Raw genomic sequence first — 72,089 nt, forward strand, 5'->3', positions numbered from 1 at the left:
AAAGATAAAATGTGGGGGAAAAGTCCCTACACACACACACACAAATGACTTATCTACAGCCTGGTTTAATCACCTAACCACTGTCTTTCTCCTTTGTCATCTTTTAAAATTTCTAGAGCTCTAAAACTTCTCTGAGGGTGGGGAAGCACCAAGATTTAGCCAAACTTCCATATTTATTTAAAATCAATCTTTATTTTTATGAATTTTGCATTGTGCATTTGCAAAAGCAATCAAATCCATAACAATAGTACAATTCGCCAGGTAAAATCATTAACTAACTTTAAAAGAGAAGAAAACAGTAAGAATTGTACATTTCTCTAAATTCTGTATCTCAGATATGTCCACTCTGTTTTTAGATCAACTGAGCCAGTTGATTCACCTCTCCCTTGAATGGCATGTGGTCCTTACCTTGGGTCCTTTCCCCACTTCATATTGCAGAAAAATAGATATGATTTTAAGTAATGCTAAAAAATGAACAATTTTCAGAAATTTGTCCTGACTGTAACAGATTTATATTTTGTATTTGCCTACATACCTACATGTGCATTTGTAAATATAATTGGTATTCCTGTCATACATCTTCTTATGAGACTGATGCAGAATTCATACCCATATGTTCACATGTTGCCCTCTTCTTTTTATGGAAATGCCCAGATACAATATTTCTACCCTCTTTTATACAGCAGGTATTTATATCCACTGTGCATTTAGCAGATGTTTACATTAAATCACTATTTTAGATTCCAGAAAAAATAGCAGTCCATCTATTTTAAAAGAAAATAAAATTCACAGATTTGTGCACTCAAGTATCAGTTCTCGATATCGTACATATATTTCTGCAAATACATATTTTTAATGAAAATTTTACACAATTGCGAGATCATGGATCAAATTAGTAACAAAAAGCAATAAATACTTGAGATATAGGGGGATAATGTATAATGGTCAGGAAATATTTTCCTGTTGCTGTATTTGGATTCACTTGACAATTTTAAGGTATAGATAGGTCTGTGAGAAATCCAAATTAATTTCAATCACACAGGTGTTTAGTGGGCATGAATTTTGTCTCAGGCACTGTGCTAGGTCCTAATGATACAATGATGATTAATAGCATTCTGTCTTACAAAAGTATGACCCTATGTAATCAGTTATGGTTCTAAAATGTATTAGTAGCAGATAATGAATACCTAGGAAGCATTCTATGTTTTTAAAAAATTATAGAACTAGTTGACGTTACTCCCCACGTCCAACCTCAGGAATCCATCCTATACAGCAGTGAATATTTCTAAAAGCACCTCTTAAATTCCTTCCTAGAAATCTTCCCTATGACAATTACTGATTGGATACATTTCAACTTTTCATCCTTGCCTTCCATCAAAAACCTCAACAGACAAAACTTAACTAAATTTTAAATGTCTCAGGTTAGAATCACCACATCCTTGGGCTCTGAGTCTCAGTTTAATGCTTCCCTTCTTTATTCTCTTTGGCCCCACTCCAAAATCTTTTATTTCTATCTGCTTTGAATGCTTTGTATCCAAACTTAAAGCTTTTTACTTTAATACCCTACCAGAAACTTGGCAGATGGAGTCTAGATACTTGCTGAATGAATAGTTTGTATCTTGAAATCATTAATAAATTGTTGTCCAACAATGATTCCTGTTCTGAATGTCAACAGGATTTGAGCATATACTATATGATATAGTACATAATTTCCTATTACTTTCAGATCCTGTTTTATCTCTCTCCTCCACTCCGTCAAATATGTCTCAAGGTTAGCAAATTTGCTTTCCAGTTTTTGTAATCTCATTAGAGCTAGATATAGAGTTAGTGCTCTATAAATACATGTTTATTAATTTATTAAGCTTGGACTCATAGAAAAGTTTAAATAAAAATATTATTTTGCCAGAATAGTAAAATTAGACACAGTAAATTTGAGTTCAAATCCTGAATCCATTTTTCACTAAATTGGAAGATGGCTTAACCATTGTATGCCTTACTTTTTACATTTAACACTGGAGATAATGCTTCCTTCATTCCATTGATGATATGAGCCATGTGATATAATGCACTTACCTGTGACTAACATATAGAAAGGGCTCAATGAATATAGTTACTTAGTAAATACAAGTATTTTTCATTACATATTTATGGTACCAACCATATTTTAGGTACCATGCTGGTATTTTTCAAATGTATTAAGTGTTGAACACCAGCACCTTTGAAGAGAGGCTAAAGAAATTGTCGTATTGAAAAGAAAAAAAATTGAAAAGAAATATTATACAAATTTTAGGTACACAGAAAATATTAACTCTCATTTCACCAAATCATTGTTGTAAAGAAAGCCAACCAACAAGAGTATGTAGACCATTGTTTGGCTATTGAAGGGAAATGCTGACAGCGAAATAAAACTAAAGTTTCATTTCCTGAAAGTTGTTAAATACTGAACAGTGTATGGGACTGCAAGAGATAAAGGTGAAGCCTTGTTGGAAGGGAGAAGCCTAGGGAAAGTAGCCTTTTGGAGAACATTTCAATCATGCAAGTCCCAAAAGACTTTTATTCCAACAAATGATATACATAATTTTTAATAGACTTAAATTCCATTCATGAGTAACGCAATACACATTTGTATAATTCATGGGATTTGTTTTCCCTCCTTTCCTTTGGATCAAAAGTTTATCAGATCTTCATTGTCACGTTCATAACGCAGTTAAGAAATTAATTAGGTAGGCAAAAAGTTGTTAGTGAAATATTCAAAACCTTGAAGCAGGGCTATTACCAAATGTGAGAGTTATATCAACTCAACTGAAATAACCAGTTCCAGACTCATTTCTTTTTGATGACCTATTCCCCTTAAAGGTTTGTGATGGTGGTAGCCAATAGCTCTGTTCTTCATTATGACTGTCTCAGCTTACTGCCCTAAAGAGATGAGGGATACAAGAGGTGCTAATCCATGAAGCAAAAATTCCCAATGATTTACACCAGAACTAAATGAATAGCTTTCCCCACCCCCAACTAGATTCTCTGTAAGTAATTTCCTTGATAAAGTACAGCCCATATCGAGACAGAAAAACATGCTAGTAGATATAAGGGCCATCCTACAAATGTTCTCTTAGTATGGTTTGGGTAATACCAACTAAGGTAAAGGAACTCTGCTTCCATTTGTTTGTTTGTTCACTCATATGAGAAATCAATACTTTGGATGATGCCATGGGGAGAAATGAGTAAGTGATACAGCCACAGTTACTTACTCTAACATCATCATTAACCATCACACTGTGACACCAACAGGAAAGCCTATAGTTTAGCTTCATGGCATTTTATATTTAAACAATGCCTGGTTGCAGAGAAAAAGTTGTAAGAAATAGTTTGCTACTTCCTAGAAGGGTCTACATCTACTGAAATATTCAGTTGGCCTTTATATCCTAATTTGAAAAACGTTAAATAGTATTCTCTCCCAGATGCCCTAACACCTTTCCTTACTTACACCTTTCCCTCACTCCCAAAATTAAAATGTAGCATCTTTTGTTTACCTTCAAGGAAATTGCACACAAAATGCAGGACAATGGCCCTGGTTTGAGGAAAAAGAAAACATGTTCAAATGCCAGTCTTCCTGTCTTGATCATCTCTCTTTCTGTAGTGAGTGAAAACAGTGTAACAGCATTTATGAGGGTCCTCACAACATGCTACTATTCCTGTGCAGTAGGGCATGCAAACATTTTGTTTTTCTGTGCAACAGTGCAACCTAGTGGATAAAGAAAAGAGCCCTGTCCCTTCAGGGCCAAGTAAGGCGGGCAATCAGAGAGCTCTTTGACAGATTTTATCTGAAAGTCTCTTCCAGTCTCCTCTGATGAATTTCATTTTTCACAGTGGTAAAAAGAGACAAATCCCTGTATTTTTTGTGTATGTTAAAATACAGCTGATTCTATGAATTATTTATAAAAAAAAATATCATTTTAAGGCTAATAACTGAACACTCAAGTGACTGGAGCTGATCTTTAAGATCTTAATTTAAAAATACTGAATATGCTAGCTACAATAAAAAGTAAGTACAGTTCCTGTAACATTTACTAAGTGACTCTTATGTTAACCACTACCTGTTCTAGTCTAGCAGTAATCGTGTGAATGTGTGTGTCTGTGTGCGTACAGTATAATCTATGTCCCAAAACACAGTGTTACTACAAATATACATATGAAAATATGTATAAATATAAAGAGAGAGAGAGAGGGAAATAGACAATTGACATTGCATATATGTAAGCATACATATTACACATAACCACAAACACAATGATATAATTTGTCCGTTAAGTGGCAATTTAAAAGAGGAAGCTCATTTTAGTGCCTCCATAAATTAAAATCAATGTCCCTGAATAAAAAGATGAGGTCTTCATGTAGCTTACTTATTTTTTTAAACTACTCAATATTCCATTTCAGGATAATTCCTAAAAGCTAAATGCGTAATATTTCTTCTTTCTTGTTGATTTGCTTGCATTTATTGCTTCTGTTAAACCATGAAACAGCCTCATTTAATCACTGTTTCTTTTGAATCCACTAAGTTTTAAGTGGGTTTAAAAATACATATTTAAAATCAAAACATGTAAATATGGAAGACTGAACTATAGAGAGAAAGGGAAAATGAGCTTCTGAGAAGCTGCGCATAAAAATTTACCAATTTCCCTTTGGAAGAACATGGTGGAGGAAACATCATTCACTCTTCTTGTTTATAGGATGTGCTAGGGTAAGAATTAAATGTAATTTAGTGAGACAATAAAATCTTCTCAGCTACTGTGTTGTTGTGTTAGGGATGGATTTGGGGATGATTAAATGAGTAAATCACACAGATCTGAAACAGTTTTTCTCCTTTCTTTCTTTTCTTTTCTTCTTTTTTTTTTTTTTTTACACCTCCTTAGATGGCATCTTGATCGTGCTTGCACTGTGAACACAGAAGGCCTATAGGTCAGACCTGAAATTATAGCTAAACCTCAACTCCTGAGGTACACAGGCTGTTTATATCGATGAAAATTTATGATCTCTATACCCTAAATCCCCGGCCTCTCTTTTACATTGACTTCTTTACTATTTGCTGCTTTATTTTATGGTGATCCCTTGCCCTCTATAAATATATCACGGTTACTTAACCCCAGATCCCACACCCCCAGCCTTCAGGACTTCAGAAAGGATCTATTTGTTACTCATTCTGCTACTGGGTGTTTCATAATCCTACACATTAGCAGCTATTATTTTATAGCAGTTAACATTTTCCAAATTTTCATCATCTCTTGACTGTTAGCCCTCTAACTGCTTAATAACACCAGACTTAGAACTGCTATTTAGAGATTATGCTGAAGTAGAAATTTTTTCCTTAAGCTCATACAATGATTGAAGTATTTCCTATTAAATATTTATCTGTAGAAAAATGAATACATTTAACTGTAAAAATTACATTTAGGCAAGCTTAATTGCCTTCTGTTACTTTATATAAAATTTATAAAAACCTGCCCTAATCTTAAAAACATGCCACTGAGTAATTAAAGTTTTCTATGGGTTAGATTCTAATAATTATCTTGTTTTGTCTGAACTCCTTATTAGAATCCAAAAAATAAAGCTGGAAAATAATAAGGGATTATAGATTTGTAAAAGCTATTGTCTGATGTTAAAATTGTTAAGAAAATATGAGTCAGTATTATGCAAATTCTGACCTAATCCCAGCAGCACTCTGGTAGGTAATTGTATTTTTCCTTTAAGGAGGACAGACCCTATAATAATTATGCCTTGTTAGTGTCCACATTGCTACATTTTTGATTTATGTATTTTTCTGGGAGTTGACAGATAAGCAAGAAAAATTGACATATTATAAACTAATAAAAATAAATAATATCAGAATCTGCCTAGCAGCAGTCTACACCGGAAAGTTAAATCAATGCATTAATCACATAATTTTTTTGAGCAAAACATAGTTTGTATAAAATTTTTTAATGACATATCAAATATAACTATTTGAATTGCTCTGCGTGTGTGTACATGCATGTATGTGTGTCATTGCTCAGGTAAATCACTATATACAGTATGGCAAAGCCATTTTTATTTTATTTCCTTCTCTGATATTCAAAGGAAGTCAAGGTATTTGTGATCTCTGCCTACGGACTCCAATTTTTAATATTCCTTTGTGATTTAGTACTTCCAGTTTCTCTCCAAAGAATATTCTTTAACTGCAATTTGATTAGTCTACTCTTTTTAGTGTTTTGTTAAAATTCTTTTTACTTGAAATGCTGCTGTTTTGAATATTTTATATCATTTTCTAATAAATGCCAGAAAAAAATATAAAATTTTCAGGCTATGACAACAGCTAGTGCTGAGAGTCACACTCTACCACAGGCTGGATGAAGTGACAAAGCAAATATGTCTTCCATGAACCTAAGGTTTGATAGACTCTAGCAATTGGCACCTTATGGCCTGAAAATTGTAAATGTCATTCTTTCCTTCAAGTTTATGTTCTTTGCAAACATGTTTCATTGGTATAGCCATAGTTTCCTTTAAATAAAACTGGACTTTGCAAACAAATGCTTCAGGAGCAATCAAATATCATTGATTGATTATTACTATTTCTCTGTTATTCAAACTAAAACTGAGCATTTTTTGTTTCATATTAGAATTTTAATACTTTTCTACTGCTGGATTCAGCTAGATTGCATAATCAAGCTGGATAATCATTTTTTTTTTTGAAATTTAATGAAGAACAGGTAATTTTTCCCACTATTTATATGAATATGACCAACATAATCCCAGGAAATACCTATTACTGCCTTCAGCAGGCGATGACAATGGTTCATGCGGTACTCCCCATTACTGTGTTTATCAATCTAGAAAAGGAATCTCCTCAAATATGTATAAATCTTAAAATTTAACAAGCCCAACCTATGGTTAACAGATTCTCTAAACAATGAAGCCTAGCTGTTGATGGTCTACATGTTCCATTATTGCAACAACCAACTCCAGAGAATTCTGAATTTGACAGAACCATGGAAAATCACAATGCTTGCTATATACACACACATATGTTAGGTTATATATACACAAGTATGTGTGTATATATATATATGATATATATGGTAGATGTTTACATATATGTGGTATGGTAGCATATATGTATAATAGGTCTGAATATAAATATATATTTAAGGCCGTATGGTACCTTTGGATATAGAAAAAATACTATAAAGTATATACAGAAAATTTCTAGTAAGTTTCATTTGTTCATATTTTTTTTAATCTATCATAGGGCCTTAAACACTGATTTTATTATCAACAACTAGCTCTGGCTGAATGATTTTTGTTGTTGTTCACGTACACATTTATCACTAGACAATTTCTAAACCCAAGTATATGATTCTAGCATTAATACGAGAGGTAAGTTTTTTCCTAAGCTTGGAACACTCTTACTTCAGTGATGGAGAGAAAGAATGGTATGTGATTACAGGTTTGAGCGCATAGGTGTTTGTATATTCATGTATTTAATAATGTACACACAGAAACTTAACATTGGGCAATAAATTGTATATATATACTTAGCAGCATTTCTGAGCACTTTCTCAGAATCAAACACTTTATATCATTATTTCATTTGATAGCTCCAAATAAACATTCAAGGAGATGTTAATATCCCCATTTTACAGAATACAAGACTGATTATCAAGAAATTAAGTAACTTCTCCAGGACTGAAGGTGAGAATTTCAACCCATTTCTGTTAACTTGTATCAATTAGAGTTCTTTGGATTGAAAGCACTAGAAATTATCTCTGCTTAAATTAAGCAAAATGTGATTTTAAAAGGAAGTCAAATTCTCCCATAATTGACTCAAACTTGGAGCATAGGGGAAAAAAGACTTAGAAGCAGAAACTGACACAGTGGTCTCTTGGATAAAATAATAGAAATTCTGTGCCACTGCTTGGAAAGTGTCAAACTCCAAATATTTTCAGCTTCTCATTCCTCTGATCAAGTTTTAAGTTCCAAGAATGGAGCATCCCATTTACCTGCTTTGTTTTTCACGCCCTCTCCTTGCTGATACCCCTAGTTACAGACTGCCTATAAGATACTGAAATGAGAAAAGGTATTTCCAGCAATAGGAAACTAGATTGACAAAGGAATGAAAATGAAGCATGGGCAGCCAAAAAGAGAAAAGAAAAATAAAAAAGCTAACCAGAGCAACATAAAGACAAAGGAAATAAATGTCTATAGTCTATGAGATCAGACATGTCCAGGAAGATGGCTCTACTTTAAGCCATTCAGCTATTCTGAGTGCGGGTTGTAAATGTCTTCCTAACTGATGAAAGAATTTCATTCAAAATAAAACAAATATAATAGAATCTCCAGCATCCTCTTCTTGTTTGTTTGTTTTAAATATTTGTTGGACGAATAATGGATAGAAACAACAACAATAACTGAAAGGGGTTATGAAAAAGAATGTGCTATAGAGCTGAACATAGGAAGATGTGCCTTTAGATTATAATCAATAAATAAAATATAGATCTAGGATGTCAAAGAGTTTATCTCCCTTACCTGAGGACAGCTAAATCAAGACTTTTTCATTTAATTATTTGGCAAATATTATATCTTTAAATAAAGGTGGCTTCACCTGTTACCTGTGCAGGATATTTACTTCTATTTGGTCCTCAGGTTTATCCATCGTCTCCAGTGTTCTCCTTGGTTCCCAAATTCATTTCATCAGAATTGCATCTTACTTACATTCTTAAGACACTCTACTTAAATTTTATAACTTTTGTCTTCTATCAGGATTTATTTTCCCTAATGAATCAATTGTATTTGTCATCCACATTCCTTACTAAGCTCTTAGAAAGCAAAAATTGTATTATTTCCCTCTGAACATAGTCTTGTGTTTGGTATTAGTTTAGTATAGGATAAGCTTTTTAGAAAACTCTAACTTTTTGTTTAACTGGAATTTCATAGGAGAGCCCACAAAGTCACAAAGACTTCCTGGGGTTAGATACTCATTGTTGACAATGAAATCCTCTTATACACCTGCCCAAATCTCCCATGTTGAATGTTAAGGTCCATTTTCTCTTACTAGATTGTTAATGTGGAATGCAAATAGATTTTCATCATATTTCATAATCAGCTTTTGAGTCTTTTCATTTAAAGCTGAGAAGAGCCACATAAATGAGTAATTCCAAAACACCACCAAAAGACTGGAAACAACCCAATCAGTCAGAGCCCAAGTGAACAAAGGAGTTTCACATTGTCATTTGAAAAGCCACAGATTTTTGGAAAAAAAGAATATAACAGTAAATAGGCTTGTGTCTAATAGAGTCTAGGGAAAAGTTACATAGTCAAAGGAGTACTTTCAATTACATGCTATTTATGCCTTGAAATGGAGCAAATCAGGTCAATAAAGGCAAAAAAACAGGGAGATGTTTTCAGCTTTGTCTACCTTTGAAAGGTTATTTTGTGAGTTCAACTTTAAAAACTCCTGTATCTTTTAGAAAAATTCTAGGAAGAACACAATTTAGTTTAAGAACTATTTACTGGAAGTCCAAATTCCAAAATTCCTAACTTCATTAAAGAAATCTCTATAATAAATCTATGGAAAAGACTGTAATACTAATAGGATTCAAATGTCATCCCCATCATGTATTGGCTGTGTGAAGTCACTTATACTTTCTGAATTACAGTCTGTTCATCTGCAGAAGGGGATTAATGGTAGTGACCTCATAAGATAACTGTGAGAGTTAAATAACGTAAAAGGACTGGAAATACTAGACCAGCATCATTCAGTAGGGTAACTGCTAGCAACATGAGGCTATTGAGCACTTAAAATATAACTAGTCAGGGCTGAGCTGTGCTGTAAGTGTGAAATGTACATCAGGTTTCAAAGACCCAACATAAAAAAAAAAAGTAACCTATCCCATTAATACATGCATGTTGAAATCATAATATATTGAAAATATATTATTAAAATTAATTGTGCCTTTCTGTTTTCACTTTTTTTTGATGTGACTATTAGAGAATTTAAAAGTATACACATGGGTAACATCATCTGGGAAGGACAGTATCCATCTAAATGAATGCCTGGTACCTATTAAGTGCTTAGAAATAGTTTGGCATCAATAATTTTGGCAGTTGTACTAGAATTTATTTTCTTTAATTTCATGTCCTCATTCTGAGTTCTGGGAATTCCTCTGATGCCAATGAAGATGTACTATGAAGAAAGTTTGTCTGTTGATAACGTTTCAAAACAGGAGCTTTGATTGGCAGAATCATAAGGGTATCTACTAAAACTTAGAATCAGTATGTATCATCTTTATTTTGTAGCTGTATTATAATGATCTGAATTAGAAAACCCTGATAATCACTGAAATATTTCAGATATAACAACACTTATGTGTATATCCTTGCATGTTCTGAAAAAATCAAAAACCAAAACACCTCCTGAACATTAAAAACAGTATAAGAACATGAGTAAAAGTGACTCCAAATTCACGCCATAATTATTGATGAAATGCAAGTCAAACTTGAAAGATGTCCATCTGTCTGTATTGTATATGCCACATTGTTCTTTTTATTTACTATCTTCTGTAAGACTGCTGGAAGGCACCTTATCCATATGCATTTTACATCCCTTAATGTTTTTAGCCTGGTGTTTGAGTAAGCTATATCATGTTATAGCTTCCCTCTTGACTCAAAGCTGTCAAGTAAGGATTGGTATTCATTACACCTTGTGTCTACTACTGAACTTAATACCAAACCATAGAAATAAGAGATATTCACAAAAAAATGTGCTATAGGAGTGCATAAATTATTTTATTCTAACCTAAAACAGTCATTCCCTCAGTAAATCTTCTAATTTATTAATAACCCTGAGTGTGATAACTGGGCCTGAAATTTTACAAATACAGTATAATTCTAAATCATTCATGATTTATCAATAACAATCAAATGCAAAATTCCAAAAAAAAAGGTCTAGTTTACTTGGTATCACAATCAAAAGCTGAAAGAATAATTACCATCCAAAGCTATATTTTGTTACATGGTTTCCTTTTCTACTCCCTCACCTCCCAGAGAAGTTGACCTATGCATTATTTAGGTTTGTAAGGTTCTTCCTGTTTTAACTCAACTGGGTTTTTCCATTTCCAGGATATCTTTATATATTACCTAATCTTCAGAAGAGATTTCATTAGGTTATATTTTTGATGTGCATTGTGCAAGCACAGTATTTGTGGACTGTAGCATTCATTCTAAAATACATATTCACGTGACAGCCCATAATATCCTTGAAACAGCCATTACAGTCTGTCAAATAAATAATGCGCATTTTAAAGATGGTCTTTATGTGGGATGACTCTCCTGCATTTTCATGAGGCAGATTTTTCTTTTATTCTTTAAGAAAGAAAAGCACACAAAGGAAATGAACATGCAGAAAAATATGTTAAGGTAAAAGGGACACAAACCAGAAAATTCAAGCATCCTTTAGTTTCTTGCTCTTTCTACTGCTCCATTTTCCCCATAACATTTTACAGGGGAAAAAAAAAAAAAAAGACTTAGGGAGCTTAAATCAGTTTCCATAATCTTCTATATGTGGACATTTGGAAATAAAAATAAGTTGCTTTGTGTATTTTTGTAATGTTAATCATAGTTTGCATTTAAAAGGTGACTTTTCCTTCAAAATCATAGTTTACTTGGCAAATATGCCGATTAAAAGAACTGGCATTGCAGCAGAGTTAGTAAGTTGCATTCTTGTTATTATAAAATGACAGGTTCTTCCTCCCCTTGTCTATGTCAAGTTTTTAATCTATGCACACTAATTTTCCAAGAAAGTTACCTCAATTCACAGGGGAAAAATGTTGAACCCTCTTTCATGCTTTTATCTCTTATTGGTGGCTATAAAGGCTTCTGGGAAAATAAGAAAAATGGAAACCTACATTTATTGAATGCCCGCTATATGCCCATCATTTCTTGTATATTTTCATATTTAATCCTCAGGACAGCTCTGCAAGGCACTTATAATTGTTATCAACATATGGGGAATTAAATATACAACTTGTAAAAAGCACTGATAGGTAGTGTTCAACTCCATAGCCCAAGCTCAAATGAAAGAAAATACAAAGATAATGTTTCCTTCAGCCCAGTTGAAGTTGTGTTCTTACAACTTTTATATATGAGCTAGAGAATTGCTTTCATTCATATATTTGACAGCACTGTAGAATGACATATTATTTTCTTATAAAATGCTTTGTGTTTATCATATTACAATTATCCCCTGCTACTCAAAAATTTTCATAGATTTGGATAATAGTTCTTATAAAAGAAAATCACTGATGAAATAAAGGAAGATTTACTTAGAGTTCATGAGTTTTAAGACACTATTCACTTTTCTTAAAAAGCATATAGTAAATTTTTACTATGGGAAGAGGACTGAACTACACACTTAAAATTTAAAATATTTTTAAATTTAAATTTTGGAATACATAAGACAATTGCACCAATAGCAACACTCTAATTTATTTATCTGCTTTGATATTCATGATCAATGATGCTAAAATTTGTAATTGACTTTTTCAACTCCAAATTGGCTTTATTCTCTGTCAATTGCTTACCTTCTTCATGTAACCATGTAAATTACAGCATATTCATATATAAAAGCTGAAGAGAAGTAAAAGAATTAAAGAATATCAACCAATTAAAAATGCAATAAACTTCCTTTCCTTCTAACATCTTTTCTCTTAAGTATATATTAGTATTTGTAAATTGTTAGACTCTGATGCTCATTTAAAGCAAGTGATGTTACTGCTTCATGCCAGTTTCAGTGAAACAGTTGGAGCTAGTAATTATTATCAGGAGATTGAGATGGTAGCTTTAATAAATAAAGGTGATAGTCACAATGCATTTAGATAATAGTAATTAACAGGTTCATTAGGCAGTGAGTTACTTGAGACAGGATATCATGTATTAATCCATTGACTGATTCATTAATCCATGTATTTACCTATTAAGTCAAATATATTTTGTTTTTTGTTTAACATTTTTTATTGATTTATAATCATTTTACAATGTTGTGTCAAATTCCAGTGTAGAGCACAATTTTTTAGTTATACATGAACATACATATATTCATTATCACATTTTTTTCTCTGTGAGTTACCATAAGATCTTGTATATATTTCCCTGTGCTATATAGTATAATCTTGTTTATCTATTCTACAATTTTGAAATCCCGTCTGTCCCTTCCCAACCTCCGCCCCCTTGGCAACCACAAGTTTGTATTCTATGTCTATGAGTCTATTTCTGTTTTGTATTTATGCTTTTTTTTTTTTTTTTAGATTCTACATATAAGCGATCTCATATGGTATTTTTCTTTCTCTTTCTGGCTTACTTCACTTAGAATGGCATTCTCCAAGAGCATCCATGTTGCTGCAAATGGTGTTATATTGTTGGTTTTTATGGCTGAGTAGTTTTCCATTGTATAAATATACCACTTCTTCTTTATCCAGTCATCCGTTGATGGACATTTAGGCTGTCTCCATGTCTTGGCTATTGTAAATAGTGCTGCTATGAACATTGGGATGCAGGTGTCATCATGAAGTAGGGTTCCTTCTGGATATATGCCCAGGAAAGGGATTCCTGGGTCATATGGTAAGTCTATTCCTATTCTTTTGAGGAGTCTCCATACTGTTTTCCACAGTGGCTGCACCAAACTGCATTCCCACCAGCAGTGTAGGAGGGTTCCCCTTTCTCCACAGCCTCTCCAGCATTTGTCATTTGTGGATTTTTGAATGATGGCCATTCTGACTGGTGTGAGGTGATACCTCATTGTAGTTTTGATTTGCATTTCTCTGATAATTAGTGATATTGAGCATTTTTTCATATGCCTATTGATCATTTGTATGTATTCCTTGGAGAATTGTTTGTTTAGGTCTTTTGCCCATTTTTGGATTGGGTTGTTTCTTATTAAGTGGTATGAGCTGCTTGTATATTCTGGAGATCAAGCCTTTGTCGGTTTCATTTGCAAAAATTTTCTCCCATTCCGTAGGTTGTCTTCTTGTTTTACTTATGGTTTCCTTTGCTGGGCAGAAGCTTGTAAGTTTCATTAGGTCCCATTTGTTTATTCTTGCTTTTATTTCTATTGCTTGAGTAGATTGTTCTAGGAGAACATTTTTGAGATGTATGTCAGAAAATGTTTTGCCTATATTTTCTTCTAGGAGGTTTATTGTATCTTGTCTTGTGTTTAAGTCTTTGATCCATTTTGAGTTGATTTTTGTGTATGGTGTAAGGGAGAGGTCTAGCTTCATTGCCTTACATGCTGCTGTCCAGTTTTCCCAGCACCATTTGCTGAAGAGACTGTCTTTATTCCATTGTATATTCTTGCCTCCTTTGTCAAAGATTAGTTGACCAAAAGTTTGTGGGTTCATTTCTGGGCTCTCTATTCTGTTCCATTGGTCTATATGTCTGTTTTTGTATCAATACCATGCTGTCCTGATGACTGTAGCTCTATAGTATTGTCTGAAGTCTGGGAGAGTTATTCCTCCAGCCTCTTTCTTTCTCTTCAGTAATGCTTTGGCAATTCTAGGTCTTTGATTGTTCCATATAAATTTTATTATGATTTGTTCTAGTTCTGTGAAATATGTCCTGGGTAATTTGATAGGGATTGCATTAAATCTGTAGATTGCCTTGGTAGTGTGACCATTTTAACAATATTGATTCTGTCAATCCAAGAGCATGGGATATCTTTATATTTTGAATATCAAAAATGTACCAGCCACAGATATTCTAGACAATAAAAACAGAGCAATAAACAAGACCAGCATCTTTATGCCAGAGAGCTCACATTCTAGTGGGAAAGAAATATAATAAGCAAATAAATAAAAATAACTTCAGGTATTGAGAAGTGTCAGAAAGATAGAATGTGTGGGGAAGGAAATATTAGAAAAAGTAATCCAATGATCCCTTGCTAAGGAGGAGAAATTTGAACAAAAACCAGATGATAAGAAGGAGTCAGTGGAAGAAGAGTGGTTCAGTAAAAGGAACAATAAAGAGAAAGGCCATGAGACAGAAACTGGCTTGACAAATTAAGGGAAAAAGTGAGGCTGGTGTTAGTAAAGCATGGAAAACGAGGATTAGGGTGGTGAGAGGTATTTTCTCATCTTTTATATTTGTAATGCCTAAACTAGTGCAAACCAAGTGACTGAACAACCAAAGAGTGCACGTATATTGTGACATTAGTATGTAAAAAAATCTAAGACTTCTTCTAAAATGTAAAACATTTCTATTCTAAAAATAAAGTGCATAATTTAAAAATTATATTCAGATGATGAACATCTTAAAATCTTTTATAATATTAAGAGACTATGACAAGCTAAAGAGAAGGAAATGAGCATTTCCAATGTATCTAAAATAATTTTTGACATTAAAGAACTATAACAATAATGTAGGAAAATCTCCCAGATTCTGAGTATCTACTGCTTTCCCTGATCAACTCGTATTACTCTCTCTACATCAGATTGGAAGGTGCTGATTAGGTGATACTGAAGGATATTAGTCCCGTAAGCAGTAGGTTCAACAATGCCAAACACAGGGCAAAATGGCGCTTCTTGTCCTTTTCCTCCCTTTTAAACAGGATGTAAACATTAGCAGGGTGGCACTGATGATGGAGGAAATGAATGTTCCCATAAAACCGAAGTATGCATCCTGTTTTATTATGCACTTGGGTACATTATCTAAGCTCGTTATTTTAATGACAGAAGCAGAATAAAATTAATACATAGTCTAAAAACACATTTTGCAAAGATTGAAATACAGTCATTAATGGGTTTTCTGTATGAACGTTTCTTGTCCTCATGACAACACAGAAATATTAGAATTGACTTGCTGGATGAAGATCCTAGCTAAGTCTACTTAGGACACATTGTGGTGTTGTTCAAGCCATTGGTTCATAATCCACTTCTAATATCAAAGTCATATACCACATTCCTCATCTGTATTCTGGTTCAGTGGTTAAAGCATCAAGTCTCATTACTAATGCTATGTGTAGATGGGCAATATCATGTGCAGTACTAAGATTAGTTCTTATCCATCTTTTTAAAATTCTATTAAAGTTAATATACATCCTGTGTGATAAATGCTTAGAATTAGAAAGGACATAAAGTTTGTTTACATAAATGGGAAAACTATGACTTTATAGTTAATCTAGACAGAAAGTTTTCAGGTGTTGGGGAAATCATATACACCAGTTTTTAGGAAATATGACCAAAAACTATTTCCTTATACAATGTTGAAATTTGCAAAACCAAAACGTAGTTAAATAAATAAAATGTGTTGAAACATTCTAAATAGTGCTTATTCTCTCTAGATATCTGACTATCTAAGATATGGTGAGATATATATATATATTTGGACCTTCACTTATTTTTTTAATGTACTTATATTAAATTATTTCAGAAAAGAGAGCATCATGATCCTAAGTAAACAAGAAACCAGAAGCTGAGATCCATGTTTGAGAGAATGCTCCTTCACATAACACTGAAATGCTGGCTATCTGCTCATGCCATGTAAATATACTTTGCCATTCATATTCTGGCTCCTGTTATGTCTACAGCAGCCCAGGAGGAGTTAACCAATAAATTAATATAATAGAATTACGTCTGGTCAGAGGTTTGTTCTGCATGTGTGTGACTGGCATCATTTTTCTCAGAATAGATTTTAATTCTAAAAAGTGATGCATTGTTTTGGTCCTAAGACTTTATTTTCTAGACAGGAAAAAAGGATAATGGTTCTTTATTCAACTACCATAATTGATTTTAAATTAATAGTGACTGTTTCTCAAGCATCTCCAAGAGATAAACATGGTGAGCTATTAAGTAATAATCAATTTGGTAATAAATAAAAAGTCTTTGGTATTAAATTAACCTATAACAGCATTTAAATGATATAATAAAATAAGCCCTTCAAATTAGTTCATCTATCATACATGACAAATATGTTTCCAATTCTGTAACTAATTATTTACATGTATAATGTATAACATGAGATTTTAAAGACCAAATATCATATTGAGTTAGGATCAATAGTATTTACTGATGAGCAGACAAACAGTATTATATTTTAGTGCATTTAACATTGCACTTCAACAAATATAGTTAGTGGGTTTGGATTTTTGGAAGATACTTAGTTGTAAACTATACCTTTAAGAAATGTTTATCTTTGGAAAAAATGTCAAACTAAAATCAAGAATCTTGGGTCTTAATTTTTGGCTCTGCCGCTAGTAACTGTGAGCTTGAGAAATTAAGTTCAATTCAATTCAATATCACTTCATTAAATATTTATGGAGCAACCTCTTTTGTGCAAGGATGGGGAGACCAAAACATATTCGAAGGCAGAGGGGAGGAATCCAGTAGAGAACAGAAGATTAAAGATGCTAGCAAGGAGAATAATTGATGTAATAGAGTCTGAGACAGAGACGATAAGATAAAGAGCACAAATCTAGGGGTTAGTCTCAGTAGAGAGAAGGAGTAGGTCCTCCTAGGAGATAAGAACTCAAAAGGAAATGTGAACTAAAGATAAGGGAGATTTTGAGGTGGAGAGAAGGCAGTATGGGGATGCTCACATTGGATTGATTTTTGTCTCAGTACAGAAGGTGCTGAAGCCATCTGTTGAGGTCAAATGCCACTTGGGATATTGAAGTAGTGAAGAAGTTTGAGATGGTTACAGTAGAGAATGCAGTGAAGAGGAAAATGAGGCATCAAAAATCACCAAGAAGCACTAAGGGTGGGGAATCAATTAATTAATATGATATTGTGCTAGTTGCAATCAAAAGAGTTTCACAGCCTTCTCCATAAAAGCTAGAGTCAAAAGCACTGCATAAAGCATGGGGCAGTCAGAAATTCCCAATTCTAGGTATTGAAAACACAAAATGAGGAGAGGCCAAAAGAATGCTTGCTTGCTTGTTTGCTTGTTTCCAAGCAATTTAAAAACTATCTTTCTATTATCTTCTGGCCTTCATTGCATTTGATATGAAATCAGTCATTGTTCATATTTTTATTATTTTATATGTGTTTCCCCCACTCTGGCTGTTTTAAACATTTTTTCTTAACTTTTGTTTTCCTCTGAAAATTTTGATGTGGCTAGATGTGGTTCTTATTACTGTTCGGCTCAAGATTTACAGAGATCTTTGTATCTGCAGATTTTTTTTTTTTTTACTAAATTGAGGACATTTCTGTCTTCTTTTTTTTTGTGTGTATATTTATTGCCTCATTTCTCTCTTCTCCCCTGAGACTTCAGTCACACATATGTTAAACCACTTCACATTACACCACAGTTTCACTAATGTTCTGCATATTTTCTTTTTAAGTTTTTCCTCTCTGTTCTTCAGATGGAATAAGTTTAATTTATCTGCTTTAAGTTTACAAATCCTTTCTTCAATGGGCTTAATCTGGTAGTAAGCCATGGAGTGAATCTGGGGGGGCTACAGACATTCAGTCCAGAGCAATTCTGTTTGATCCTGTCCATCAGTTTTGCTTTGTCTTTTCCTTTGAAAGGATGGCTCTATCCTGATTTAGTGCCTAGAATGTGGACTTTACTCTTAAACCATAATCTTTCTTGGGATGCAACAGAATGTCCAAGATATTTGACAAAGTCTGTCTAGTCTGGCTGGGCTGGAACTCCAATTCAGTTTCTGGTATCTTTGTTCAAAGTTTAGTTTTGCAATAGCTATTCTCTGGTAGAACTTGCAGAGTTCAACCTTACACATGCACTGCCCGGTCCTTCCACCGAAGACCTGTGGAAACCCCTGCATAAAATTCTGAGCTCTTTCCCTGCATACCTCTCTTCTTTCTGGTTCCTGCCCTGAAAATTCAGCCAATTCATCAGCTCCAAAATCTAATCTCTCTCACTTCAGCTCAGTTTGGTCTGCTTGAGCCCCTGCTCATTGCATTATAATCAGAAAAATATCCTGGGAAGAAGACTCAGGCAAATGTGGGGCTAACTTTTTTTTTGTTGTTTCTCTTCTTTCAAGAATCAAATTTTGTGTGTCCTATTTCCCACTGGAGGTTAAAATAGTTGCTTCATGCATTTTGTCTGTTTTATGGTTGGTTGCAGCAGGAGGGCAAGTTCAGTCTCAGTTCCCCGTTATGAAGAGTCATGGAGATTACAGTTAGGGCATATTAGAAAGTAAAATTTTCTCAAAACCCTAGTTGCCTTTTTATATATTTGATTGTAATGCACTCTATGAGGTAATAGTTCACAGTGCTTTTTAAGAAACACATAGATCTCTAGAGTTAATTTTTAGCATTCAGAATTTTTTGTAGCTCTGTTGGCAAGTCATTCCCTCATCTCTTTTCTGAGCTCAAAGATAGTCTTGCTACAAGATCAAGATTTAACTAGCCTTTGTTGCTTAGGTTTATATTGTTATTATCATTCATTTACTTTTTCCCTCTTGCACATGAGAAATAGCTGCATCTTCCAACCCCGAATGTTTCAGAATTTCTGGACAGTCTACATTCTCTTTTATAGCCTTGCAATGCAACTTTTCCAATCCTCTCACCCCAGTTCCTTTCTCAGACCATCTCCTTCTTTTATAATCTCATCAGTCAGTAATAACTACACCTGCTAATAGCATCCATCCCCCAACCTCTTTATGTAGAACTACAAACTGACTTGTTATATTTTTGTCAGTTGGCATTTTTACTAAGTATTTTACCACCACGTACCACATGCTGTCGTTTGCCATGTTAGATTGTAGTTTTCTCACCATGTTCCTTCTGTCCTTAAAACTAAAGCCACGTAATTTACCTTTTGTTTTTGTTCTTAAAGCAGCATCCACTTCTAGTACTAATTTCTGTGTCAAGTTTTCTGTATATAATGTTTCCTTAAAACACAATCCTAAAATCTCAGTGGACTTTTAATAAAAGTGTTTTCCTTTATGCAATTTGTACAAGCTGCATGTCAGCTGTAGTTCTCCATGCTCTCTTTAGGTACCAGGATGAAGAGCCATCCCTTATCTGTGACAATGCCATTATGATGCGGCAATGAGAAGACATGTATGATGAAATCATGCAACGGTTCTTTAAACTTCTGCTCAGAAGCAACAAAGTCACTTACACTTACATTTCATTTGCCAACCCATTAGTATAGCCAAGCCCAACATAAATGGAATGAAGACTATAATCTGTACATAGCAAGGACTCTTTGGTAAAGGACCTTGAATGAGGGGGCCCAGACAGAAAACCAATGTATATTTTGAGTAGTATTTCAATGTATGACACCATATTTATGTTTCAAAAGGATCTCTTTGGTTGCTGTGCTGAAAACAAAGTTTAAGAAGGCAAGGTAAAAGGAAAACAATTCATTAAAAGAGTATCTCATAATCCAAGTAAGAGATAATAAAGGCCTAAAAAGAGTTGTGGCAAGAGTTAAAAAAGAAGTTGGTTCTGGATATGTTTTTAAGGAAGAGTCAGTGGGATTTATTGATTTATTACTTACTAAGCATGAGTGAAAAATAGGACACAAGAATGACTTAAATGTTTAGGTGAAGGCTTAGATTTCTTAGTATCCAGACTTAGTCAAAATTGCAAAGTATGAGAACAGGGTCCTCAAGACCCTCGTGACTTCTGAAGTCAACTACAAGTTCACAGAATTTGTAAAACCACCTTCAGATTCAGTAATCTGCAAGAAGGAGTCACAGGACTCACTGGAAAGCTATGATACTCATTGTATATGTAATCACTTATATTATAGGGAAAGGGAACAGATCAAATTCAGCCAAATGAAAAGCATAGGGCAGGGTTCCATATGCAAAGATTTCATTGTCCTTCCTTATGGAGTCAGAACACATTACACTTTTGGCATCAATGTACAACAGCACACACAGAGTACTGCCAATAAGGGAAGCCTACCTGAGCTTTGGTGTTCACAGAATTTAACATGGGGCTCCTCGGTCACGACAGATTAATTTCCTATGTGGTTGATTTCAGTCTCCAAGTCAACTGACAACACATGAACTAAAGCCCCTACCCTAAATCACGTGGCTCATCTTACTAGTATAGCCATTCTCCACTCTATCAGCTGATATATTCAGTCCTTTCTCTAAACCAAGATACTCCTATCAGGAATGACATACCTTACCTATTAGATGCCCAAGGGCAGGGCAAGGCCAAATTATTTTCTACACGCATGCCTATTTTCAATCCAATTATTCTGTTGAGAGAGAGACTGAATTGCCCCTTGTTTTTAGAACAATCATACTCCTCATCCCAGACCAAATCAGTGTGCCACAAGGTTTATGAACTACATCTCTGCAGCACAAGACACCCGTAGAATAAATCTTGTTGAGACAACCGTAGTATTGAGAAGAAATGCAATTAAGGAAATCTAAAAGGTAATTTGAGAGAAAGCAACTGCTCATTAAAGGGTGGAGTCTAGGTGATTTGGACTTCAGTAGATTTATGCTAAATGGCTTTGTGAGGAGGTAGCATTTAATCTGAGTTTTGAAGAATAAAGACTGAAAATCAAAAAGAAGAAAAAACAATTTAAATATGAGTAAAGAAAAAATTTAAAATAAAAATGAAGGGAGTATGGCTGGAGCACAGTGAACTAGGATTAGGAAGTATGAGATTAGAATGGAAATGGAAATAGAAATCAGGTTATGTAGAGCAGTAACAGACATTGTGAGTGCCCATATGTCTTGAACCCTACCACTTCTGAATGCTCAGACTTCCAGAGATTGGGTCTGTATTTCTGTGCAGATTTTTGTGCAGACTCGAGTTATACAGAATAATGCCCACATTCCAACAATCTTCAAACAATTACTAAGAAAAGAACATATATGTATATATCAATTTTAACCTCTCTTCCAAAGGTTGGGAGAGCTGGTAATTCTGTGATATATTATTTATACTACTTCCTAAAGCTAACCCATGGGGTGAAGTTCCAGTCTTTTTCTTTTCTCTGGATTTTAACACACACTTTCTTGGCTCCTTCCTTTTCTGGTATTGTGCCCCAACTCATCTACAAATGTTTCCAGTACTTCAGAAAATACAAAACAAACAACTCTTTCTTGCCCTTGAATCCTTGACCCGGAATTTGCTACAGACAGAGAGAATCCAAAATAACACAAAGCCAAAAAAAAAAAAAAAAAAAGGAAAACCATGGAAGGATTTTAAACAATGGAATAACATCTAGTAAATGTTTCAAAAAACTACTCTGACCTCTGTATGTAAAAGGCATTAATGGAAGCAAGAGTAGAAGCAGAGGCACTTAAAACCTGTTGCATTACTTGCATAAATGATAGTGATGTGGAAGTGTGTGAGGACAGAGGATATAAACAGGATTGGAAAATTCAAAATACATTTTGGAGACAGAATTGACAGGAGAGCTTGTTGGGCTGGATATGTTGGATTTAGGCAATGGAAAAAATCAGTAATGATTCCCACATTGTTTGCTGGTATTACTTTACAAGATGACAAAGTCAAGCAGAGGAAATTTACTTACTTAATTTGGTGGGAGTGATCAAGAACTCCATTTTGGGCATATTTGGTTTGTCTAATAAAACACTTAATTGGAGCTGTCAAGAAGGCATTTGAACATATGTTTAGTACTAGAAGGAAAGGGCTGGACTAGAGATTTAAATTAGGAATCCATCACCTGATAGATGCTATTCAAAGCAGTGGGACTGGATGAGATCATCTACAGAATAATCTAGAGAAAAGAAAAGGAGTAAATGAGTGAATTATTCCATAAACAGTTTTAGATAACTACTAGTTAACAGTTAGCAAACTTTCTTAGAATTCCATAAATTAACAGTTTAAATGTGAAAAAACTGAGAACAAAGAGAAGTAGAAAAAAATATGTGTCATATCATGTACACTGGAAGTGAACAAGGCTTTTATAGGCTTAATACCACAGTCAGAAAGCAGAAAGAGTTTCCATAAAAAATTTCCATAAAAAAAATGGAAAATGTAAAAATGTGTACATCAGAAAAAAATCTCAAAAGAAAAATAATTAAAAGGTAAATATCAAAAAAAGGTAAATATCACAATAAGAAAATGGTTTTATTATATTTCTGTGCATATGTAGTTATCTATTTATATAAGTGATTTTTATGCCTATACAAGAAGTCAAATATTTTGATAGAAAAAAGACATACAATATGAACAAAAATTAATGAAAAGGAAAAAATTTAAATTTCTGACAACTATATTCAAAACATAAATAAAAAGCTCAACTACACTGGTAAAAGGAGACATTGAAATTAATCATCTAGTAGATACTTTTCTTCACCTATTAAAATGGAAAATTTTTAAATGATAATACCATATATTGGCAAGTGTATGGAATAATAGACTCTTGAGTCTTCACTGATGAAAATGTAATTGGTCCAAATTTCTGGGTGACAATTTTACAATAGTCTAATAAAAGTCTCATTGTTTTGATACTGCAGTTGCTCTTCTAGTAATTTATCCCCCCAAATAATTAAAGATATATTTTAAAAAATTTTACATAGTGAGGATAGAGCCAGATATGTACTGTGGTAAACTTAGGATTCATGTATTGTCTACAAGGGATATGAAGATAAGATTCCTATTTATCCTTTTTTCAAAAATGGTGGTCAAACCTCCAACATTTCCATGGTTAAACCTCGTGGAGACTGTGGCAGAACTGTACTCAGATACTCAGCTGGAAGTACCCGGAAAAGAGACAACTTGAAGAAACAAGGATGCCGTGAAGGGTTTTGAAAAGGGAAGCTTCTCAGGATGAATGCTGATGATTTCCCTTTGGGGTACAGTCTTTGGCATTTTGATTTCTAATTACAATAAAAGGTCAATGAGGTCAGGGGAATTTAAACAATGAATGGTTAATACCAATAGATTTAACTTTATAGAGCTTTTCAAGGTTTGATTAGTTCTTAATGCAATAAATACTTCTTCTAGGAATTAATGGTCTAATGAATGTGAGAGGGAAAAAAAGCAAATTTGAGGTTTTCTAATTCATACTTAATTTTATGATAAAATCATTACATAGCCAACAACTAAAAACCCACAAACTTAGAGTTTGTGTTAGGTCTTATTATTTTATCTTAAATTAACTCCATGCCTAAGCAAATAATAAAAGCTTTTAATGCACAAGTGTTTGCAAAACTGTTAAATTCCTTGATATTCTTTGTCTCATTTGACACATAAATATTTATTGTGTGTTCACTTCTCTGAACAGCTTGCAATTAAATTATTATTGCTAGACTAAACAAATTATTTTGACTCACAGTTAATCCTTAAATTATTAAACACTTTGTTTCTGAACTGTATATATAATTTATATTTATAATTAAATGTATTTGAACAACTCAAAGACATGGCAAACAGAATACTGTTAATATTTCTAATAGGCACTCTTCTTTCCTGCACATATTCTCTGAAGATAAATGACTCCAGCATAATTTGTATTCTCTGCTTTAACAATTGAGAATCTCATTTAAATAGACCAAAGTCTTATAGGTAAATGCTACTCAAATGTTAATTGAGGAAAAAATTTAAAGTATTCTTTAAAAGTAGATTCTTTTTTAAAAAAATTATTGTAGATCTGTTTCTACATAAAATATTCCACATAAAATATTCTTTTTCTGTAGGGCTGACATGTACAGTTACACAGTTTATGAACTGCACAAAGGGACAGGACCAAATGAAGCTCATAGGAACTAAAATCTACCCAAACCTCTGTGAGTCTAGGCCATGTGGGAGACAGTACATCTACCCTGGGGTGAAAGTTCATGAAATGAGCCATGTACGCTAGAACTGGTCCTGATTTTATGCATTTTTGTGTTTTGCAGAATAATTACATAGTACATAGAATTAGTTTTTCCCTGAGCCATTTTGAAAATAAGTTGTCAGCTGTACACACTATCATTTCCTAGTATTTTACTGTCTATTTCCTACAAATGTGGTTATTCTCCTACATAACCACTATGTTAGCAAGAGATTAACATCAATACCTCACTACCAACTAATCCTGAGACCACTCAAGTTTTACTAAATGTCTCAACACTGTTCAGAATTGCACATTGGCTTTGGTTGTCAAGCCGCTTTTGTCTCCTTCACTCTGAGAGTTCCTCAGTCTTTCCTGGACTTCAGTGACCTTGACAGTTTAAAACATCTATCAGTTGAATTGTGTAGGGTGTCTCCCAATTTAGGATTGTCTGATGTTCACCAGAGTCAGGTTATATATTCAGGAATACATATAATCTGATATATATTAGGGACAGCCTAGAATTGAGGAGATGTTTGTTCCTCTTGTTGTATCCTCTTAGGTGACATACAGCTTAAATTTCCTTATTGCTAATGATTTTACTTTATTTATTCTGTTAAGGGGGTATCTGTGAGGCTTCTTAACTATAAAGTTACTTTTGTCTTCCATTGGTATTTAATACATATGTTCTGAGGAGGTTGGAGCTGTGTAAATATCCATTTCTCATCAACTTTTTGTTTTATTTATTTATTAACTTGTATTAATGCAGACTCAAGGTCCACATCCTATTTCATTTAAGGGGTTATAATTCACTGCTCTCATTATTTATTTTGGTGTTTGCATTGACCCAGTTTTGACCAGGTGTAACCTCTTCATGCTGGCTCCTGTGTACTTTTATTGTATCTCATTATTCTTTGAGCACTTCTGTGCTTTCTGACACAATAGAACAGCTCAGGTTAATCTTATAATTTTCCTGCTTCAACCCTTATTTAAAAGATGTAGGTGCTCAATGTACTCATTGCTGTGGGAATGTCACTACTACCAGGCTCTCTCTCAGTGGAGAAAGTTAGGGAATAATTCTACATCCACTTAGAAATGTTAAAATATGTATACCACCACTTCAATATCCAATGCAAAGTTACAAGGCTAATTCAGGATTATTTTCTGTTAATTAACTTTTCTATATATTTTCAATTAACAAGACGTATTTAACCAACTTCCCATTGCTACCACAATCCCCTCACTAGAAACAGCCCCCTTCACCACATTAGTGTTTTGACAGTGTGTGCTAGGTCACCAAGCTCGTGGGAGCTACCTGCTCATTCTGCTCTGTCTCTGACAACCCACACCAGAACCATCTACATGTACACCTCACTGGCACAGCTCAGACTCTGGAAGCCTTGGCCAGCCCAGCTCTCCCATGTGACATCTGCCTCACTCCTCCCAGCCCTGAGAGGCCACGCTAGGGTGCTGTCTGTAAAGGTACCCTCTCCACCCTAAGTGAGCTCTGATGCCCCAGGCCAGTTTGATCGTTTTCATGAAGGTCCTGCTTGCACCTCTCAAATGTTAACACCCGACTCTCCTCCTACACCACCTCCAACGGCACCCAGCCATCTACCCACATCCACCCGCACACACTGCATGCTGCCCTCCTTTCTCTGCTCAAGTTCTGACAGCCTGTGCAAGGTAAGAATCCACGTGGACACCCTCCTCCCCCTTCCCAACTCCTTCCCACTGTCCAGCCAAGGATGCTCACTTTGCCTGGTGCAGTCTTAGGGCTGACTTGCGCAGAAGGGGAAGGGAAGAAAAAAGAAAGACAAGTGGAAAACTTTTCTGTAAGTTAGGTGCAGACTGCTGCATTGATTATACTCTTCACTTTATGATGTATCATCATCCGTGGTCAAAGCTAAGCCCATACCATGTTTTACTTATTTTTAATGCATTTCATAATTCATTTTGTTATTAACTTGTTTATATTTTATTGTATTGAATGGTATATTTAATTTTTATTCCAAATGATGTATTTTCTCCATCTGTCTCTCTATTTTTCACTTGTCTCACTACTTCCTGTGGCTTTTTTAAATGTTGTGCTTCATACTTTAATTAACTGATACATTTTTAAATCTCTTTTTAATTCTCAAGTTTCCCTCTGCTGACTTGGAATTTTACTCATTTATTCCTTTCTCATAGTGAATATTTTTAAATATGTCCAATTTTGTGTATCAAAGTATAAAGTGACTTCTTAAACTTCCTTCTGAGCAATATCTTAAGTATTGTTGATTCTTACTTATAAATTCATTTGTTATTATTTTTCTTTATGTTAATTCTATTCATGTAAACTCTTTACATGTCAGTTATTGTCATAATATTATTATTAACATTGCATTTATACTAAAAAAATTTATTTAGATTGACCTTTTTAAAACAAAATTTTGTACTACATTTCTTTTTGCCTCTCAAATTGGTCTTTGGGATCGCTGTCTTTCGTCCAGTCTCTAGATGTGTACCAATATGCCTAAATGTAGATTTAATTTTATTCTAGATATTTTTTCAGCTTAGTAAAAAATATCAAGAGAATGATTTGGCTATTTATCAGTCATTTGTGTTAAAAAAAATTTAAAGGAAGAGTAAAATGCAAATTTTTTACTGGATAAAGAATATCTACTTACTCTCTACACAAAAAGTTTTTAAAGCCACAGTAAACCTCATATTAATGATGAATGTTAGAAGCGTTCTCTATTTAGGTCAGCCAAAAGACACGAATATCTGCCATCACCATATCTACTTCACATTATTTTGCATTCCCGCAACATGCAAAAAATCAAGAGAAGAAAAAAAAAAGTATTCAAGTCAGAAAGATAAGAAAATCGCCATATTTTCCATCAACATAATTGTTCATGCTGAAAATCAAAAATTGAAATTAATAAGTGGCCAGCAATTTCATGGATTCATGACCAATATAAAAAATAATAGATTTCTTATACATTAGTAAAAGCCTTCAGATAAAATATAATAAAAATATTTATACAATTCCCAATTGCAACAACAACAAAATTAAGATATGTACAAATAAGTCTAATCTAAAAATGTGAAGTACTTAGGGGAAAATGTGAAATTTTTTTTTTAAAAGTCTTACATAAGATTAAAAGAGTAAAATAGTTTCATAGACAGTTGTTATGAAAAGAAAAAAGAGATAGAATTTGTATTTTGAAATATCAAGAAAACTTCTAATACTAATAATCAAAACAGTATGATCTCCTCACAGAGATACACAAATTTAGCACTGGACTAGATTACAGAACCCAGGAATAGGTTACTAATAAGTATTAAATTGTCTATTAAAATGTAATGTAAAAGTAATTAGATCCTTGCTTCTGGCCAAAAAAAAAAAATAAATTATAGTTAAAGATGTTAAAAATATGAAAAGTAAGACAAAAACTCTGTAGAAAATGTAAGGGACTACTTTATGTGTTTTCATAGGAAAGAAGAAGAAAGGATTTTTTGCATTTGTATAGGAAGTATAGGGCCATATTCCCTGAACAAGATACCAAAAAAAAGGCAGTAAGTGACAACTTTTAATTTAAAAAGACAGTCTTCTGTATAATAAAAGTCCCTAAAACAAATTTAAAAGATGATTCTCTTTGGGGGAAAATATATATTAATAATAATAAATGACAAAGGATTTATCTCCATAGGAAGAACCTCTTACCAGTAAATGAGAAAATTACAACTATGCCAATATAATTAAAAAGCAAAATATGTGAATTGGCAGATCACACAAGACCAAACACGAAGCTCAACAAACCTAAAGCTGCTTTAACCGTACAAGCAAGCAGGTGAGTGAGGATTCTGGGTTCTGAGACCAGACTTCCAAAGTTCCAAACCTGCTCAACCACTTACTGGTTATATAACTCTGGGCAAGTTATTTCTGTTTCTCAGGGTCCTCTTCACTCAAAGCGAGAATGATAATACCTTCTAACTTCACATATTTATTGTGAGAACTAAATGACTGAGTGCATGTAAAAGACTAGAACAGCACTTGGCACAAGGTGACAGCTCAAAAAATGGTGCCCATTATTGTGCTGTCAAGGAGGTCCTTAGGTGGAAACGACAGAATGGAATCTAGTGAAGGCTAAAGTACACAGTGAATCCAAAGTCTCTTGAGTAGAATACAGCACTTGGGGAAGAATGGAAAACTACTTTAAAGGAACAATATTCCAGGAAAAAAAAAATTATCAAAACAACACATAAAATAAAGTATTCATTTTAAAATTTAAAATATATAAACCTCAATGCTGTGCTGGATTATGAACATACAGTAAATATATTAAAACATGGTGGGGGAAAATACATATCAACTTTAGGATAGCAGTTAGCTCTGAGCAGGACTGCAGGGGAATCGGTTAAGGAAAGAACTTGAATGGTGTGTGTAGTGTATTTCTTTAAAAATTAATACATAAGGGACCTGTGGTAAATAAGTCAAAGAGGCAACATTTGTTAAGTCCAGATGACAGAAACGTGAATGTCTATTAGTCACTGAAACTTTCTCTGTGTGTTTAAATATTTCATAATTTCAAAAAAATTTAAAAGGGTTGAATGCAGAGCATTATTTTTACATGCCTGCTAGAAATATTCTCACTCTATTTTATAGTTGTCCCTGTACATATTTTGACTCTGCTACTAAATATAATTCCTTGACAACTCAAGCAAGTATTTTTCTAAATTTTATGCCTTAGCTCTGAATACAATGTTTGATACATAACAAGGATGCAATAAAACTTTGATGAATGAATGAACGAATGTGTTATTGGGCACTTTGGCATTTTAAATTTTCAGTTACAGACATCTTTAAATAATTCACAGAAACACCTACAAAAGAGCTTATTTATTCATTCTAAATATAGCAAAAAACAAATACATTAAATGTTAAATTTCTACTTATGACATCAGAAAGAAAGTAATTGTGTATCCTAAACAGAATTCCTAAGCTTTCTCTTCTCTGCTTTTTAAATTTTTTTCAAAAAGGGATTATTTTCATTTATTTTTGAACTCTGTTGTATTGTACTTTGCTACATTCTGACTCTCACAAAACTGTTCCTACTATTATAGATAAATGCTCAGAAGTTCTCCAACCTTAACTGAATATCCAAGAGTAATCAAAAGGAAATAAATTAGAGGCTGCCAACAATGAAAGCGTTTTTAATTCTTTGGTGAATAATTTATGTTTTCCACTCAACAAAAGCAAAGAATGTAGCACTTTCCCCCCAGGATCAGGTAGTTAATTATTTTTGGCTCAAAAATACTTGTTCATTATTTTTTTTACTATAAGTTTACGAGAGCATTTTATTTTATTTTATTGGCTCTCATTATAGAATCATGAAAAACTAATTAAAAAGAGAGAAGGTTTCCAAAAATTAACAGAGCAGGAGCAAGAACTACTTTTGGAAAAGAAAAGAGATGTTTTAGGTTGGCTACACACACACACACACACACACACACACACACACACACACACACACACACAAAACCTTAGTTTAATGAGAGACAGAACAATCTAACTTGACCTGAGGATTTGTTTCAGGAATAAGGATCTAAGATAATTCCTTACCATTTTGCTTTGGGGTGAAAGAAAATTATATTCTCTTTCAAGTCAAAATATGTAAAATAACCATTTGAGCACTAAGTATTTTAAATACAATCTTATTTCATCTTTTAATTTCTTCTAAGTACTTACATGAACTTCATATTTCTCTCAATGTCTTTCTTGCTGTTTTACTGTTTTCACTTGTTCCACCATAATATATAGAAACCCTACATGTTTCTACGCAATTTCTATTAATATTCTCCTTTACTTACTTTATTAACCATGTTTTGATATTTCTCATTCAAAAAAAGTGCTGCTAAAAATATTAAACGTAATAATTGACACTATTTCTGAGAATCCTATTGTATTTCATGTGTTGATGAAATAAACAATTTATGGGCACTACCATCAAAAAAAAAAAAGCAAAACTAGATCTGAGCATTTTGAATAATCTACAGGGAAAATTTAAAGAAAGATTAAAATATTAATCTTGCAAAGATTAGATGTTACTTGAAACTTTTGTGTATTCTTTAATAATAAATTACCAGTTGCCAAAGGCAAACCTGAATTCAGGAAAGGTGAATGGAAAAAAAAAAACTAATTTGTTTTGTGTCTAATGTAATCATTTAAAATAAGGTCAGTCAGTTAGGATGATCTGTTGACTTATTTTACTAGCATAATTTCATTTATAAGTAATATATTTATTTAGCTTAGCATACTACAATGCATCATTCTCTGCTAGACATTGGGATAGGAAGAGTTCAAACCCTGCCTCTACTTCAGAGAAAGGTCAAACAAGCCTGTACGGTGGGAGAGGGCCAGCACTGAGTGTATTTGTGATTGGCATCTGAAGTGGTCCAGTCTTACAGGACTGAGTCCTTCAACTATAGAATCTGATGATATCTCCAGGTAGGAAGTTTCAGAATCGAATTGAATTGTAGGACACCCAGCTGGTGTCAGAGAATTGCTTGATGGTAAGGTAAAATCTACACGGGGGTAGATCTGGGGTGCAGAATCATAGTACCCTTGATATGACTGATAAAAATGACATCTTGCTACTGTGATCTTCCTTTCCCAAACCCATAACCCCAGTTCTAATCATGAGAAAAACATCATGCAAATCCTAACTGAGAATTACTATAAAACACCTGACCAGTACTCCCCAAAACTGTCAAGGTCATAAAAAAACAAGGAAAGTCTGAGAAAAGGTCTCAGCCAAAAGTTGTCTAGGAGACTTGCCTACTCAATATAACAGTACCTTTCATGGAACTCTAGAACAGTAAGAGGCTGTTAGGTAAAAACCAAGGAAATCTGCATTCCCACCAACCATGCACAGGGTTCCAATTTCTCCACATCCTTGCCATGTCTTTTGTTGTTGTTTTTGTTGCTGTTTTTTCTTCTTTTTTTTTTTTTTATAAAAGCTATTTGGACAAGTGTGAGGTACTATCTCATTGTCAGATCCCTTCACTGTAAAGTTATTTTTTTTTCCTGTGCTGTTTAGAAGGCACTTATTATGTACAGGGCTTGCATTTCCCTGATGATTAGTGATGGTGAGCATTCTTTTTCACGTACCTGTTAGCCATTTGTCTGCCTCATTTGATGAAATGTTTATCCAAGTCCTTAGCCCACTTTTTAATCTGGTTATTAGGTTTTTTGTTATTAAATTGTACAAGTTCCTTATATATTTTTGGAAATTGACACCATGCCAGATACATGGTTTCCAAATATTTTCTCCCATTCTGTAGGTTGTCTTTTCATTCTGTTGATAGTTTCCTTTGCTTTGCAGAAAGTTTTTAGTTGGATATAGATTGTTAGTTTGATATTGTCTTGGAGAGAGGAAGTGTGTTTGTCTGTTTGTTTTGGTGAAGTAGGAGGATTATTTTTGTGATCCTATCAAATCTATTTATCCTGACAACACTCTACCTGAGAGCATCTCCTCAGTGTGCCACAGCAGGAAAGGCTGCAGTGGTGGTGAGATGCCAAGACCCAAATTCCCTCAGCTTTTGTGGTCCCAAATGGGGCCAGAACTCCCAGGCAATTTATCTTTGTCTCAAGCATCTTCTTCTTTGACTTCACAGTGACATATAAATACAATCATTTTCTATGTATGCCTTTTATGGAAAGAATAAAGAAGAAGGCCTTTTGGGGAAAACAGTTTTGGGGAGAAGAAAGCTGGTATTTAGCCTTGTATGCTTCTGTTAATAGTTTCACACTAAGGAACAACTGTCTGTATCATGAGACAATTAAATTGACATTTTATCAGATAATAGATGACCCTGGCATTGATGGAGACATACACTGTTAAAACTGGAAGGGATATTGAGATTTTATCAGCTATTTAGGAAATGTATCCAAAACTCAAGACAACTTTCAATTTATGGATATGATATAATATTTGTCATGATCATGAGTGAAAGGAATCAAAGAAAAAGCAAGAAAGAGAAAGAGGGAGAACTATTCTTCAACCCAACTGTTTCTCCTCCAAATAGTTTTGGGCACCATACTCATCCAGGATAAACATCTGACACTTGGAGATATGTACCAAATAACTCATAAGCAGGGTTTAGCTGCCAAGGTTTGATTTCAGGGACATTATAAAATGTATTCTTTTAGGTTCAGGTTAACCAAAAAGATTACCCAGTGGTTCTTGGATTCTGAAATAAACATATAATAGGCTAGACAGAAATTGTCAGCCTGTCATTATAATACTGGCTGTTAACAACCACAATTAAGGCAGACTACATATCAATTATTATTTGTCTGGAACATCTACTTCCTTAAGCATAAAAGGAAGTGAGGCAGCCTGCATTACTGTCTTCCCTATTCAGCTAATTAGTACTGTTTTTAATGGCTTCATCTGCCCAGGATCAATTGTCTAATAGGAACAGTGCTCTGTCAGTTAATAAGGTGAGGAACCGTGGAATGTGATTATGTCTGGCTCCAAAATAGTGCTTCAAACAACACTAAAACACTCATGTGACAGAATAGACTAATAGACCCAGACAGTATTTTTTGTCTAATTCTTGTACAAACTTAGTGTTTTAGTAACATTTATGGAAAAATTAAAAGGGAAAACATTTAAGAAAGAGAAAAAAGTGAAGGGACATTTAAAGACAAGCATGACTGTATACACACGCATGTGGACACACACATGTACATAGTCTCTAAAAACATCAGCTAGGAGAGGAGCCAGCAATATTATAAACTCGTATTTAATGAGTATTACCAAAGGGAATGCTGATGTAATGATGAATCCTACTTTTCAAAAATGTTTTTTGCAAAAATAAACTACATTGTGGTTGTGCTGATTGTAACATAAACTATAGTCATTTTCCAGTCACAAAACACATTTCCAGTCAACTCAGTGAAGAAATGGGGACTGATAATATTCACTTGTATGCAATTGGCTTTTAGCATTTCTTACCAGACCCATATAGCAATTTTAATTCTAGTAAATGTGCTAAACAATAGACTATCTAAAAAATACCTGAAAATATTAATCTATACTCTTCTTAATAAGCTGATGTAGGACTGGGCTCATGGAATGAACCAAGACAAATTGAGATGACTCACAGAGGGCAGTCCTGAGAGGTAGTGTGCACAGTGGTTAAGGACATGGGCTCAGGACCTGTCTTACCTGAGCTTAAATCCTAACATCACTGTTTACTTGCTTGTGTAACTAAGGCAAGTCAATTTACTTCTCTATGTCTCAGTTTCTTTATCTGTAAAATGCAGATGATAAAAATAAGATTTTTATGAAGATTTAATGAGTGACTCAGGAACTTAGAGCACAATCTGTCATGAAGGAAGCATTATAGAAAGTTTAGGGAGAGGAGGGTGTAGCTCAGTGGTACAGCATATGCTTAGCAAGCATGAGGTACTGGGCTCAAACCTCAGTACTTCCATTAAATAAATAAATAAATATATTTACCCCCCCACACCAAAATAAAATAATTGGACCAAAAAACTAAGAAAAAAAGTTCAGTTATTAAGATTATCAAGAAGCAATTCATTGCAATTAGTTGAACAGACACTGAAAAAGGGATCTTCTTAGCCAATAACTCTCATCATGCTCCCTTTCTTCAGCTTATCAACTATGTAAGACAATTCTGATTTACTCTAAACATTTTACACCTTGAAATATGCCAATTTTCTAAAACAGTGGTTTTCAAAGTGCTATCCACAGACCAGAAGTATCAGCATTACCTAGGAACGTCTTAGATATTCATATTATCAAGGTGCACTTAGATCCTACTGAGTCAGAAATTTTGAGGGTGTAGTCAGCAATCTTATAAAAAGGCCCCCTGATGATTCTGATGTGCATTAACGTCCAGAACTCCTGCACTAATAAACTCCAAAACTCCAGGTGTGTTCCTCCTCACTATGAGATAAATGAATTCTAAACTACTAAAAATATAGGTTTCTTATTATGGAATAACATAGAATTGTTCAAAATAAATCTATCTCTGAGTCCACGTTAAAATTCCAAAAAAAAAGAAAAGAAAAAGAAAGAAATCCAAAACTATTAACCAAAATCCTAGCTTTAGTTTGAAAATATTAGCATTATCACGCAGAACAAAATTTTTAGAAAAAAGGGAAGAAAGATTGAATTATGAAGAAATAAGACATTAAAGATGTAAATAAGATACTTTTTTCTTTTTGCTTGGAGAGCTAGCATAAGATATGGTGTGCGGCATGAATTGCTTTAAATAATCCGTATAATCCAGCTTTTCCTTTTATTAATTAATTTTAAATAACTAACTAATTGATTACTTATTAAACTCAGAGCCTGAGTTTTCTCAGCTTTAATAAAAGCATTTAACATGGCTCTTAGAATGATGCCATATAATATAAAAATGCCTATGAAAATGTGCCAATCTATTGACCCTATCTGGCCAGCAGAATTGCTTTATTTAACCTGAATAGTGTTTTGAAAATCAGGAAATTTCTCATAAAAAATTAGAAATGCCAGCTTCTCTTGAAAAACTGTATGGCCTGGCAGTATTGGGTCTGCATTACCACAAGTCCTCTGTCCTCTGGGACTAAGTAGCACATGCTTTCTAGGGTTCTAAATTTGATTGCCTCTAGGTCCGCTGACTTCACTCGTTTTACCTGCCAGGACACTGCAAGCAGCTGACATTGTATTCTATCCTCAAACAAAGCTGGGACAAGAAAACCTCAGCAAATGGCAGATCTCTTCCTAGGCCACCAATCTTTCTTGTTTCTCCACTGGTAAAACATTAAAATCTATCACAATAGAATTATTCCAATGGCTTGAGGAAGCTAAGGAAATAACGCGCAGACAAAGTTTTAAATTTATGCACTCTCAGTCCCATTACATGGATGGTCAACCCACGAAGCTATTGTGTCTCTAGATTTCTTTGAGCCTAACAGAGAAGAGGAAATTGGTGCACAACTGAAAGCTTCTTCCAGAGTCAATGTCAGCTGTGGGAATTATTATGTTTTGACAGTAAAAACCTAGATTTGAAAACCTAGATTTCCACTTCAAAGTTAGAATTTTTAAAATGAAATCATTGTAAGAAATAAGTTAAATCCAAATGTGTTAAGTATAATGTAGTACAGAATAGACTTTTATCAAGGTTTTTTTTTTTCCAAAAAGAGAATTATTTGCTAGAAATGGCAGTTTAGATACCTCTGGAAACTTTGGTTTTAATGCTAGTCCAGCTGTGAGTGGCTTTGTGGATCTGAGGTAGTCGTTTAACCTCTCAGGCCCTCAGAGTACTCTTCTGTAAAATGAGGAGGCTGGACTGAGGTACCTTCCAGCTCTCAAAGTCTATTCTATGATTCGAGGATACTGGGGGCAGACAATTCATTTCAGTTTTTTGTATAAATGACATCCAGTGTCATGAAATAATGTATCAAGAGCAGCAGCAGGGTCTTTCTATCCTGAATTTGGTTTGAAGCCAGCAGATAGGGTTGCTTGAATTCATTTTCTTTCTTTGGTGAGGGGATAGGTTTGATGACCTAATGGGCCTTTTTCCATCTCTTGTATCTTTGATGAGGCTACTAGGCCTCTACGTTGGGAACTGCAAAGAGTTACTGTGGTGAATTCTCCTTTGTAGTGATTTTCTCTTTTTCATCATGTTTGACATTTTTGCAATTGTGCTTTGATTCAGATTATATCCACTACATAGCTCAGTGTGCTAGTGAGCTGAGACTTTGCTAAGACACAGATGCCCAAGTATAGAAATTAAAAATGACAAGCTCAAGTATTGCCGCATGCTGTTTATAATATTATTTGAAGTAGCTGGTTGTATTTCAGTGAAGTTCCATAATGGTTATATGGCTTCAACAGAAAGTAGTTTCATATTTTTTTTCTGTATACTAGTTTACTGGTAAATTACTACAATATCCCTTTTCCTCCTTTTCTCTTTTTCTTTGAACAATTTCTGAAATGAATATTCCCCTATAGTTCATTTCAGAAAATAAAAATGGGTCCTCCATGAAAATGGACTTTAGGATAAAAGTAATTTTTACTTCCAGCAAGAAGAAAAGAAAAAACATTTTAAACTCAGTTCTTCCAGGAAATAAAAGTTCAGAAAAAAGCAATCAAATTTTCTTTGCACACTTTATCATTAAAAATCATCTTCTACAATATCTTAAACAGAATAGAAAAATACAAAATAGATGGGAAATTATCCAGAAAGCAAAGAATTTAAACAGAATTTTCATAGGCAAAAAATCTTTATGATTTATTAATTTGGAAATTATACAAACACATATCTGGACCAAACTCACACACGCACATTTGGACCAAACTCATTATACAAAGTTTGATTTTACATATTGTTTTCCAACACTGTAAATAATTTAGAAAAACACTAAATCCCTTCAATATTTCTGAGTCATTGCCCAAAAACCAACTACAAAGGATAAGAGTTAAAGTTGAAAGGATAAGAGGGGACATAAAAGGAAAAGTTTCAAAGAAGAGAAAGGAGATTGAAAAGTTTGCAGTTATTCTCCAAGATTAATCATAATTATGAAGTAATCTAGGAATTAAACATGTCAGAAGGTGAAACACTAGAAATTTTTCTTTTACTAACATTCTTCCTTAATGCTAATAATGATTTAAAACTACTAAATTTCTATTAATTGAGTTTATGATGTTCAGAAATCTTGATAAACGTATTAAAAGTAGATAATTTGAACACATCTCAATACAAATACAATTAAAGTTGCAAATAATTGTTAAATTCTTCCTTTATAAAAGTTATTTAAAGATCAAATAGGAAAACTATCCACTTCAGTGCTAATAATAATTCTCTCTAAGCCACTTCAGTGCTAACATGCATAAGACAAAAGCAATTTTTGTATTAAGTTTTTACTTAGAAATAATCTTAGGTAATATCAAGATTCTAAGGACATACACACACATACATACACACGCATAGACACACACACACTCTAGAATACTGTGCCTGTTAACAAACCATTGAAATTATAGTATATTACTGTCTGTTTTGGATTAAATTTTGACTTTCTCTTTGTTTTAAAACAGAAGTCCTTTTATTAAAGAAAAATATTTCTACTCTAGGACAAACATGGATGTCAGAATCAGATTCACTAGAAAGTAAAAGTAGTCTAGTGGATGCTAACATTTAAATTAGGCAAGAGATACATGCTTAACAAAGTTTCCATTGAGCCCCTCTTTCTTCACCTAGTTTTTAAATTCAAGTAATAGCCAATTAATGGAATTTTCTATTTCAGTGAATATTCTAATTCTTATTGTTAATATTTTACCTGCTGGTCTCTTTGACACTCATTAACTTTTGCCAAGGGCTCTCATTTTTGTTTGTTTGTTTGTTTGTTTGTTTGTTGCACAAAGATGTGCATCAGATAGAAGCAGTACATGAGAATTTAGTCAGTTATCTTTATTTCACACCAAATTACATTGCTTCAGCAGTGAGAAATAAGTTTCTTCAAGAACAGCAAGGAATCAAATTATACCTAAATGATTCTTTTATATTTTTTTAAAATTTAAGCTATTTTAAAATTTTATAGCATTAAATAATCTTAAAGCATGCCTAAATAAATTAATGTAGTCAACACAGATTTTGAATTACCAGCTGAATAGGAAAAGAGAATCCAAACAATTCAGCTAATTACTACCCCCAACCCCTTAAAAAAATGATAAAGTAAAAGAAACACAACCCTGACAATTGAATCATGTATTATTAAAGAAATATTTGAGAATACACTAAAACATATCAAATCAGAACTTCATGAGCTAATAGTACAAATATATAAAATGAAAAGAAACCATAAAATGAGGGGTATTTGAACTCAGGAGAGAAAAAGAAAAGATGGCAGAAATAAATATTAAATTCTCAGATACCCAATAAAACTAATAAATTTAAAGCAAACTTACTAAAAAGGTTAGAATAAAGTGATAAATAATGAGAATAAAAATAAAATAAAAAATAAAATGGTCAAAGAGAAAATAGTTTAGAAGTTAGTCAAAGAAGACCTAATGTATGCACAGTTGGAGATCTTGAAGAAAAAAAACAAATGAAAGAGAAGTAATATCCAGTAGGAGAATAAGAGCTGATTTCTCAAAACTTTATAGTTGCCATTTCACTCATAAAAGTTAAAGAATTATAGGGTTGTAGATAACAGAGGAAAACAAAATATCACTGCAATTTTATTGAAAAAATTTAAGTCTATATAATAAAAATCTGGAAATCCAGGGTGGTGGAAATTGAAACTATTATTAATAGTCGCTGCTTTTCTGAAATGAAGACAGGCTGTGAAAAGTTATGAGATGTGAAAAAGAATGACAGACATGATGACTTAGAATTTCAGTACTGAAACCAGTAGAGGCTGGGATGGCAGAAACGAGTAAGGACATAGATCAGGAAGAATCTGTATATCATACTTAATATTTTGATTTTTATTGTATAAACTATCAAAAAATACTGAAGCATTGTGGATGTTAAATCATGCTCTTTAGGAAGAATGGATTAGAGGCAGGATGAGAATAATAACAACAAAACATATAGAACAATCTGAGGGTGGTAGCAATGACCTAGGTAAGTAAAGAAATAATAATACAGAATAAGGAGTAACTGATACATTGTAGCGTGTTATACAGGAATAATCCTGGGTAAGAATCTGGGTGACAGAATGTAGAATCACTTCCCTATTTCTTGTCTGAGTGACTATTTGAACTGTGATTGTTATTCGACATAAGGAACAAAGTGGAGAAGGAACCTATTGGGAGGGAAAATACAGTACAGGCGGTTAGTATTGGAAGAGAGTAAGGATAACCAGTTTAAATTTTGATTTGATAACTGTGTAAAAAACCCTAAGTTCCAGGAACAAATATATATTTTATTTACAACCCTCTCATCTTTTTCTAAGCCAGGACTACAGCTGACAAACTAGCTTCTACATCTATTGTAACTATTTTCCTACCCTTGTTTGTTGGTTTTACCCACTTTCTCAACATGGACTTATAATTCTGATGGATCTGGCCTAAAATCACAACTCTGCTCTTTTCTAGTCATGTGTCTTGGGGGACATTTGATTACAGTGGAGAAATGAAACAGTTAAAATAACACAAGTCAAAAATAAAAGAAAAAAATGCCGTAATGGTGGAATATTTAGGATTCTAAAATAGCATTTCTGAGATGTAAAAGGTTCTGGAATCAAAAACTAGATGTTCATAAGTAATTAAGGTGCCATTTCTTGAGCCTATTGGTTCATATGTAGTAAACAGCACCCAGGGTTATAGGAGCCCACTAAAGTGGGTGGTAGGACATTTTCATTAGGCCAGTGTCATTTAGGGGACACAGCAAAAGTTGTTTAGCATGCCATATGGCTCTGGTTCAGCACAAGGAAAGTATTCTAATGTAGAATGAAAATGAACACCCACAATCTGAAGTTAAAGTTACTATTAGGAATATAGCTCAGGATATGTGATATGGTACAAAAAGTACTTGTTTCAGAGTTACCGAGAATTAAGTGAACAAGGCTTTATATTGGAGACAGTAATGATAATAATAACAATAAAAAACAAAAATATCTACTATTAATTAATACTTTAATGGCTGACTACCATGCTATGTATGTAAATACATAAGCTAATTGAATCATCAGAACCACCTTCAGAGACAGGTGCTGCTTTTCATTCCTGTCTTACAGAAAATTGAAGGCTATTTATATGGGTTGAATATACAGCTAAGGCCATCTCATAAATTTTGCACACAGGATTTGAAGTTATTTCTTACTCTAAATCACTTCATTATAATCCGAACTTCCTAGTTTATATGATAATCATTTTTTCTTTATAAAATCAAGATACATTAACTGCCCTGTCATAAGAGTAGAGATTTTGCATGTAGCTAACTCAGTGTGGTACATGGCACATGTTTTATACTCTAAAATATTATTATTTTGACAATTATGTTGATGAAAATTATTATAATCACTTGGAGTACACACAGATCTTCACAAATTATCTGTCCATGGATCAGAAAAGAAATTCATGCAGATACATTTGGAGTCAGTATAATCTGGATTATATGAGTAGTTATCACAGGGAAAGGAAAGACTGTTTCTTTGTATTTTTCTACAAAAGTTAATTAGTTTGCTATTTAGTTAAAATTGGCCTAAATATTAGTTAGTTATGAGATCAGGATTCAACGTGGTAATACTTCAGAGGAAAAATATAAACAGTAAGGCATGGAGAGAACATGGAATGTTATAAAATAACCTTTACTTCAATGCCAAACATACACTAAGCTCAGATGAAGTAGAATGTAATTTCCCAGAAACCACTTACCAAATAACATTTAATAAACTTATGCTGTGAAAAATACTATGGGGGGAAAAAAAGTAAAAAACAGAAAACATACAGAACAAATAGGACCAAGAGACAAAGGAATATAGAAAGATGTCATAGCATATTCAAAGATAAAATTTCATACCACACACACATTGTGTATATGTGCTGAGATGGCACAGGGCAATCAAATGATTGGAAATAAATGGAGTTATGCCAAAAGAATAAGCACTCCTACTGTTGAAATACTGGCATTGATTTAGGTAAAACAACTCTGTGGTCATAAAGAGAAAACACACAAGATACTTCTTGCATCTATATTTGAATAATGTAATCACCAGGAACTTTTGTTTGAAAAGATAAAAATTTAAATCAATCCAGTTGAAGTAAAAAGGAAATTTGTTGGTTAAAGCATCTGGGGAAAAAAAAATATTAACATCGCTCAGAAAATCACAAAGTATACATTCTTTTTTCTCTGTTTCTGTTTGCAAACTGGCCTCATTCTCCCCGTCTGTAGACAAGCACTTTACATGTTGGAGAAACAAGGCCATTACAGACTCAGTTCAGCAACTTCAGTGGAAAGAGAAAGTTTTATTCTTTCATCATCTGTACAATATTCCCAGAAAACACTCTGAATACATATTCATATGTACCATCACTTAATCAATCAAAAATTGGCTCTCTCTCTTTGGGTTACATAAATTAACCACAGTTTCCCCCAAATTATAAAGATGTTCTTAACTTAAAGTAATGCCCATTTTTCAAGCCCTGTCTTCATTCAGATAAAACAGTCAGGCTTAATCAGAGGGTTAAGCTTCTGAGCTACTGCTGAAAGTTTTATATTATGCTTCCTATGTCTCCAAAAGATTAATTGGTATATGAGCTTATTAGTAGTAAATTGTTAGGAAATGTATCTAAGGGCAACCTTGATGGATATTTGAATTACCCAATTATCATCTACTCTATGAACACAGTAATTTATAAATAAGTGAGCACAGCACAATTTTAACTTATCACAAATGCCTAAGAAAATTAAATGTAGTTATCACATATAAATTTATATGGCTATTTGATTAATTCACTGGTTACTACATGAAAGGGCAAAAAGAAGTTAAGGCTAGGAACAGTACTAGAAAAAGTATCATCTTGTGAGTTTTTTTTCTTAAATGACATGACTTTAGTAGCTGAGGAACTGAAATAAAACACTATGGAATTCAAGTATGAAAGATTTCCACTTCTAACATGACAGGATAAAAGGTACCAGACTTGCCTTTTACTTTATCAATGCAAAAATGGACAAAACACATGAAACGAACATTCAGACATTGTACAACAGATGTGAAGATCTCTGAAAGAAGGAGAAGCAATGAGGTAACCCCCAATGCTTGCATCTGCTTTCCTCCTGGAGGCACTTCTGAGACCACTTTAGAGTGAGAGAGAACCCAGGTAGATTTCAGGATTCTTGTCAAGTTGGTGAGACAAAGCTAGCAACTCAGGGAGATGAGGCAGGTGAAATTTGGGGGACAAAGTTCTGGAAAGGAGAGAGCTATGTAGTAAGGCTCCAGAAATCTGCACAAGGCCCATTGTGTTTGCTGGTGAAACACCAGGACATTGAGCAAAGAACCACATGGGATCTGTAAGGTAAACAATTCCCAGAGCTAATGCAAGGCTAGGAGATGTTCAAATTACAATCAGTGACAGTAGAGAGAACAGAGAACATGGTGAACAGATGAGACTTTCAGTAAAGAACTCAAAAAAGTGTCAGTTCTTAATACAGCCAACTAAAGAATGTCTGTTACTCACCACCTGGTTCTATGAGAGTTAAATCATGAGCCACTGCAGTCGCTGACCTTCAACACACCATGAATAGAATTCAGGGTGGAAGTCGGGAGTTAGGCAATTGTACTCTGGGAAAACTGGCAGAACTGGTCCTCAGATGGTTAGATATTTTCAGGAACATTTTTTATGAACCTAGATTCTTGTATCTTCCCATACTTAGAAAAGAACTAAAACCATCATCTGAGGTATCTGTTCCTCATAACTAGCAGCAATTTTCCACTGAGATGGGTGCTTGATTACACGTACCCCTCACCAAAGTCACATATATGCTGATCTCTCCTCCTTACTTCTTTGGAGCAGTTACTCAGGGCTACCTGAGAGGCTGTCTCCTGGACCATGGTCCTCAGTAAGACACTGAAATAACTCAGTTCACAATTCTTACATTGTGTGTGTGCTTTTTCCAAGTCAATACAAAGGCTGTATATTGAAGGCTACTCTAGACCCACTTCAACTAAAACTTATAATCAAGATTTGAATGTAATTCAACTAATGGTAAAGACAAAATGCAATAGTCTTTAAAGGAAGACTATAAAAACCCAAGACACTCCACAATGTAATACAGCAACAGTCAGCATCCAACCAAATATAACTAAAAGCAGGAAATGTGGCCCTTAGGAGAAAAGAATATGTCAATAATACAGACTCAAAAATGGCAGAGATGATGGAACATATAGATAGGAATGTTTAAAAAAATTACAAAAACATCCAAGTATTTAAAAGAAATATGGCCACACTGAAGAGATAAATAAAATATATAGACCAAGTGGAAAGATAAAAACTCAGTATGGGACATGACAACTTTACTAGTTGAGATTGGGAGCAGATTAGATGCTACAAAAGAAAATAGAAATTGAAATGTCATATTTTCTCCTCTTTCTTTCTTTCTTTTTTAGTGGGGAGGAGGTAATTTTAGGTTTATCTATTTGTTTATTTTTTTAAACAGAGCTACTGGGAATTGAACCCAGGCCCTTGTGCATGCTAGGCATGCATTCTACCACTGAGTTATACCCTCCCCCTGAAATGTCATATTTTTTTATTGCTATGGTGATTACAATTGTCAGAACTCTTTTAAACTGTACAGTTAAACTGGGTGAATGTTTTGTATGTAAACTGTTTGACTTAAGAAATAAAATTCTATTACGGATCTCTCTGACACAATGGCAGATCAAATACATTCGTAAACTTCCACATTTGCTCCCAACAAAATATAAAAGAAAAATCAGAAACAGAGAAGTCTCTTGCTCCCACTGGGCACTGGAGACAAATGGGGCTACTGAGAGGGCAGTCTTAATGTTTGAGTGGAAACAGCGGTTCAAGCCAACCACTTCTTTTATGATTTGGGATTTGAAACGTGCTTCCTGAGCAAAACCAATAACCCCACCAAGATCTGAGCTATTAACCAGTTCCCTGCCCATAAGAAGAGGTGATTTAAAGTCAGGCATGGCTGGCTGGCCCCAGGCTACACCCTCTAAATAGGAATAGAGCCAGACATTGTGCTCTTTGAATTGTAAAAGTGCTGCTAATGTAAGTCTTGATTTGCTCTTCTGGAGCCTAAAGAGCCTGGAACACAACTATTAAACAGTTTCAAAAGGAATCCTCACAATCCAGAGTACATATGGATAAAAAATTCCCATGAATATTTTCACAAACACAAAAATTTTGAAGTATAAAAGAAAAGTCAGCTTAAGAAAACAAATGCAAAAGATGAAAAAATTCCTTACAGATGATAGAAATCTGAAAACAATGTTAGCATAAGTGTTTTTATAAATCCTCAAAAGATAAAGAAGAACAGGGCCCATAAAGAACAGAGATTTTGGGGATTTGGGGATTAGTGGATACAAACTATTATATACAGAATAAATAAACAAGGTCCTACTGTATAGCACAAGGAAATATATCTAATAGCTTATAATGAAAAAAATATGAAAAATAATATATATATATAACTGAATCACTATGCTATACACCAGAAACTAACAACATTGTTAGTTTACTACATTTCAGTTTTTAAAAGAACAGAAATTTTAATAAAAAACAAAGATAACATAAAGAAATGAGGTAATTGTGGAAATTAACATACACTTAGTAGAAATTAAAACTCAATATCATGCTAAATAATAACTTCCAAAATGCACCTAAGAGAAGCTATAAAAGGAAATGATTTAGACAATGTTGTAGAAAAAGAAATTTGAAGGGTTTATAGTCAAAGTTTTCCAAAGTACAGGTAAGATATTAGTTCTCAGGTTGAGAAACCCTATAAACAGTTTTACTTGTCTGTGATGTGTTGATTTTTAGACACACCACATTGAAACTGTAAAACATCAAAGATACATTCTGAAAGCAACCACAAAGAAAACAAAATGATTAAAAAGGAGTAACAATAGGGTTTACAGGAAATTTATTTTATTAAAAAGAGTAGGCATGCTGTAATAAATAACATGTTTAAGTATTGCGGGCAAAGGATGTGACTCTAAAACTTAATACCAGCAAAACTGTCATTCAGAAATATGAGGTTTACAAAATGCTATTCTCAGCTATATTAAAATCATTCAACATATGCCTTTCCTAAACTGACAGATTCATATTATTAGCAATTATATGAATTAATAATAAAAATTAATAACATAAAACTTTTTCAGAAAAAAACAAGAACTTTGATCTAGATATTAAAAGACTATGAAAATTACCAGAATGATCAATAGTGATGCACATTCTAATGCCACTAGATTTCAAAGTTAAGCAAACAATCCTTTGGGCATGTGGGCAAAATGATCAATCACCTGGAGAAGAAAATATCAGGTTAGCCTTTAGCACACAGTTGGCAAATCTGAAAGTTTTCAGGGAAAAAACAAATAGTTGATCTTAGAATGTTTGGAACTCAATAAAACATCTTTCCATTATAAAGATAATAAACATTTTTGAAGGTTCAAACACTCAGAAAATACATTTACCAGGTTTGGAGAGATTCCTACAAAACAAAATTTATACTTGATATTCTTTCATTCTATTTAAATGGTGTCTTTCTACTAATTATATGGTCAGTTGTTTGCTGTCAGTGTAGAGAAATGTGACTGATTTCCATATATTAATTTTCTACCCAGTCACTCTTCTAAGCTTTCCCACCATTTCTAATAATTATTAGAACAATCTCTTAGGTTTTTTTTAATGTAAATCCTTTCTTCATCAACAAATTAGATCAATACAATAAGCTCAATAGATAAAATTAATTTAAAAAAAGAAACAGATATTAGGATTCATGAAGTGAAGATATATACTATTTTTATGAAAAAGAAGAAAATATCTAACCTCCAAATTAATCTATAGACTCAATAAAACACCAACTTAAATTTCAACAAGATTTTTCCATTGAATTTGACAAGGCTATTTTAAAATACATGTGGAAGAATGAGGACCAAAGATAACCAGGATATTTCTGAAGGATGGGGGATTTACCCTTCCAGATAAAAGGACTTACTGTGAAGTTATAGCAATAGCAATTGAAACACTGTAATACTGATATGTAATATTATAAAAAAAAAACACTGTAATACTGATATGTAATATTATAAAAAATAACACTGTAATACTGATATGTAATATTATAAAAAATATATCTAATTATATATATATCATACATATAATTAAATGTATATATCCAACTATATCAATATTTTTTTCATAATAACTTAAAACAAAATAATATAGAGAACCCAGAAAGAGTCCCACATATATATGTGATTTTTACATAAAAAGACAACATATTACATTGTTGAGAAAGGAAGGATAACAAATGGAGCTGGAAAAAAATTATGTATAAGTAAAATTATTAAATTGCAAAAACAAAATCAAATCAATTTCATGTGGATTAGAGATTTAAATATTAAAAAAAAACGTAAAATTCTTAATGGTTGTCTCAGTCTGCTTAATCTGCTATAACAAAATACCATGGGCTAAGGAGTTTAAACAACAGAAATTTATTTTCTTACAGTTCTAGAGGCTGGAAGTCTGAGGTTGGGGTGCCAGCATAGTTGGGCTCTGGTGAGAGCTCTCTTTCTGGCTTGCAGATAGCTGCCTTCTTATTGTGTCCCCACATAGCAGAGAGAGAAGAGAGAGAGCATGCGAGAGAGAACAAGCTCTCTAGTGTTTCATCTTATAAGAGCACTAATCCCATCATGAGAGCCCTGCTAACCTTATCTAAACCAAATTGTCTCCCAAAGACCTAATTTCCAAACACCATCACATTGGAGGTTGGGATTTCCAACATATGAACCTGAGGAATGAGGGGTAAACAATTCAATCCATAGCAGTGGACAATATAAGTGAGTTTCTTTTAGATCTGAAATAGAGAAAGATTCCTTAAACAAGAAAGAAAATAATTGACCATAAAGTCTGATATGTTTAATAATATTTTTAAGGACTTTCCTCCCAGCTCTGGCTAAAACTCCTTCTATACCTTCTTGAGGTATCTCCTCCAACTTAAAGGATTGTTTCCTATGAGACCTAAGGTGGTAGTAATATAAGTCCTCCAGTTTTTCTTTCTTTCCAAAGGAATTAGCATCCTAAAATCTGGGGATTGTACTGGTGAAAGACTTGGAAGAAGTAAATCAGAATATTGAGATGACAAAGAGGTTTGGGAGAAAAGAAATGTTCTTGTACCACTCAGAACAGAACCAGAAGGTGCCCACCATTGCATCAGTAGCTCTGAACAACTCTGAGGTTCTGTAACTGGTTTGCTATCTAGCAACAAGTTGGTTATACCAGATGTCTGCCATCATGAAAGAATTAAAATTTTTTCTCCTTATTCATTTAATTACTCACTATCTGCCAACTCCACTTCTAACAGCTAGGATTCAGTGATGAACGGATTAGAAAAAGTAAGTATTCTCATGAAATTTACATTTTAATAGGGAGTCTGACAATACATAATAGAACAAGTAATTGACAATTGGGAAGAGATGTCAGTTGCAGATTTGGATTTTTATCCCCTTTTCTTTCCTCACTCCATCAGCATGGATTTTCATGGCCTCTCACATCATTGTGGCAGACCCAGAAACTCACTTCATGGAAGAGGTCATAAAGCAAAGGCTAAAGGAAAAATCTCATGGCCATAATCAATTAACATTTCATAGCAAAAGACCTAAAGTAACTGCTATTCAAAATCTGCTAACGTTATAGAAAAGTAGAATGTTCTATTGAAACAAATTTGGAGGCAAGGAGACTTCCCTTGATAGCTTACATTCTACTTGCAGTACAAGTTTTGCACCCTGAACCAGCACCCAGTATATAGTACTTTTTCACATGAACAAAATACTCAGTTCTGAGAATTAAGTGATGAAGGTCCCCTCTCCTACATAGCTTTAAGACCTAAAACCTAAACCTCTGGATTTCTATTGCAGACAAATGCCCTTGGAACAAATGTGGTTTCAGTGCTTACTTAGTATTTATAGTCTGTAACTTTGCTTTTGTATTTTTAATTTTGATCCCAAGGGATTTTCCTTGAAGTTTTGTGATCATAATTATGCATTTTAAATGTTAATTTTATTTAACATTTGGGTGTAAGCTTAGTAGAAGGATTTTTTTAGACTACATACTCAATAATATTGCAAGAAGCAAATGTTCCGAATTTGCAAAACATCAGTACAAAATTGTAATATTAGAAGAAAAATAGTAGACTTTGCCTGAAGATGCTGTAAATTATGATAAAAGGATTAGGTATTATTTTTTCAGAGAAGGGAAGAGTATATTCTTCATTTTATGTGAAATATTTACATTAAGTTGGAGCATTTTAAAACCAGTAATCAAGTAATTATTCACTAAAATTAAATAGCATTTTCTTATTAAATTGAATAGTTAAAAATAATTTTATATTCAGTACCAGGATATGTTCAGAGAAATCAGTATTTAATCACTGGTGGTGGGAACTGAAATCCAAATGAAATTTTAGGAAAAGTAAATGGGAAATCTGTATCAAGAGTCTAGAAATGTGTCCTAAAAATATTATCCAATATATCCAACTAGTTATTTCAAAAATATTTTAACTTACATACTATTTATAAGAAGAAATTTGGAAATTAATTCATAATTCACCCAGTAAATACTTGTTGAGTGCTTATGATGAGTCATTATTAAGTGCCTACAAAAATACCATGCTCTTGGTCTCTAGGAGCTTACAAGGGGAAGCAGGGCAGACAATGAACAAATAAACATGATACAGAGGTTATGGCGATGAGTACTATGAAGAAGGGATCCTGTTCCATAGAGCTGTCACCTACTATACTTCATAGAATGACAGAGAAGAGGCCTGTACAAAGGTACAGGCTTCTCTCTTTGGACAGCAGTGAAGACAGCTGTGCTATTGTGGTTTGACTGGCACTGAGGCAGACCTCATGGTCAAACAGAATTGCAACAGAAAACAATGTCAAGTTTCCTGCAGACTTGGCACAGTGGACAGGAGCTTCAGAATCCAGCCTCAAGAAGGAATCAAAATTCCCATCTTAGCAAGAATTAATAGGACTGGTCACATCCGATTTTTTGTGGTTTTTGCAAATATTTGAAGGTGGAGGATTGGAAAAATATCATTTGAATGCAACACTGCAGTCTCAATTTCCAGTTCAAACGAGAGATGGCATTTCATCCTGCTTCCCACACCTGTCATTATGTGAACTGCTGACTTAAATTCTACTTAAACTGTCCTTTTATCAAACTAATTGGGAAAGTCAAAAATTTATTTAAATAATAGAACATTGACAAAAGACAAATTGAGTTATTTTGGAAGTCAGTCAGAAAAACAAGTCAAAACTCAGTGAGAAAAATAATTGAGTAAAATGCAGTAAATAATCTCTGAAGTTAAAAAGATAAGAAAATAGCTGCATATATTTTGCTTCAAAAATAAATATACACTATATACCTCATCATTTTATTTAACTTTTCTCTAATGTCACAACATTTTTTTTGTATAGACATGTTGATATATTGTTGCATAGCTTTAAAGGAGGGAACGTACACATTTACTGGTTTTTTAATTTTTTCTGTCTCTACCCTTTCATATAAATTACCCTTCTAAAGATTTTAATTGTTTTTAAACTCCAACCTTTTTTAAATTATTTTTTTAGTCTGCTAAAAGACATTACTCAGTTCTCTTTGTAGGCAATAAAATAGTGAAACACTTGCTGAGTGTATACAAAATAGTAGAAAAATACATTAAGAAAGTTCTAAAATAAATTATTTCAAGAACAAAATGAAAATACTAGAATCTATAATTCAGACAGATGTATTAAATCCCTGATTATTACACTGCTTTAATACAAACAAATGCACTCTACAAGGATCTTGAAAGGTAATGAAGAGAAGCTTTTAATATCATATATTGGGAAATGGTATATTTTTATTCAGAAAAATTCACACACATTTCTTTTGAAATCTTAGAAGAAGAACTCTCTCTCAATGACCTCTGCTTCCAAGTTCCTTACCAGAAATGAATTGTTTGGGAAAATAAATCTTTCAAGTTTGGAAACAGACCATCTACCCTGGCTCACTGACCCTCCTGTAGTAGAACTTCGTATGATAAGTTCTCAAAACACTCTCTCCCCAGCCCCACCTCTCTCTGTGGTTCCAAGGCCTGTGCCCCCTGTTGGTTTCTAATAATGAAAAGCTGGATGAAAAGGGGGGAAGAAAACAGACTTTACTATTCTGCTGGATTTTCTTTCCTAATGAGCTTCACATTTCATAATATGCTGTTGATAATGGAAGAGTGCATTGTTGTTGTTTTTTGGGATAAAAAGGACCTCTTTGCCTGCGGACTGTACATGAGAATCTCTCTGAAGCATCACACAGTCAGAAGGGTGCCGTCCTAGCCACCTAAGTCAGCTTCATGCGCTCCATCATCATCTGATTCTTTCTCCTCCCTCCTCAAGTTTTTCAGACAAAGCCTGGGGATCAAAGAGAATCCAAATCCATATTGAAATTACTATATATATATATATTTTTTTTTTAAACTGAGAAATATGCTTTTTCAAACTGTAAAGAGTCCTAAAAGGCAGGGGGACTCCAAGTTACCTTCCCTGGAAGACTTCCCCGCAGAGGGCTGCTTTGCTTTCTAGTCTTCATGCCACAATAAAAGAGGAAGAAACAAAGCAACTGAGGACATAATTTCTAGACAGAAGATGTGAAGATACCCTATTATTTTCTCTCCTACTGAGCTGGGTACAATCCAGATTGCTTTATTAGGTACGGTTACTCAAATAAAAATAATTAAGACAATCAGCCCTGTGAAACTTTCCTTACAAAAATGTAAGCCTGTCGAAGATAACAGGAAGCAGACTAGCTTCTGCTTTTGTACTTCACTGTGAACTGAAGATATGTGACTCATTCAGGTTCCGTAGATACTGTTATTACTGGCTTAGTTAAAGAACAATAAACTTACATTCTTAAATCCAGATTTATCTTTCCTAATGAATGTGAGTCATTAGAGTGGTTTATATCTAGAAAGATTTTCTTTGAGAATTTTAAAAGCCACAGAAGTAATTTGCTATTATAATTATAATGCAATCCCCTTTAAAATTGGGAAATGTTGTAAAATAAAAATAAGATCTTAATGTAGAATTTGCAAGTCATTTGCATTTCAATCCTGTGGGAAAGGCATGGCAGTTTTATTTTGCTCATTTTGTGGAATTATGTGACAATTATATACGAAATTATATATACAGATATGTGGAATTATATAGACAGGTAACAAAGGTCAAAGTTGGTCTTGAACCCATGTCTTCTGCTTGTAAAGCTACCTTTTTTTTTTTTTTTTTGCCGAAAATCAATCTTGAGATGACTTAAATGTCATATATTCTTATCAAGTACAACAGAAAATTCTCCTTTGAAGGCCTCTAAAAATGGAGTTGTCTCATTTATTATTAGGTTAATCATAAAGTGAGGGGTGAAGGAGGTGGATGGGTAGATGAGAAAAAGTTTAGAGAAGCTTCCTTTTAACCCAAGAGAAGTTATCATTTTGACGGTTTCAAAGTGGAGCTGAAATAAAATTAAGCGGAGCTGATAAAAGTAACAAGAGTCCAAAAACCAACCAACAATAATAACAAAATTATTAAGAACAAATGGAATACAATCTTGAATTAAGTTCTTGTTTAAAAAAAAAAGGCTAGAGTGCCTCATGTTTTGAAATGCACGTAAGATGGCCAACCTTATTTTGAAAATAATGTGTTTATTTCAATAAAATTGAGTATGCTTTCCACACACATTCGTATATTCATCTGAAATTATTGAAACAAAGAAGGAACTTTTGTACATCTTTTATCTTCCTATTAATCAGTTATTAACTAATTGTTTTTGCAAAAATAGATGGCATGTAAAATACTTTGCATATAAACAGTAAAATTTTAGGGAACAGTGTGTTTTATATAAAAACACCACTATAACAGTAGCTTAAGCCAAATAACATATTTGAATGATTTTGTGAACTTCTAATGAATTATTTAATTCCAGTGGTGACATTGCCAAAAGCTTTAGCAGAGAAACATCAATTTCTAGGACATATTTATTATTTATTGGAAAATTTTCCCAAATGTTATAAACTGCATCCTTATAATTACATTCAACAAAATTTATAGAATGTGGACTATTTGCCAAACATTATACTAAGAACTAGTGACTTAAGGGAGACGTGTCATCAATAGTTAATAATTACCACTAATGATTAATTAGCAATTATTTTATACCTGTAGGCATTTGACACTATATGTAATGATCCTTCTTTCCTCAATTAGGTTAGAATTACAGAGTGAAAATAAAGTGAGTCTGCAACCAAGATTCAGTTAACTGCTTTCTAGTGTACTATTTAAGTGAAGTTAGTTTGTGTTCTTTTATGTTTAGTACTGATTATTAATTATAAAATTGTTTTGCTATACAGCTTATACAAAACAAGATTTCTTCAAGTGGAAACATATAAATGAACATAAATGGTGCCTCTTGCATTCCATGTTCTAGTTATCAAAACCTGTACAAATTACATGACCTCCATCAGTTTCTGTTTATTTGTTCCTAGCATAGGTTTCATATCTTTGTGAAGAGAAAAGCACACCAAACTGAATTCTATTTTTCAAATAAAACTTTCCACCTGATAAGAAAAAAAGAAAATATTTTCATATTTGCAGATGAAAAGAGACACAATTTGGCAGAAATAGGAACTGGGAAAATTGTCATACATTAAGAAAAATTCTTGAACTAAAAGTCAGAGAGACACTAATAAGATAATGTGATAAATACTAGTGAGTGACCAGAAGTCCTTAGTCAATGACAGAAACACCCTACATCTGTGCTTCCAGCACAGGAACCACTAATTGGCATGTTGCTATTGAGAGACTGAAATTTGGCTAGGACCATTGGATAACTAAAATTTTAATTTATTTTATTTTGATTAATTTCATTATAAATAAGAAAAACTAATGCTCTATTCAGTTATTAGAAAATATTTAAGAATTAAGTATTAAAAATTTTATCTTAGTCATTTCAGTATTCCCTCCTCCCATCACTTCTGTTATATCTGTTACATTGATATTATGGAGGGACTGACAGTCAAGGTGTTGGAGCAGAAGTATCTTATATTTACAAACATATATATACACAACTGACCCTTGAACAACTGTTTGAAATGCAGGATCCACTTATAGTCAGATTTTTTTTTTCAATAGTAAATACTACAGTACTACATAATCTGAGGTTGGTTGAATCCACTAATGGGTAACTGCAGATAGGGAGGAACCACAACCGGAGGACCATCTATTAATTATGCATGGAATTTTTGACCATGATGAGTCAACCCCTAACCCCTGAGTTGTTCATGGGTCAGCTGTATATATCTGTAAGGCGTCCTTTAAGATGTCTGCGTTTGCCTCTGTGCCTCAGGTATCAACCCACTCATCAATGCTTTGTTGCCCAGACTCCTTCTAGGTTGTACTCTGAGGCTGCTTTCTCTCAGGGATTTCTGTGACATTTACAGCTACACAGCACACTTTCTGAAGCTTATGGGCCACGCTGGGCTGTGGGTAATTCTGGGGAACTGACTATGGTTACTTGCTACTTAGATATACTACACAATTTTTTCTTTATGCTTATAAATCTGGGTATCTCTGTCTATGACACAACTGGGTTCAAATCCTGATTTCACACTTAACTAGCTATGTGACTGGCAAATTGACTAAATTTTCTGTATCTGAGTTTATCTTTATAAGAGAATAACAATAATACATATCTTATAGGCTGGTTTTTAAGGATTTAAAAAGTTAAAAAAAAAAAACCTATAAAGCTTTTTGAGTTGTATCCAATACATTGAAACTCTCAACAATTGTCAGCTCTCACATTTGTTCCCAACACCCTAAGTTACATGGAATAACAAGTTATTTTTGAGTGTTTGAAATTCTTGGTTAAGTTTGTTTATTTCATTCCACTATAGGAAGTATTGCTCAGATTCATCTACATAGGATGCAAATCAATTCTGCCTGTGATTACTCTGTGTCAGAATGAAAGTCATCAGTCACTCACACTCACACATATCAACAGCCACTCTTCTAAAAGGCATAAAATTGCAGTTATAAGGATAAGATTTAATGTTCTTCAGCTTCTTGTTGAAAAATTTGTTGCTTTATTATCTGCTTTATTTCATGTGGCAGTTACTGTAGGTTACCTGACTCAACTTCTGTTTCCAGCCCCTTTTTCCCTTGTTTGACTTCACTATGGAGGATGTAAAAGCCAACAATTCAAATCACCAGGTTTCCTTTCAGCAAGAGAATAAGCCATATGACTTAGTACAGGACAAAGAGAAGTACACAGAACTCTCCTGATTTTGTTTCTTCCTCGTCTTCATTTTTGCTTGTTGGAAGGAAAACAGCTGAAGAGCTGCAGTGTCAGGCAACTATTCTATGACCGTAAAGGAAAAGCCTTCTGATTTCTCAAGCAATTTGTTTATAATGAGAAATGAGGGATAAATAGTAAGAAACATAAGCATATGCAATGGATGCAAGGCAGGACAAATACAGTGATAAAAATAAAATCTTCCTATTCTCCAAATTCAAGACAAGATTGTTCTCTGGCCATTGCCCCAAGCTGTGAATTATCAGAACTGACTTTAAATCTACCCTATCCAAATGTGACCCCACTTTTGTTTCAGTAACAATGCTTCTGGACACCAACCAATCAGCAACAGGGAGACTTCCTAGAGCCAATCCACAACAGCCTCGTTCCAAAGCTTACACTTCAGAAAGTCAATCAGCTGCACCCACATTCAGAAAACATGCTTCCGCAGCTGACAGCCAGCCAATCCCTGAACATTTATGCTTCTGAAAGTTCTCCCCTTTCAAAATTCTTTGTTCCCTAAAACCCTATATAAGATCAGCATTTTTCTTTAAGAGACACTGTGCTTTGAAATTGCAACTATCCCTTTCTTGGCAAGGAATAAACTATGCTTTTTAGGTTTTTTTGTTTGTTTCAGATATTGAGTAGTGTCTTATTTTGATTGTAATTTTAAAGTAAGAGAGAGTTATTGGAGGAAGATAAAACTGGAAGAATCACTAGCAGCCAGATGATAGAGGTACTTCTTGGCCAAGTTTTATTAACTTTTAGCTCTGTACCAAGATTAATGAGGAGCTGCTGAAGGACTGCCAGTTGGTATGGAGCAACTATTAGGATAAAATGTACATTTATAAAATGTTATTTTAGCTTCAGAGTAAATATGGAGTTGGAGACGTTCACTGGAGGCACTTCCACAGATACATCAGTAACCATGTAGGAAAGAATGATTGCATCTTGGATTAGTGAGATATTGGTGGTGATGGAGAAATGTTACAGATTTGAGAGTTAGTTACAAAGTAAAATAAAGACTTACAAATAGATTAAAGAAAGGATGTGAGGGAGATGGAGGTGTTATGGATGAATTCTTGTTTTGGGACTTTTGCTACTAAATGGACTAGTGATCATTTACCAAGATTGTGGCCAATAGAAAAGAATCAGGTTGGGAGCAGGAAAAGAAGATCATAAACATATTCTGGATATAAGGAGCTTGCAACGTCTTTTAAATACCTATGAGAAGATTTCAAGGAACCGTCATAGAATACATGAGTCTGGAGCTCAGAAAAGAGATCTAGGCTGAGAAGTCAAATGTAGAGTCGTCTACCTATGTAACGCCACATATTTGTGACTTAAAAGAAGATGCATCTGAAAAGGAGATAGAGAAGAAATATAGAAGTAACAGACAAATAGGAGGACAAAAAACTAAAGAGTGTGGGGTCATGAAAGCCAAATAGTCTCTCAAGAAGGAAGCAGTCAATAATGTTGAATGCTGCTGAGAGGTCACATAAGATGAAACTTGCAAAAATGGCCCAATGAGTTAGTGATCTGAAGGTCACTGGTGACCTCAGCAAGAGCTATTTTGCTGGAGTGATAGGAAAAGGAACCAGATTGGAGTTAAAGAAATAGGAGTTGAGGAAATGGAAATGAAAAACCACAAGGTAGCCAATCATGTTAACACATTTCATTGGGAAGAACAAGGACTGTCTAGGGAGACAAAAGGAAAGGAAACAAAGAGAGGTTTTTTTTTTGGGGGGGGTAAGGTTTTTAGTGAGAAACTCCTAGTATATAAAAAGCATCAAACTTGCATTTTCAGTAAACTCTGCTTTCTATTAATAGTCACATGCTAGCAAATTCTCATAGGCATGATGTTTCAAATATAAATTCCTCTAAATAGTACATTATAGACTCCAACTTTTTTCTGTATATATTATATATATATTTTTATTGAAGTATACTCCGTTTACAATGTTGTGTCAATTTCTGGTGTACTTAAATTGACACAGTTCACATCCAACTAGAATTATAATGAAAGAGTAGCCAATTTCACTTTTTGTACCTTAGTGTATTTTAAAGTTTTGTTAGCCTATCTAGTTCATAATGTTTTATATCTTAATAAAGTTTTTCTGTTATTTTTTGCTGTTAGAGCTTCCATTAATAATTATATAAAGAAAAGATTTCTGTTAGCAGGGGAGAGCTGCATTTAAACACATGGCTTAGCATGAGATAACCAGAAAGAAAATTGTAAAGTGAGCTTAAAAGAGACAGGCTTGTTATCTTGTTTTTTTAAAATTTTTTCTTGACAGCATTGTTCAGTGGTCATATTGCTTTTCTGTGGAAATGTTAGCTAGAGTAAATAACTGCTTTTGAGGCAGAATATAACTCTACCACAGTTCAAAGGCTATCTTATAAAGATGCCATAAATTTACAAGCTGGTAGATAGTGAAAGGAGATTCAATGAATATATAAAATTAAGACCTGAAGAGAGAATAAAGATTCAATGTTGACTTGCATAACTAACTGGGAAGAAAGGGCCACTAAAAGTTTAGACACAGAAAAATGTTCATCATCACATTTGCGTGACCACAAGAATGCTTCCCCAAGGTAATGAATGGAGGAATCAACAAATACAGCTGACTGACCAAGGAGTTGCGTCAGTTCAGTGAGAGGTCATTGCAATGTGTGATTGTGAATACTTTGACAAAAACATCTGAAGTCCTCCTTTGAGTAAACAAGTGTGTCAACACAAAGAAAACTGCAAAAATCCCTTTTCCTACTAGCTTTGATCCAGTGAAGTAAACAAGATCAACAGAGTGCCAGAAATTCAGGGAAGGATTTTATAACATTCTCAAGCCTTTCAATCCTGTCAGAATTTAAAGAGAAAATTGTATCACACAATTGAAGCTTCCCAACTGGGCTGCCACCACTGTTGCTAAACCTTAAGGATCCACCAGCAGGGCGCTTTCAACTGGGAAATTGGAGCAGAAAGCCACTGGTTATCTTCTCCTGTTTCAGATGTGGTACAAATGTGTCTAACTCCACACAGAAGTGTGAATCCCTGAACTCTGCTGCCGATATTCACTGCTTTCTCATTTTCTAAGTTAATTAATGATAAAACCAATATCTAACACTTACTGCACATTCACTATGTGCCACTGACTGGGCTATTTCCTTTCTAAATATCATCTCATTCATTCTCTTAAACAAATTCTGAAGTTGATAGTATTATTTTTCTTTCTAGGAGACTGAACCACAATAAGTATATTTTAAAGTTCATACAGACAGAAATATGAGTGAACAGGAATTTAAACTCAGGGAGTTTAGTTCCAGTACAGAGACGTTAAATTTAAAATAAATTTTTAGGTATGTTTATAGATGAAATTAACTTAATATATAAGTTTATCTTATAGCAATGTTCCTTTCCATATGGAATTATATTGAGCATTTTTTTTCAAAATTTTAATACTTAAGATTTAATTCCATTAATGTTATAACATTTATTCTAACCTGTCAATATTTTGTTTTGATTAATTTATATAAATATTGTGTTTCATTGATTTTATGACTATAAACATATTTAATCTTCATTTTATTTCACCATTTATACTTCCAGCATTTTGTTTTTTTCACTTTAAGTTTTATGTTTAAAATAAGCTTATTATATTTTTGATCTCCCTTTAACATTTACAATAACTTTTATGAGTCTTTCTTTCAATATAGCAGACTAAATGTCTTAAAAGTTGTCTTTATAACAAGAATAAAATGGAGTAAACATCTTTTAACAGTCATTGTTACACTGTTACAAAAATAAGGATAATTTCTTGCGAATAAAAATTAAGAAACAATAGAAATCAGAATATGAGACTGAAATTCTACTTTTGTGTTTCCTGAGAGTGTTTATTGATCCCCCAAACCAGTGGGATTAAACATTAAAAGTCCAAGATCAGGGGTTGGTAATAGTTCAGTGGTAGAGTGCATGCTTAGCATGAATGAGGTCCTGGGTTCAATCCCCAGTATCTCCACTAAAAATTACTTACTTACTTAATTAATTAATTAAAATAAATTATTTAAATTAACATTTTTTTTTAAAGTCCAATATCCAGAAGACAAACCCTTAGGCTTTTTGAAAGTATATATAACCAGAATGTAGATGCCCACCTGAATTCAGGACCCTCAGATAAAACAAAGACTAGAGAGACTGCTTTTGTCTTGTTTTGTTTGTGAGGACTCCAGAATAAAGCTGAAGTCCCCACAATATCTTGCAAGGCCCTACATGATCTCACCATCACCTTTCCCACCATTTCTCCCTCCTCATGTGCATGCTCTAGCCGGACTGGCCTCCTTGCTTTCATTGACCCCAACTTAGTAACCTTGCAATAGCTAACACTTCTGCTTGGAACTTTCTTCTGTCAGATATCCACATCTTTCACTTCCTCACATCATTAAAATCTTGCTCAAATTTCACCTTCTTAATGACATCTTCCATGATCACCTTTTTAAAAATGAGAACCAGCTTTCAAGCACAGCACTGCCAACATCTTACACCATGCTCATGCTTTACTGTGCATTTTCTTTTACAGAACACTTCTTGCCTCCAATGGATATATTTATATCTATTCTTTACTGCCTGTCTATGCTTCGTATGGACAGATATCTTGTTTTATATCTGTTTTCATTTTTCATTACAGTATCCCAGGTGCCTAAGAACTACCTGGCCTAGTAGGAAAATTTGTTGAATGGATACCATCAAATAAAGATCAGACAAATTTGAAAAAGAACCAGCTTATCTTTCTAAGACTTAAAAATATAATTAATGAAATTATAATCTTGACAAGTGAAATAGCAGACTGTATAAAACATAATGAAAAATTACTGAACTGGAAGCACAATTCAAGCATAGTAAAATTAAAGAAATTACAAAGACTTAGACAAAAAAAAAATCCACACATGGGGGAAAGTCATGACCCTTTCCCTTTCCTAGAACCCTCTTACCACAGGAAGGAAGAGTCTTAAGCTATTTGGGGAGGGTCAATAGTACATCTTTTTGTTGCTAGGGCTTGGGAAGACAGTAGAAGTAAATGTCTGTATCTGCATTTTGGGGAGAGCTAAGGAAATCTTCCCACTCTCATGAACCAAGCAAAGATCCACTGCTTCTGGAGAAGGGCAAGAATAGAAACTGTACGTCACTAGAGGAGGGACAGAAAACCTCTTGGGCGTAGGATCTTGACACTATAAATACATTACCAAGTAGATACCTGCTACTCATGTGAAAGGGTAGACAACTGTCTCACCCAAGATCCCCACAGATCAAAAAGACAAGGCACGGTGTGGCTTCCCTGAGGAAGAAGAGAAATATCACAGTTCTGAAAAAGCCTCTCCCCATGAGGACACAGCATTTTTTAAGACAGAGGCTGGACACGGTGCACTGAGAAGCCCTCCCTCCAACCCCACCACCAGAATTCTAGGATTAAGTTAAAAGACTAATGGTTTACCTGCCAGTGAAAGAGGGGAGAAAGAAGTATAGGGAGAGGCTCCTCTCTGAGGCAGTCAGTTTTGGGGGACTATAGAAAACAGGATAGAGAGGGAACGCCAGGAATCCTCTGGAACCCAAGGATCCATACTAAAGGTAACAGCAACCCATTGTTTAATTAAACTAGGAGGCCATTAGACTAAGGTAACTCTAATGCCATGGTGTCTTACCTAAGCAAACAAAATCTAGGTCTGTAAATGCCTCAAATTTCTTAAATCAAAACCTAAGGACAACCAATCACAAACAGCCAACTGGGCTGTCATCTGTAGTCAATCAGTAATTTCGTTGCCTTGCTTCTGCTTTATCTGTTTCTAAGTCTCTCCCCGAGCTCCTACAGGTGGAGCCTTCACTACTTCTGACTTGGTGCTACCTGACTTCAATCAATTTTTGCTCAAATATACTCTTAAAATTTTTAATATGACTCAGTTTATCTTTTAACAACCACCACTGAAAGAATTTGAAGGCTGTAGTGAACTCTGGGTAAAAATAGCAACAATCAAACTCAAACCAAGTTCAGCTACTGATTACACAAAATTGAGTCACACAGAGCATAAAGAATGCTCACCCATATCTCATTATAAACAGTATTTCAGTCTCCACAGCTATTCTACATACAATGCAAATGTAAAATCAGGAAACACACAAGCAACCAGAAAATAATCACCCACTGCCTAGCAATAAAGAAATCACAAAGGCGGACTCAGTAATGACTACTGATGTTGGAATCATCAGACAGTACTGTGAATGACTCTGTGTCCATAAGTTCAACAGCCTGGATTAGCACACTTTTTCTGTAATGGGTCAGGTAGTAAGTACTTTAGGCTTTTGAGATCTCTGTTGCCTAAAGTCTGCAGGCACAGAATTAAGCAGTTCTGGCCACTACTATTTACTTACTAGTAAACAAGGGAATGCCTTTTTGCTAAGATCAGAAACAGGGCAAAGGTACTCTCAACACTCCTATTCAGTATTTGACTAGAGGTCTAGCCAGTGCAATAAAAAAGAAAAAAAATAAGAAAATAGTAGACATAGGGATTGTAAAGGAACAAATAGAACTATTTTTTATTTAAAGACAATATTATTATCTACAGAAAAAAAAAACAAAGGATCTACAAAAACAGCTACTAGAATTACTAAGTGGTTTAGAAAGATGACAGGAAACATGGTCATATTGAAACATACACTTACCACAGGATCCAGCAATCCAAGTCCTAGGCACTTACTCAAGAAAACAAAAAGCATCAGGTCCACACAAAAACCACAGGTCCACACAAATGTTTATAGCAGATTTATTCATAATTGCCAAAATCTAGAAAGAATTCAAACATCCATCAACAGGTAAATATATAGATAAACAACGTATGGTGCAGCCATATAATAAGATTCTCAGCAATGAAAAAAAAATGAGCAATAAATAGAACTGAACTACTGATACAGGCAACAATATGACCTTCAAAAATGCTATGATAAATGAAAGAAGCCAGACACAACAATCTACCTACTATGAGATTCTATTTGTATGACATTCTATTTGTATGACATTTTACAAAAGCAAAACTACTGTGCGGGGATTTGAAATCAGATAAGTGGTCCAGGAGCTGTGGCTGAAGAAGTCAAGCACCTTTGCCTGTTTTTGAACTTCATATAAATGGAATCACATAGCCTATCTTTTTTTAGGTCTAGCTCCTTCTGGTCAGCAATATATTTGTGATCTTCACCCATTTTTTTTTTTTTTTTGTGTGTGTAGACATGTAATTTGTTCATTTTCATTGCTTTATAGTATTCTACTGCATAACTGTGTCACAACTGACTTATCAAATTGACTGATGGCATCACATGCATGTTTTTAAATTACAACATAATAGCCTAATTGGCTAAAAATCCTACTTAAATTACATTCTTAAAATTTTTATTTTTAAATTCTTATTTAAGACTTAATTAAGCCTTACAAAATCTAAATGGGATTTTCCTTAAAAAGTCACCTCTTAAACAGACATTCAAACTCAGTATGTATCCATGCATTGACTCTTTTATTGAAAAATCCCCTTTATCATTTGGTCAGCTTGGGTTTACCTCCAAATATTATCACATCTGGTTTGCCACTGCCTACCCACTCTTAATTCTCCCCGTATCATGGAATTTCCTTTCTCAATGTATTTTCTAACTTAGAACTGAAGATCCCATCGCCCTTCCCATCTATGACAGCCAGTAATTTCAGGATATTTGTCTGCTAGTTGATGGCAGTCTTGGCATCACCCCCACCCTACACCTCAAACATCAAGATACTCCCTGAAAGAAAAGGAAAAAGGAGGGTTGGCTCTCAACTCACACACAACACACACTATTTAGATGACAAGGATTATGCTCCAAACAATGACCACAGTAAATCAGGGTATCTGAGCTATAAGGCAAAACCCTTGAGTGCATTACCTTCAGTTACCACAGCACATGGAGCCATAAGTATTTGAGTTAATTTTAAATGGAGATGTTCTGGCATGAGTGTGATGAGACACTCTTTAGGACCACTCTTCAGTGAATGTTTCTAAGTCTCAGAAACCTGCACACATCAAGGTAACAAGGTTAGGTGTAAACTTGATTGAGTATTGAGTTTCTGCATTTTACTGTTGCAGTGAAAATCATGCCGTGAATACTCCATTTATTCCTCCATATAAGGATGTTCCTAATTAATCTGTTATTCAAAAGCCACCAGTATTATATTAGTAACTGCATTATTTCATGACATTGACTGAAACCCAGAAGCAGGTTTCTATGGCCTAATTAATTTTTTTAAAGCCTTTTACTCAGCGGGATGCTGCCTACCTGGATCTTTGAATGAAAGGATATTAATGAAGCTGCAATGCGGGTGATTATATTGAAAGTGATGAAGAATTTATTAGGAAGACAGCCATCATGGGCTGTGCAGTATATGAGGCATAAAACTGCTATAAGTAATGACAGAGTGTAGTTTAGGCAAGTAATGGGCAGCAGAGCTACAAAAGGAGAGCTTGGAGATATATTATTTAGTAATAAAGTTCCCATAAAAATTGAAATATGAGGTGGAAAGATTAACATGGTCATACAAGTCATCTTTAATGTTCATAGCCAAGTTCTGGCTTTTAGAAAGAGTAAACTGAATTTATGCCTGCGACAACATGTAAGTCAAAACCCTTATTTATACATTTCATGCAAATGACTGCAGACCTTTGGATTGCAGTTACCAAAGTAATGTTTAGTAGCATTTAAATTTATTACATTAACATTAGATCAGGAGCTGTATTTCTACCTGTCAAATGGCTTATGTTTGTAGGTCACGTCATCAATAAATAGACTGCGGTTTACAGACCCCTGCACTGCTAGTCCCATATCTATGAACAAAAAGATTTTACATTTTGTTTTTTCACCATAAACAATATAGATGTGTTCTCATTTATTCCATAATGACATTCTAATATTATTAACTGACACATACCTTTTGGTCTAATGGCATGTTTGCATACACAAAGAGGAAGAATAGAGCTCTAATTAAAAGCAAGGGCTTTTGATGGAAGTAGATCTAAATGAACATCCTGATAGCCAATTACTAGCTGGGTGACCTTAGTCAAATGATTCTCTAACTCTGGTCTCATTTTTCTCATCTATAAGAGGGACATGATAATACCAACCTCATGGAATTATTGTAATAATTCAATAAAGTATATGAAAATGTATCTAGCCTATGGTAATTGATTCAATTATTATCATCATAATTATTATTATCAATACATTCTGGGTGCTTCCATAATGGATTGTGGTATCAGAAGTCGCGGAGGAAAGGCAACGCACACCTTATTCTTCTGACACTCTCACCTCAGCTTTATTTCTGAAGTTAAAGGTCTGAAGCTTAACCCATATCTAATGAGGTATGTAATCAAATTGACAGCCATTTGGATTTAACACAAATGTTTTATGTAAATTCTTATCTTTTATGATTTCTTAGAAGTAGGTACAAAATTGGGCTACAGCATAAAGCTAAACTGAATTTTAAGAGAAAAAAAAATCAGGTAAATATTTACAAAACATTTTATTCTGAATTTGAAAACTTTCTTATTTAATGTCAATCACAGAGAATGGGAATAAGATTTCTATTTTAAACAGAGACTTTAAAAAGGAAATGGCATCTGAGTGAAGGCCTGAAAAAAGTGAAGATATAAGCATATAAGACTCAGAGGAAAGATTTTAGGTAAAGGGAATAGCCAGTGCAAACTCCGTAAGATGGATGGAAATAGAGGCATAGCAAGAGAGGGTGTGGTCAGTGGGTGTGGTTCACCATGGTTGTAGACAATAAGGTGTGCATTGTCTAGAGAAAATCTGAAAGCAATAATAAAACTGATTAAATCTTTATTACCACTATGAACTGACAAGTGCAAACCATATCAGTGATAAAATAGTCCCTGAGGAAAAAAAAATGTCTGTTGATCTAAGTTCTAAGCAACTGCTGCGGTTTCTATTGAACTAAATGAACAGCTGCCACCAGGCCATCTTTAGAAATACACCAGGAAGGAACAGCACGGGACAAATGTGTCTGGACCAGCCTGAATGAGGACAAGAGCAGTAGAAGAGCAGTCAATGAACAATAGCTTGGCTAGAATACATTCTGCTTTTAAGCTCTATTTGTACTTGAGTTTTTACTCTCCATGAGATGGAAAGCCATTGGATGGGTTATAGCAGAGGATTTTCAAGATATTACTCATATTTTCAACACACTGATTGCAGTATTGAAAACAGACCTCAGGCAGGGTGCATGACAGCTGTCAAAGAGAAAACAAAACTAGATAATGAGTATTTTACTACCTCCTCCTCACCCCATTGGTGAAGGACTAATCCCTTAAACTAAATAATCCAAAATGGCTGAAGGTCTGACTTTCAACCCTGGACAGGTGAGACTGAGAGTAGTTTATTAGTCAAAGATAACTTATAATCTGGGAAAGGAGGACTCCACATACCATACAGGCAACACAACAACTTGGGAATTGAGAGAATCATCAGGGGCTGTAGGAGGCAGGCTTTGTAGGAACAAAACAAGAGGAAAGTGTGCTCCCAGGTTCACATTTTGAAGATGTGATCAGTTTGCTTGAATAATTTTACAGGCTGGCAAAGGAGTAAAATATATTAGGCTGAGATCCTGGAAGGGTGCAGCTGGTCTAGTTGACAGGGGAAATAGCTGGCTGTGGAGTCTTCCCCACTGAGTGGGGGATATCTATCAAAATGGGGCGTGTCTATCAAAAGCAACAGAACTCATAGTTAAGCCTCTGGAGCCCTGTGAGACTCAACATTGTCAAGATTTGCAGTGATAGCTTGGGATAAAAGGAAAAGTAATGAAATTGGTGAGAAAATAATTGATGCTGAAGATATCTTTAAGTTAGAGCCAGTAAGAACTGTGGAGGAATTGGATGTGGACTTAGAGGAGTCAAGTGTGATACTGGGTGTTTGACTCTAGGAAATGAAAATACAGTGTCAATTACTGAGATGAAAAAACTATAGGAGGAGTAGTTTATGGTCTAGCTATACAGTTGAATAGTATGTAGTTGTAAAAAGCAAACTTTATAAGCACTTACATGGAAATATCTCAAAATATAGCAGGTGAAAAAGCAAGGTACATGGGCTCAAATACAGCGTTCCAGATTTTTGTTCAAAAGAGAGAGGAAAAATAGATATTTGCATTGGCTTGTACACACATTGTGTGTGTGTGTGTGTGTGTGTGTGTGTGTGTATACACAATGACTATATATATAGGAAGCAAAAAAAAACAAGGAAAAACAAGAGTTACCTGTTGGAGGGAGAGGATAGAAATTAACTGGATAAAGATTGGGAGCAAAAGAGGGATCTATTCACTATGTTTTTATAATTTCTGATGTTTGTACACTGTGAATGCATTTTTAGTTAAAATAAATGCTTAAAAACCCATTAAGTTTTGCCTTTCGGGGTAAAGTAGGCACAGTGGACCCTTTGGCTAGCCTTTCTCTAGGCCATTTATATAAAAATCCTCTAGGAAAAAGAGGCCTCTATGCCAACCAGTCTGGTCATGTTCACTGGCATCTTTCCTGGGACTTCGAGCTGTACTCCTACATAAGTGTAAAATCTCCCTTGGCCTTGCTTTGTCCTTTGAAAGGAATACTAGTTAAGAACAGAATCTGATTTTCAGGAACCTCATTTCTGTGCAATTCCCAGCACATACTAGATTTTTTTTTAAAGCATAACAACTACAGAAGAGATTGCATCTCAGTCTGCAGTCAATCATTTTTTCTTCTACCTCATGATTTTTTAAACAAATAGAAAATACTATAAAAGTTATTTGCATAATTTAGTCACACACCAAACATAACATTGTCCTTTTTCTACATCTACATAGTTTTATCTTTGAGAATATTGTGCCATTTTCAGTTACAAATTACTTTATATATATGTAATATACTGCCTTTCCTGGGTATATGTAAAATTCATATAATTTCAGCTGATGTTTATTTTGTTCTATCATTGAAATGTATTCATCTTGTGTTATTCTGAGAAAGCAACTTAATTTGTGGATCATTTACACATCTCCTGTATAGCTAGCTACTCTAATATTTAAATGGTTTGTCTCATTTAGTAGCTTTTTAATCATAAATGTTTAAATTACTTTATTTAACTCTTATTAGAATTGCATGTTATCCCCTGTGAGTGGATTTCTCTGCTCAGTAACACACTTTGGTTCATTTCTAACCTCATAGCTAACAAAATTATTTCTTCACAATAGCACACATTTTCCATATTTCACACAAACCAATTATTTATCACATATATTCATATGTTTTTAATTAATTTTAAATTAGCCACTTCTTGTCTTAAAAGGTATAATTATTTTCAGTGCTTAAATTGTCAACATAATCATTGTAGTGTGTCACAATATTTTGAATATTTCACAGTTGTATTCCTCCTGCCTTAATCTTTTGTCCAGCTATAAACATACTTTAAGCTCCTTAGCCAAATCTTGAATTGTAAGAAAGTGTTAATAATAAAATAAATAATTAAAAGGGAAGAAAAAATGAGAATTTTTTGCCTCTACCCTTAAAATATTCTAACAAGTACATGCTTGCCCCTATTTAGAAAAGCATTTTTTGCATGTAATAGAGGAATATTAACATTGTTCAGTAATTTCATTGTTCTGAAATTAATTTCTGATTTTAATAACCCAATGTCACTACAGTTGGTGCTCTCAAAATATTAATAGCACTCAAAAATTATAATAACTCTTATGATAAATACTTATAAATAATAAAATAATAATTAATGATAGCCCTCAAAAATATTAAAGGAACATGTGCTTTATTAGCCAGACCAGGTACCATACTGCATGTACTTTCCATCATTTTCTGTAACTTTCCATGGATTTTATATAATAATTATCTCCATTTTTCAGATAAAAAATTGAGACTCAGAATATGACAATTGTCGTAGCTAAACCAGAAGTTAAATCCAAGTCTTTCAATTTGCAAAGCATATATTCTTTCAGTATATCATGCCACATATTTCTGTGTGTCTCAATTTGGACCAAAGTCAAAAGGACACTTGAAAAATTTATTTTGATGCCCAAGTGTGTCTTGAGATATGTGTTTTGTTTTTTTTAAATATATAGACATTTTTCCTTTTCTGTTCAACTGCAGTTGTCTTTTTCACTTTTAAAAGTTGCCAAAGATAGCAGAGGTAGAAAACACTGAAAAAGGGGCATTACTTTAAAGTGTCCTGAAATAAAAGTATTATTTGTAGTTTCCGAAAAATGTTGTTGGTGACAGATACCGTGCCTTTTCATTGTGCATAGAGTGCTGCTTTTTCTTTGTCTCACCTTCTTTTGCATTTCATCCACGATTAAAATCACAATGAATTTGTGGTAAGGGCCACTCCCATGACTCTTTCCACCTTCACCCAAACCAGTAGGCACGGCAATTTCTTTTCAAACTGCGTTATTAGGTAAGGGATAGCGTTTGACTTTTCAGATCAAAAGACATGCTCAGAAGAGGCAGTCTTCAGGGTGTTTTACTGAGCATCCAAACCCTTGGAGTTTTTCTGCCTCTTGCCTTGTGTCTTTCTACACATTTCCTTCCTATGTCTTTTATAGTTTGTAATCTGTCCCAAGAGCTGGTTTAAATGACAGGCCTCATGGAATTTTTTTTTTTTTTTTAAGATCTAAGGAGGGAGAAAAGCAATGCTTTCCAAAGGAAAAAAGTATTTACCTGGAAAGCAAAATTCTCTAAAGAACATATCCACCCCCAGTGGTTCTGCTTTTTACTACTCCGTCAGCTCCACTGGGTAGGTTTACCAGGCCGCAGTAAGTGGTGAAGGGAGACTTCGGGAAAAAGCAAAGGAGCAGAGCAGGATGGTCTTAAGTTGGAGAAGAAAAAGAGGAAACTTCATGAAAGCAGTGTGACATTTCTAGTAAGTATGAAAAGAGACCCCAACCCAGTAGATATAATGCAGATATTAACAATGGAGACCTTAAGTGGTTCAGCCCTCAGGCACCAAACCCTCTAGTAGGAAAAACACTCAGAGAGGACAGAACCCTTTCTTTTGAGGAAAGAAGTCATCTTTTAAAAAAAATACTCTCCCAAGAATAAAATATGACTAAAAATGTGATGATCTGATTAAGCCTCCAAGTATGGTATAAGTCTATAAAGTTTCCTAGAATGTTGAGTTTATCCTAATTATCATCCAAGGTGAATCTAGCGAGGGAAACGTGGTATAGTCACTTCATTAAGGATGTCAGGAATGTAAAAAGCCAAAGTCCTTCTGGAATTCTGAGACTATTTTCAGCTAAAATAAATTGTAACAAAATAGAAACAGTTTTTAGAAAATCAGGGGAAATACATTTTGACATCAGATTTTCCAATTATATTTAAAAATACAATTTTAGAGTGAGTAAAATGGGTTAAAACTACGGTCTTAAAATTTTAGAATGTTCCTACATTCTTGAAGTGATTTGTCTTCAGAATGTCAAGACAAGCCCTTTCTCAGATTACAAACACTAAAATTAAACTCTGGAATCATTCTTTAAAAATGCTAATAAAGTGTACGAAAATATGAATTAAATAGTGTTCAAAGAAACTTTAAAATCTTTCATTGTGCATATCTATAGCCCCATCAGAACGAAAAGAGCATTTTGTGGGTAATTTCCTATGGTTGTTGTGAAGACAGTGTATTTCAGAAATGCGACTTAAAGCTGCTACGAGTTGTAATATTACTTCAAAGAGAAGAAACCTCGTAGTCCTTCTCCCATAATGCGTCCTCGTTTTATAAGGAAAAGAACATAAATAAAACATCCACTTGCAAAAATCTTGCTTGACTGCCTTTTTTTCACATCTTCTTGACAAAATATGTGAAGTTGTAAATACCACAAGCATCTTTACACTTCTGTTCAAGATGCAGTCCCTGGCTCACAATCCCTATGTATTCCAATGAACATAAAGGTCTGTATTCGTCTGGTTGGGCTGTTGTAGTGAGATGCCACAGACTGAATGGCTTAAACAACAGAACTTTACATTCTCACAGTTCTGGGGGATGAAAGTCCAAGATCGAGGTACCATCAGGATGGGTTTCTGGTGAGAACAATCTTCTTGACTTGCTGAAGACTGCCGTCTTGCTATGTCCTCACATGGCCTTTCCTCTGTGAGCAGAAGGAGAGAGACCTCGGGCATCCCTTGATCATCTAAGGACACCATCAGTCCTGCCAGAATATGATCATACCTTTACGACTCCGTGTAACCTCAGTTACCTCCCTAAAGTCCCTGTCTCCAAATGCAGCAAAACTGAGGGTTAAGGCTTTAACATACAAATTTTGGAGGGACCCAAATCAACCCATAACAACGTCTTAAGAGTTTTCTCTGATCTTCAGTCTCTCACTAATACCTTCGCCTTTGTCTAGGAATTATTCAAGTTTCCTTAATTAAAACTTCTTCAATTTTTTTTCTTTCATGATCCTTTCCCTTTAAATGCTCTCCTCCTTTCTTAGCTGTCATTTCTTGGAAGTAAAGTCACTTTTCCCCATGTTGTCTTTTAATTACTCTCCTCACTATGACACAACATCTTCTCCTGTGATTCTCCTAAAACAGTTACATTTTAGTAGATAAAAGTTTAGTCATCAAATCAGGTGTTTCTTTTCAGTTCCCATAGACTTCTCCCACTTGGAAACAACGGATTCCATTAAATGGTGCTTCTTTTAAAACTACTCTCCTTTCTATCTTACTGTAATCTGTGATTTCTATTGGCATACCACCTCACTTCTTTCTGATCATTCTTTTTTTTTTTTTCACTTATTTCTCTACTGACTCCTTTCCAGATACTACATACAGATGGTCTTCTCTTCTCCCTTATGCTCTCTCTCTCTTACTCCAGGAGCTTTGTTTACTATTTATTACCTGTTTCTTCAACTTCCAGGTTCCTTCCATACGTTCCCATCATCGCTCCCTCTGTCTTCTGTCATTTCAGCCTTCACTATTCTCTTTGAGCTCTCACAGGAGATTATTGATTTAGCACAGGAATCTCAGTGGAAAATACTAACAAGTTATTTCTCTGCTAAGTAAAGCCATTCCAGGTCCTGGTCCACTGTTGCAGCCCTGTCATCTGGAATATGTGCCTCCAATGACACCATAGTAGAGGACCAGACAAGAGGGACATTGGCTCCTAATGACCTCATCTCAGAAGTGATACACATTTTTCTGCTCATTTGCCACTGACCACAACTAGTTATAGGACAACAGTCTAACTACAATGAAGGATGAAAAATGTAGATAAGCACGTAGGATATTTGGTGAGCACTAACTCTAGGCAACACCACCTCCCATCAAACTCTTATTTCACAGAGAAAACACAGACAATAAAGCAAAAACACTCCTAACTAATGTTTTGTTTTTATGTATAAAGATAATTTTTCTACATAGCTTGTAAATATACATTCTCACTACCTCAAGGTCTTCCATTTATTTTCCCATCTCATTGGTGCTAGTAAGCTTTTTCTCTTTAGCAATTTTATTTTGGCATAAGAATATGTGAAAGCTGCTCCCCCTCCTGCATTAAAAAGTACTCTTGCTTGATGCCAAATAATTCTCTAGTTACCTTTTCTCTTTCCCTAATTTTACAGTAGGATTTATCAAAACTTGGGTTTATTCTGTCTATATTTTCTTACCTTATATGAACCTCATAACTCACACAATTTTTCTATTTTCTTCTTACTTATCTCCATTGAAATTGCATTCACCAACTTTTAATTTGTGATTAAATTGAATGAATATTGTTTGGTCTTTATGTCAACTTTCTACAATATTTGATGATGACCAAACGTCATCTCAAAAAATTCTTTCATAGCGTCTTCATCTAGTACTTTTTCCTCCTGCCTCTGGACTTATCTCTTCTTTCATGTACTCACACTTTGCCCTCACCCAAGAGATGTGTGTTTCTCAAAAGCTCTCTTCTGCCCTTTATAGATGATCTCACCTACTCTTGTGATTCTAGCCACCATCTATATCACAAATCTTCACCTAAAGCTTACATATCTCTCTCCTGGGTCCCTTACAAACTTAGCTAACTGCCAACTGAAAATCTCTGCCTGAATATACCATGAATACTTAAAATTAATGATTTGAGGTTGCTAAGCAATTAATTTTACCTTCAAAACTTACTTCCACTATTCATTTCGCTACATCATTTATACCACTACCATTTGTACAGTTGTCCAAGTTAGAGATTGG

Source organism: Camelus bactrianus, chromosome 29 (assembly GCF_048773025.1).
Source record: "Camelus bactrianus isolate YW-2024 breed Bactrian camel chromosome 29, ASM4877302v1, whole genome shotgun sequence".
Taxonomy (NCBI): Eukaryota; Metazoa; Chordata; class Mammalia; order Artiodactyla; family Camelidae; genus Camelus; species Camelus bactrianus.